General features: G+C 43.6%; 2 protein-coding genes across 2 annotated transcripts; both read right to left on the bottom strand.

Moving 5' to 3' along the window:
• Window positions 1–308: 308 nt before the first annotated feature.
• On the bottom strand, window positions 309–33,294 carry odad1 (outer dynein arm docking complex subunit 1). Its single transcript, XM_078239741.1, has 14 exons — window positions 33,231–33,294; window positions 32,981–33,080; window positions 29,044–29,233; window positions 27,044–27,166; window positions 24,586–24,699; window positions 23,661–23,728; window positions 21,563–21,750; window positions 20,136–20,270; window positions 15,169–15,251; window positions 13,003–13,171; window positions 10,634–10,797; window positions 8,503–8,606; window positions 7,680–7,773; window positions 309–377 (listed from the first exon to the last, which is right to left on the bottom strand). The coding sequence occupies exons 1-14, from the start codon at window positions 33,292–33,294 to the stop codon at window positions 309–311; spliced, it is 1,665 nt and encodes a 554-aa protein (XP_078095867.1).
• A 10,639-nt stretch (window positions 33,295–43,933) lies between these two features.
• On the bottom strand, window positions 43,934–53,166 carry LOC144510246 (uncharacterized). Its single transcript, XM_078239740.1, has 6 exons — window positions 53,123–53,166; window positions 49,160–49,359; window positions 48,518–48,680; window positions 45,715–45,879; window positions 44,061–44,131; window positions 43,934–43,941 (listed from the first exon to the last, which is right to left on the bottom strand). Exons 2-6 carry the CDS (start codon window positions 49,344–49,346, stop codon window positions 43,934–43,936), a joined length of 594 nt encoding a protein of 197 aa, XP_078095866.1. The 5' UTR covers window positions 49,347–49,359; window positions 53,123–53,166.
• Between the last annotated feature and the right edge of the window lie 7,782 nt (window positions 53,167–60,948).

The raw sequence follows: 60,948 nt of genomic DNA, 5'->3' as shown, positions 1-60,948 counted from the left end.
CCCCCAGAGTTTCCTATTCTCAGCTTCAACAACCTGCATGCAGAAGCAAATTCATAGCTAATATCTCTCAGAGTGTACTGGTGTGTTCCTCTTTGAAGAATTATACAAGTGATTTCATTCCTTCAGTGCTAATTCTAGATTTACAACAATTCGAAATGAAAAATGCAGCATGAGTAAAAATCTACACCCAACAAGAATCAACATATTGAGGGAAGAAGGCTGGAGTGAAAGAAAATGATGCCAACATGGTAATCTCTATAAACCTAAAGCAGCAAATCTTGTGAATATGATCTTTAGCATTTCTTGGTTTAGCACTTTTGTTGAGAGCGATCATAATGAATGCTTTTCTTCAAAGCCTTTGCTTCTTTCTTTATCACCTGAAAAACATCAAGATGTGGAATAACTGAACTCATCGTCACAATGGTATAACAACTAGAGACATTGAGAGCAACTATTAAATAAATAGAGATAGCTTACTGTCTGAAGGTGCAGATAATACAGGTACCAAGTTAACCAGTGCTTGGTCATCAAATCTGAGTTATACTGCTGGCTATATATCAATCTCTGGCCAAGGAAAATGAATTCCTGTAAATCCTCCCCTTGCCAGTATCTGAATGTATTGCAACACTGAGTTAGGAAGTGGTCGGATAATCTATTTTGGTGATGTTGGTTGAGGGATAAATATTCTTGAGATAATTAAAGTTAAGCTCCTCCTTGGGGAGGGGGGGGGGGGTCGTTATTTCTGTGTTGATGACAGGACTAGGACACCCAGCAGAAATTTGATGATTTACAAATGCCACTTGTAATTGTAGGGGCGGCACGGTAGCACAGTGGTTAGCACTGCTGCTTCACAGCTCCAGGGACCTGGGTTCGATTCCCGGCTTGGGTCACTGTCTGTGTGGAGTTTGCACATTCTCCTCGTGTCTGCGTGGGTTTCCTCCGGGTGCTCCGGTTTCCTCCCACAGTCCAAAGATGTGCGGGTTAGGTTGATTGGCCATGCTAAAATTGCCCCTTAGTGTCCTGGGATGCGTAGATTAGAGGGATTAGTGGGTAAAATATGTAGGGATATGGGGATAGGGCCTGGGTGGGATTGTGGTCGGTGCAGACTCGATGGGCCGAATGGCCTCTTTCTGTACTGTAGGGTTTCTATGATTTCTATTTCTATGAAACTCCCCCTTCAGATATATGGGAGTTTTTTTGCGTACACCTGAGAGGGTGCTTTGGATCATGGTTTAATATCTCAACTGAAAGATGGCGTCGCTGACAGTTCAACATTCCCTCAAGTACTGCACAGGTATATGGACCCTGCATAGTGGGCTCAAGTTTCTGGAGTGAGATTTGAACTGATAACATTCTGACTTGGAGACAAGAGTTTTACCCATTGAGCCACAATTAACATCTGCATCTTAACCAGCCTTGGCTTGGTGGTATTTCTGGCCTAAATGTTTGTTGGTATTTTGATTCTGAAGTCCAGAGGAAATGTTGTTGGGTAACTTTGGAATTTCAATACCTACTTTGTATATCTTTACTTCTTCCATCATGTTGGCCAGATGATTTAACTCAGTTTAAACACCACGATCACAGGTCACAAAAAGAAAAACTGGCTTCGGTGACCATAACAATCAGGATTGTGGGAAGTAGAGAAATAATTGGAGGACTTTGAGAGGTTGTTGATGAGATGAGGGACAGTGCATAGTTTTCTAAGTTTTGTTCTGCGAACAGGGAAGATTTTAAGTTAACAATCAGAAGACACATTTTAAAGTGAACTTTTGTGTTGAGGGATATGATGTAATTTATTCCATAGTCAGGTGACTTCTGCTGTTCACAGAGGGAGATAATCGCTTGGACAAGGTACCAGAGGAGCAACAGGTCCCATACAGTGGGACTGCAGCAAAGAGGAGTCAACATTTTGAGGAGTGGTGGGAGGATAGAGGAGGAGGTGGTGGTGGCAGAGGACCAGGCTATTGCTTTGGGGATGTGGGTTCAAATCCCACCATGGCAGCTGTTGGAATTTAAATTCAATTAGTTAATATGAAGCTGCTCCAATTGTGACAGGGAAATAAATGTTTCTGCTGTCCTTGCTCAATTCTGACATGGAAGTGAAAAGTATAGATACGAATTGTCCAAATGAATACAATTAATAGAGCAGACTGATATGAAACCCAAGGCAGCATTTAAATGATTAACTCCACAGACTTGTGTTTCGTCTCTAAATAGACTCACGACAAAAACAATCCAATATTTCATATTATGCATATTTTCAGGCAATGTTTTCATTAGTTGGAAAGCCTGAGATGTATGGGCAACCAGAACAGATAAATTGCTTTTTTGGGGGGATTTGAAGAAAAAACCCTCTTTCACATTAAGTAGGATTTGCAGGTGTTGGTGTATCATGAACTTTACCTGATTAGCAAGTGTAAATAACACAAGAAAATAAATTAACCATGGCTAACAATTGCTTTGTCTTTAGAGAATTGTTGTTTTATTGTATTGATCAGTAGTATTAATATAAGGGCAATTATTTACATGTGGGCCTCATGCATAGCAGAATAGTTGTTAGGACCTGCAATACTTTATAAATTACTATTGAGTCAAGGACTGTAAACTGTGTGAAAGGGAATTGGATGGCATTTGAAGAGGAGATGTATTGAATTTGATTTGATTTTTTATTGACATATGTATTAGTATACTGTGAAAAGTATTGTTTCTTGCGCGCTATACAGACAAAGCATACCATACATAGAGAAGGAAAGGAGAGAGTGCAGAATGTAGTGTTAAAGTCATAGCTAGGGGCGTAGAGAAAGGTCAGCTTAGTGCGAGTAGGTCCACTCAAAAGTCTGATGGCAGCAGGGAAGAAGCTGTTTTTGAGTTGGTTGGTATGTGTCCTCAGACTTTTGTATCTTTTTCCTGACGGAAGAAGGTGGAAATGAGTATGTCCGGAGTGCGTGGGGTCCTTAATTATGCTGGCTGCTTTTCCGAGGAACTGTAGACAGTGTCAATGGGTGGGAGGCTGGTTTGAGTGATAGACTGGGCTTCGTTCACCACCTTTTGTAATTTCTTGCGATCTTGGAGAGAGCAGGAGCTATACCAAGCTGTGATACAACCAGAAAGAATGTTTTCTATGGTGCATCTGTAAAAGTTGATGAGAGTCGTAGCAGACATGCCAAATTTCCTTCGCCTTCTGAGAAAGTAGAGGCATTGGTGGGTTTTCTTAACTGTAATGTCAGCATGGGATGTTGGTGATCTGGACACCTAAAAACTTGAAGCTCTCGACCATTTCTACTTTATCTCTATTGATGTAGACAGAGGCATGTCCTCCACTAAGCTTCCTGAAGTTGATGACTATCTCCTTTGTTTTGTTGACATTGAGGGAGAGATTACTGTCGTTGCATCAGTTCACCAGATTCTCTATCTCTTTCCTGTACGCCGTCTCCTCATTGTTTGAGATCCAACCCACAATGATGGTGTCATCAGCAAACTTGAAAATCGAGCTGGAGGGCAATTTGGCTACACAGTCACAGGTGTATATGGAGTATAGTAAGGGGCTGAGGACACAGCTTTGTGGGGCACTGGTGTTGAGGATGATCATGGAGGAGTTGTTGTTGCCTATCCTTACTGATTGTGGTCTGTGGGTTAGGAAGTTCAGGATCCAGTTGCTGAGGGAGGGAGGAGCTGAGCCCCAGGCCACCGAGTTTGGAGATGAGTTTCATAGGAATAATGGTGTTGAAGGCTGAGCTGTAGTTGATAAATAGGAGTCTGAGATAGGTGTCTTTGTTGTCTAGATGTTGCAGGGTTGAGTGCAGGGCCAGGGAGGTGGCATCTGCTGTGGACCTGTTGTGCTGGTAGGCGAACTGTAGTGGATCCAGGCAATCTGGGAGGCCAGAATTGATTCATGCCATGACTAACCTTTCGAAGCAGTTCATAATAATGGACGTCAGAGCCATGAAGGAGGTTGATATGTTACCTGGCATTGCATTGAGTTGTTTCACTGTCCAAATACCAGACTGCAAGGTAAGTATGCATAAACCAATTGGTATTCAACAATAAGGACAAGAAAGGGAATCTGCAACAGACAGGACACACTCCAGAACCTCTATTGAGGGCGATGTCAAAAAGTGATCCCCCTTATGGAAACAGTTTGCAAAAAGATTGTCAAGGAAAGGTGTTCTCATTGGTAAGTAATACTCAGGACCAATAGCCAAATGAAGATGGAAGATTGTCCTCGTCTTTCCATGACAATATGATGGGTAAACTATAACAGACCAAAATCAGAACCTTTTGAGATCCACAGGATGGTGAAATAAGATTGTGTTCTGGCAGCGATACCCTTTGACATTCTTTGCCGTTGTCATATGCCTTTGGTTCATCTATACAAGATGTCTATTTATATACCAGAGCTGATGGAAAGCTGTTCAGCCTTGCCCACCTTGGATCCAAGACCAAGACAATTGCAGCAAGTCCTCATCAGAGAGTTACTTTTAAAAAAAAATTCATTCTTGGGATATGGGCATTACAGACAAGGCCAGCATTTGTTGCCTGTTGTGATGCTCGTGTTTGTAAAATTATTTTAAAAATTGTAAAATCCTCAGAGTTGAAAAGTTGTCTGTTTAAAAGGTGGTTTTGTTTTTTTCTGTACTGAAGAGCTGCAGATGCATCCAGTACAGACTGAAACAATGTATCAGAGGCAAAAACAACAGGGTTGCTTTGCTAACTGGCTTTAGGCATTTGAATCAGAACATGTTTTGGAATTTTAACGAATCAATTTGAAATCGGCATTTGAATAGTAGCAGCCTATCGGATTTGAATTTGATGTTTTGATAACCTGTAAAACAATCATATTGTGCAAATTTTGGTATGTCATCAGGGGTATAAAACCAGCTCCTAGCTCCAGAAAACTGACAGAAGACTGCCTGCCAGCAACTGCCACAGTTTACAACTCTCAGAGATCGAGAGAGACACAGACAGCAACTCTCTGTCAGTGTAACAGCCACATTTATGTCTTAAAAGAAAGCCTCATCTCAATCATAAAGGTACCAACAGAATATAGTGAAAACAGAAGAAATCAGCAAAGAAGAAAGAACGTTCTGGGAGATGACAAACATGATTGTATTTTGAGTGGGGCTAAAAATTCTATTTTTTGGTTAATAAGTGGGAATGGTAATTATCTAAATACCATTCCATTAGAATAGTGTTTTATTTGGTTTGTTAATTGTTAGTTAACCTGTTTATTGTTAGAAGAATAAAGTGTTACTTGTTGATTTTACAGAGGGAATCTCAGGTAGTTATTTTGATTTGACCATTAAAAGTTGTTGAAGGTCAGATAATCCCCTTCTCACAAACTCTAACAGATTATGAAGGGAGGTACTTCTCTTTGAGTGGTTGAGTAGCTTGCACAACCATTGCACAGGGCAGTTAATAATCAACCACATTGCTGTGTGTCTGGAGTCACATGTAGATCAGACCAGGTAAAACCAGGTCCCTCCCTCAATGTCAGTAAAATGAAGGAGATAGTCATCGACTTCAGGAAGTGAAATGGAGGACGTGACCCTGTCTACATCAATGGGGTGAAGTGGAAATGGTCGAGAACTTAAAGTTTTTAGGTGTCCAGATCACCAACAACCTGTCCAGATCACCAACAACCTGTCCTGGTCCCTCCACGCTGACACTATAGTTCAGAAAGCCCACCAACACCTCTACATTCTCAGAAGACTAAGAAACTTCAGCATGTCCGCTATGACTCTCACCAATCTTTACAGATGCAGCATAGACAGCATCCTTTCCAGATATATCACAGCTTGGTATCGCTCCTGCTCTGTCCAAGACCGCAAGGATTGGGCTACGCTCACAAAGGGTTGTGAGCGTAGCCCAATCCATCACGCAAACCACCCTCCCATCCATTGACTCTGTCTACACTTCCTGCTACCTTGGGAAAGCAACCAGCATATTCAAAGACCTCACGCACCCCGGACATACTCTCTTCCATCTTCTTCCGTTGGGGAAAAGATACAAAAATCTGAGATCACGTACCAACTGACTCGAGAACAGCTTCTTCCCTGCTGCCATTAGACCTTTGAATGGACCTACCTTATATTGAGTTGATCTTTTTCTAGACCCTAGCTATGACTGTAACACTACATTCTGCACCCTCTCCTTTCCTTCTCCCTTATGTACTCTAAGAACGCTATTCTTTGTCTGTATAGCACACAAGAAACTTTTCACTGTTACACATGTGACAATAATAAATCAAATCAAATCAAATGGCAGATTTCCTTCCCTAAAGGGCATTAATAAACCAGATGGGTTTTTACAATAATTGATAATAGTTGTCATGGTCACTATTGCTGTCTTTTATATTCCAGATTTATTGGATGAATTTAAATAGCATTAGTCTCTGGATTACTAGTCCAATAAGATCACTAGCCGACCATGTCCCCAACATCAATGATGCTACACTCGCATTCCATACTGAGGAATACCTTAATGGATAGACTCGCTCATGCCTGTAAAGAGTTTGGTTTAACTACAGCATCAGGAAGACAAATGTCATGGCCGATGATATTGTCAATGCTGATTGATGGTGGTATGGCAATGTGACACTGGAGATTGTTGTTAGCTTTATAGATCAATGCTCTACATCACCAGCAATCTGCATATCTGAAGGGGCAGACTTAGTCATTGTGAGATAGATGGGCATGTGAGGAAGTGTAAAGAGAAGAATGAATGAGTATAGAAGATAACTGGGTGTGAGGAGTAAAATGCTGGAATAGGCTCAATAAGACAAAGTGAAGGGTTGGGGTGACATTTAAGATGGAGATGAGAAGAATTTTTTTCTCTCAGAGTGTAGTTAGCCTGTGAAATTCTCTTCCCCCAGAGAGTGGTGGAGGTAAGGTCATGGAATATTTTTAAGGTAGAGTCAGGTAGATTATTGCCTGGCAAGGGAGTCAAAGGTTATAGGGGGTGGACAGTAGTTTTGAGGCCACAATCAGATCAGCCATGATGTTATCAGATGACAGAACAGGCAAGAGGGGCCTGATGGCCTAATCCTAATTTATATGTTCATATGTAAAAACAAACCAATTAATGAATAATTCTCAAGTCTCAGTAATGATGACCATGAAACTATCATTGATTGTTGGAAAACCCCCTCTAGTTTATGAATATCCTTCAGGGAAGGAAATCTGCCATTTATCTGTCTGGCCTACATGTGATTCCAGACTCCAAGAAATGTGATTGATTTTTAATTGCCCTCGGAAATAGTCTGGCAAGCCACTCAGCTCAGGGCAACTAGGAAATGGGCACCAAATGCTGGCCCAGCAGCGATGCCCACATCCCATGAAAGAATGAAGAAAAAAGTAAAGGTGTTGAGAATCACACCCTAAGTGTGCTTGGGTCCAAATCATAGAATTCCTACATTGCTGAAGGAGGCCATTCGGCCCATCAAGCCTGCACCAACAACAATCCCACCCAAGCCCTCTCCCACATATTTACTCTGCAAGTTCCCCTGACACTAAGGGGCAATTTAGCATGGCCAATCAACCTCACCCACACATCTTTGAAGAATCAAGCTTAACTATAGGAGATGTGCTGATGCAATGATTCCAGTGACACTCAACATTAGTAAGTTAATGGAGGGGAGAGTGGCTATAAGGTCTTTAATAGGTCACACACTCTGGTCTTACCCCTTTCAGTATTCTTTGCCGGAGTTCATTCTGAGTCAGGGGCCTTTCCTCTTCATCAGTCACTGGAGATTCCACATCACTGTCATTATCATTTCTGGAAAAGAGTTACCAACAAGAATGAACTCTCTTACATTTTGATCCAAACATTACCATCACTCAATGAACATTCCAATCCACGTAATTGTAGTCTCTTTGAACTCCCCTCTGCCCAGCCCCCTCCTCCCTTTCTTCCTTTCCCCTGAACATGATAACTCGCTTCTATCCAACACTCATACATGCATCAAACACAGAAAAAACTGGAAAATCTCAGCAGGTCTGACAGCATCTGTGGAGTGAGAACAGTGCTAAGGTTTCAAGTCTGAATGATTCTTTATCGCAGTTCTCCACAGAGGCTGTCAGACCTGCTGAGATTTCCCAGTGTTTTCCTGCTTTTATTTCAGATTCCAGCATCCGCAGTGATTTGATTTTATATTCATACAAGCATGTTTTACATCCTGGCTGATTGTATTTTTCATTCAGCAACAGTGTGAAATGGGGTGCTGATCTGCTATTGCTACATTTGTACTATCCCAATATCACTCCTGGTGTACTTTATACAGAGTACCCATGAGATCCATCCCTAAAAGAGGGTCAGTCAGAGGCCAGATGACATCTGCACAGTTTCTCTTTTGGGAATGGTGTGAAAAAATTATTTATAAAGCATGAAGAAAAATATTAATCAACTAAGAACAGTTTACAATCCCATGATATTGTGAACTTGTGGTTTTGTTGGTTTTTATCCCTTCCGCAAAAGATTGATGGAACTGAGATAGGAGGTACACACCCGGTGGTGGGAGGTTCAATGTATATTGGCTGGGTGGGATTTTTCGGATTCTGGCCCAACAGCAAAATGGCAGCTTCCTGTGGGTCATATGGTCTGTCGTAATCCTGGCATGAACAAGGTGTAGAAGAGTAAATATTTAAGTGCCACACACACAAAGAGATTCAACAAACCAGGACACAACTTTAATATAATCAGCTTATAAACTTTTACATGAGTCAATTCAGGACTAGTATAAGGCAACACTAAAGGAGACCACTCAGCCCATCATACTTATATGCTGGCTCTTCGAAAGAGTCGTCCAATTAGTCCCTTTCTTCTGCTCTTTCCCATAGACTTGCAAGTTTTATTCTTTTCTAGTAGATATCCTATAAATATAACACCTACTCGTGATACTGACTACTCTTTTTATACTCTTCAGCATTAATGCTGCCAGATGTTTCCAATTGTATCTCATCTGAAGGCACCAGCTATCATTATGGTTCTAGGGCTACCATCACCCTTCAGTACCTTATCCAAGTGCCCATTCTTTATGTGTAAGCCCAGATAGTGAGCATTGCCAAGCCAAGCTTTCAAACTTGGAGAGTGTAACAGGTGAGCCTGGCCCTGTCCTCACACAGACATTTTCCAGAAAGTGTTACAGACAGCGATCAGCAGGAATAATTCCCTTTAGAGTTACCACTTGGCTGATACCAGATAACTTATCACAGACTGGGGATGAAACCTGAGGCCTCCGGCTAGTCTGCTTCATTGCCACATCAAATGGTGCATTGATCTACAGAACCAATCAGCATGGAAATGATCATCCAAGTGCCAGGGCTTTTGGCAGGGAGAGTGAAGCATGACGAGCATTGCTGCACGTCGAGAATGGGTTAGAGAACAGATCCTTCGCCTCTGAAATGAATAAATAAACACAACAGTTATGTGTGAGCAGCAAACTCCCATGAACAGTGATGAGATAAATGATCAAATAATCTGCTCCTATTGATGTTGGCCGAGGGACCAATATTGGACAGGATGCCAGGCAGAACACCTGGGATAGCACAGTGGCATAGTGGTTAGCACTGCTGCCTCACAGTGCCAGGGACTTGGGTTCGATTCCTGGCTTGGGCCACTGTCTGTGCAGAGTTTGCACATTCTCCCCGTGTCTGCGTGGGTTTCCTCCGGTTTCGTCCCACAGTCCGAAAGATGTGCTGGTTCGGTGCATTGGCCATACTAAATTCTCCCTCAGTGTACCAGAGTGTGGTGACTAGGGGATTTTCACAGTAACTTCATTGCAGTGTTAATGTAAGCCAACTTGTGACACTAATAAACAAACTTTAAACTTACTCTCCTTCAAAATAGAGTCATAGGATCTTTCTAAGAGGACAATAGGGACCTCAGCGGATCATATCAACAACATTTCCAACAATTCAGTATTCAACTTAGTACACAGCAGAAGTGTCAACTTGGATTATGTGCTCTGCCGTGGGACTTGAACCCACAATCTCCTCCCTCAGAACTGAGAATTCTACATGCAGACCCACGTCTGACATCATAACATGGACAGAGTCCTGCAGTGACAAATGGGCAAGTCCCTTTGTGCTCTGATGATACTAAAGCAAAAGCATTTTTCAGTCCACTGTCTTCCAGTAGATGGCACAAACCAGCTGAGTGATCATTACAATGAAGAAGACATCCAGAGGAATGAACATCGCTTTGTAGCTCCCTGAACAACTCAAAATTGCATCTACAAAATGTACTGCAGAAACACACCAAGGATCCTTTGACAGGAGCTTCCAAACCTGTGACCTCTACCACCCAGAAAGACAAGGGCAGCAGATGCATGGGAACACCACCACTTGCACTTTCCCCTCCAAGCCATACACCATCTTGCCGAGAAACTATAATGTCGTTCCTTCGCTGTCACTGGATCGAATTCCTGGAACTCTTTCTAATAGCATTCTGGATGGAACTACACCACAAGAACTGTGGTGGTTCAAAAGGTGGCTCACTACCATATTCTCAAGGGCAATTAGGAATGGGCAATAAATGCTGGGCCTAGTCAAAAATACTCATTTCCTGTGAACAACTAAATAAAAAAACCCTTCAAATGAGTGGATGTCTCTGCATGGAGGAAATGAACCATAGATACCTTGGATGCGAGGTAGGATTGGATAGATAGCAGCTCATTGCTGCGCTGTTCAATGAGGCCAAGGTACTGCATCACATTGTTATCTCGGATTCCAGAGGAAGATCCCAACATTTCATCCAAAATAGATCGATTGCAGTTCATTTTATTAAACAGCGATTCAATTTCTGTAGACAGATAAATTTAAAAGTAATTGGTTTTTGTGGGATTTAAAGAATAAATATTTTTCTTTATTGCCCCTCCACTGGTGCTAACTCTTGTTCCTCCCAAGCGTGCTATATTTAACAGAGAGTCATTTCTCAAATTATTCACACACAAAGAAATCTATCGAATTTGCATCTGAATGGATCAATATTTACTGCTTCCACCATCCTCATAGAGCTGGTTCGATTGATTGACTACTCGTTCACGAAATTTTGGCCCAGATTTTGTGTTTGTAATGACAGCACTTGCTGTCATTACCCTGTGAAACCAACAGCAATTTCAGGCATTCACTCATGTACAATGAAAAGTGGAAACCCAGAAGATGCTGCCAATTGATTCCCTGCTCCTCAACAGGGGGCGCAACTGATGTCCCTTAAGACAGCAATCTTTAGAAATCACTGAACTAATGAGAACTTGCCCGTTTATTCTATAATAAATGTTAAAATCTCCTGAGAAAGTTATGCTTTGTTAATGAAGTGTAACTGTGTTTTTAATAGCGTACTAAGTTATAACTACTGCTAAACAATCCCTCTGACCCTGAAAAACTAATTTTGTATCTGTGGAATTCCAAGTTTTTCCATTATGATAAAATTTCTGTTGTTTTAATATACTATATTTTAATATAAATACATTTTAAAAAATTAATGATATTTCAGCATCTTACGTGTATGCTGCAATCTTTATTTTGCTCTCCATAAAATTGATTTAAAAATATTAAGTATAATCAATGCACTTTAGTTCCTAGTTTGCTGCCTGTGGGAATTCTTAAATGTGATTGGCTATGACCATTGCTGTTACTGGGTCAGTCACAATTGAGGTCACTTTGCTACCACCCACAAAATTCTGGCCATTGTTTCCACAAATTAGTTTTGAAGTTACACTCTTTCCCTTCTTCAAGAACAGGCATATCTTATGGCTATAGTGACCGGACAAAGTGAAACTGCCTGTCATGGTTAGCATTATCAGTGTCTTTAGATCCCGTAATAAAAACAAGAAATGCTGGAAAATCTCAGCAGGTCTGACTGCATCTGTGGAGAGAGAGAAAGAGATAACATTTCAAGTCCAATATAACTCTTCTTCAGAACCCTGTACCTCAGCTAGAGTCAACATCTGGGGCAGAGGTAAAAGAATTGGGACAAAAAGAAATCCGAACAGCATAACTTTGTTTTCTATTAGCAACATATAATTAACATAGAATTAATAATCTGCCCTCTGGTGGAATTTTGTTGTGCTATCAATTCTTGTCATCATCATCCCATATCTTCACCACCTGCAGAACAGTGTGAAGTCATGGAAGAATTTGTGGGTTCATTAACTAGTCGTGATATGAACACTCCTTCCATTTGCTGGGACTTTCTGGAGTGGGGTTCAAAAACTCTGGCCAGGATTCTCACGGCTTCTGGAGGAGTGCAGCAGGCTGGGAGACACCAGTGGGGGGCCTGTAGCAAGGTTCGTCTCCCAGACCCCTCTTTTTAGCGTAATCAGCTCCATGCCAGAAATCAGCGCAGAGATGATTATGATATTGAAATGAGGATTTCAATATGATTGGAGGGCTCGGGACGGCATTCTCTGGGCCCACTAGCATTAAACCCCTCCTCCCCCCCAGCCGGGAGTCATTCCCTTCAGCGGCATTTACAATTGCTCCCCACTAAAGGGGACCAGGGGCCCTGACCCCACTGGAGGGAATTGAGGCCAGAGGGACTGCAGGCAGGGGAGGTGGTGGTTGGGACTGGCCATCGGGTGGGGGCTGGTCACTAGGGTGGGGGGTTGTCACTGTCAGGGTGATGATCGGGCCTGGCTCTGACAGATAGGCGCATGCGCAGAGGCCTGCTCAGCGTTATGCTGCCGGCCTCTCAGGTGTGAATATGTCCCACCCACCACTTACCAGAGTGAATCATGCTGGGGCACTCTGTGGTGCTCAAAGTGCCGGAGATTCACTCTAGTAAGTACACCCAAAAAACAGACGGGAAATTCTCCCCTTTTTCCCACAAGTTAGGTGCTTAGATTTTACTGGGGAAATCCCGGCCCTATCCCCTGACTCAGGTGGAAATACTGCTACTGAGCCTGTCAGTTGTTATTGTAATAAATAAATATGCAATAAATAAGTTATCTAAATATGTATTAATTCAGAATTAAATCATAACTTTTAACCAAAGCTCCTTGCTTACTTGCTTTGAGTTGATCCAGTATTTTTTTGACCCCTTTGATCCTGTTGTCATACCCCAGGGCCTGTTTGCTGGCTTCCTCCTGTTGAGTTTCGATCTTCTTCAGAACAGCTTTATGTTCTTGTTCCCGTTGCACCGCCTGTGATTTGAAGGTTTCAGTCTGTGCCTGGATCTGGGACAACCATGAAACAAATGTACAGGAGAACAAAGACTGAATGAATGTCACGGGGACGAACTACCGCTTTTTAACTTGGAAGGAAATACATTCAGAAGGAATCTTTACAGAAATGAATGAAAGAACTTTCAGTCATTTGGCTTCTTTCAAAAAACTCAAGACATGCTAAAGCGTTTCACAGGACACCATTAGAACAAATAATTTCGTAAATATACTTCCCTGCACTGTCTCTCTGCAGGCTTCACCAGCCAGTGGAAAGTTCAGGACTTCTCACCAATAATTCTGTAACACCTCGAGACTAAGAATTTCATTGAGCTGTCATAACGGTGCCTGGTCCCTTAGATTTTTCCTCCCTCGTCCACTTTCCTTATGACCCCTCAGACACCTCTCGGTCAATGAATTGTGAAAGGGCTTGAATCTGCCTAACTGGGTAATTGGTGCCAATCTGTGTTCTTTACTGCCCTCAGCATTGTGATTTGTTTATTAATTTGAGGGATCTGGGTTTCGCTGGCTAGGCCAGCATTTATTGCCCATCCCTAATTGCCTCGAGAAGTTGGTGATGAGCTGCCTTCTTGAACTGCTGCAGTCCATGTGGTATATGTACACTCACAGTGCTGTTAGGGAGGGAGTTCCAGGATTTTGATCCAGTGACAGTGAAGGAATGGCGATGTATTTCCAAGTCAGGGTGGTGAGTGACTTGGAGGGAAACCTCCAGGTGATGGTGTTCCCAGATATCTGCTGCTCTTGTCCTTCTAGATGGTATTGATTGTCGATTTGGAAGGTGCTGCCTACAGAACTTTGGTGAGTTCCTGCAGTGCATCTTATAGATGGTACACACTACTTCCTCTGTTCATGGGTGGTGGAGAGAGTGAATGTTTATGGAAGGGGTGCCAATTAAGCGGGTTGCTTTGCCCTGGATGGTGTCAAGCTTATAGAATCATAGAATCCCTACAGTGCAGAAGATACCATTTGGCCCATTAAAGTCTGCACTGACTCTCCAACACAGCTTCTTACCCAGGACCACCCCCCTTCCTATCCCTGCAACGCTGTGCTTTTACCATGGCTAATCCACCTAACCTACACATCTTTGGACTGTTCTTAAGCTTCTTAATTGTTATTTCAGCTACACTCAACCAGGCAAGTGAACAGTGCATTACACTTCTCACTTGTGCCTTGTAGATGATGCCGACAGGTTTTGGGGAGACAGGAAGTGAGTAACTTGCCACAGGGTTCCTAGTCTCTGACCTGCTCTTTTAGCCACTGTGTTTATATGCCTTGTACAGTTCAGTTTCAGGTGAATGGTAACCCCAGGACATTGATAGTGGGGGATTCAGCAATGGTAATGCCATTGAATGTCAAGGGTGATGGTTACATTCTCTTTTGTTGGAGATGGTCATTGCCTGGCACTTGTGTGGCACAAATGTTACTTGTCACTTGTCAGCCCAAGCCTGGATATTGTCCAGGTCTTGCTGCATTCCAACATGGACTGTTTCAGTTTCTGAGGAGTTGCGAATGGTGCTGAACATCGTGCAATCATATGTGAATAACCCCATTTCTGACCTTGTGATGGAGAGTTAAAGTTTATTTATTAGTCACAAGTAGTCTTACATTAACACTGCAATGAAGTTACTGTGAAAATCCCCTAGTCACCACACTCCGGTCGGTGCCTGTTCGGGTACACGGAGGGAGAATTTGGCATGACCAATTCACCTAACCTGCACATCTTTTGGAGTGTGGGAGGAAACCGGAGCACCCGGAGGAAACCCACACAGACATGGGGGGAATGTGAAAACTCCACACTGACAGTGACCCAAGCCGGGAATAGAACCCAGGTCCCTGGCACTGTGAAGCAGCAATGCTAACCACTGTGCCACCGTGCCGCCCTTGATGATGCTGTCATTGATGAAGCAGCTGAAGATGGTTGGGCCTGGAACATTATTTTGAGGAACTCCTGCAGTGATATGCTGGATGATTAAGTTATTAAAAAGACTTACATCAGCAATCTCTTCCTGCAGCCTCTCAATCTCACTGTTCTGCTCGTTGATGTAATTAAACAATGCAAAGTTCCGATCTTCCACTGGTACAGAAAAACAGAGAGTTACAATCAAGGAAGAGCGGGCCATGGCTTCTGAGCTCCCCAGCATCGGATGGGGGGGGTACCCCAAAAATACACTGGGGAATCCCTCTGAGAATGTCACGGGTGATGGTTTACATGACAATTGCCCAGAATCGCAAACTTCCTCTGGACAATTGCCCTGGGTTGGCAACCATCTGAAAATGTGACTTAAATTGCAAGCTTTGGATGGTTTTGACAGAGTTACACCAATAGTTACTCAGAAAAAGTTAGAAGAATTAAAACTTTTATCTTCCTGGTAACTATTATAAAAACCCAGATCAATGCCCCCCACCCCTCCCCCTGCCCCCCCCCCCCCACAGGAGTCCCTCCAAACCCCTGGCTCCCCAGGGACATTCCCATCCCCTGACTAACCACTCTGTGGTGTGGAGATGCCGGCGTTGGACTGGGGTAAACACAGTCAGAGTTTTAACAACACCAGGTTAAAGTCCAACAGGTTTATTTGGTAGCAAATGCCATTAACAGCATGTTACGGAACCGACGAGGGAACGAGCTATTTTGGATCTGGTATTGTGTAACGAGGTAGGTAGAATTAAGGATCTTATGGTGAAGGACCCTCTTGGGTCTAGTGACCACAATATGGTCGAATTTCTGATTCAGATGGAAGAGGAGAAAGTTTGGTCTCAAACCAGTGTCCTCTGTTTGAACAGAGGGAAATATGATAGGATGAGGGATGAATTGGCTAAGGTAGACTGGGAGAGCAGGCTGGCAGGTAGGATAGCTGAGGAACAGTGGAGGATTTTTAAGGAGATCCTTTTCAGTTCTCAGCAAAAATATATTCCAGCAAAAAACAAGGATTGTAAGAAAAGGGAGAACCAGCCGTGGATAACGAAGGAAATAAAGGAGAGTATTAAAATAAAAACAGCTGCGTACAGAGTGGCCAAAAATAGTGGAGAAACAAGTGATTGGGAAAAATTTAAGAAACAACAAAGAGAGACTAAGAAAGCGATAAAGAAAGGAAGGATAGACTATGAAGCTAGGCTAGCAATTAATATAAAAAATGATAGTAAAAGTTTTTATAAATATATAAAAAGGAATAGAGTGGCTAGAGTGAATGTTGGACCCTTGGAGGACGAGAGGGGGGAGTTAATAGTGGGAAATGAGGATATGGCTGAGTCTTTAAATAAGTTTTTTGTGTCGGTCTTCACGGTGGAGGACACAAATAGTATGCCAAATATTAACGATAGAGGGTTGGCAGCAGGAGAAATACTTAATACGATTAATGTTACCAGAGAGGCAGTGCTGGGTAGACTAATGGGACTGAAGGTGGACAAGTCCCCGGGTCCGGATGGAATGCATCCCAGGGTATTGAAAGAAATGTCAGAGGTAATAGTGGATGCGTTAGTGATTATTTATCAAAACTCGTTGCATTCTGGGGTAGTGCCAGTTGATTGGAAAACGGCTAATGTTACGCCGCTGTTTAAAAAAGGAAGGAGACAAAAGGCGGGTAACTATAGGCCGGTCAGCTTAACGTCTGTAGTAGGGAAAATGCTGGAATCCATTATTAAAGAGGAGATAGCAGGGCATCTGGATAGAAATGGTTCGATCAATCAGACGCAGCATGGATTCATGAGGGGAAAGTCGTGCTTGACGAACATGTTGGATTTTTATGAAGATGTGACTAAGGCGGTTGATGGAGGAGAACCGGTGGATGCGGTGTTTTTGGATTTCCAAAAGGCGTTTGATAAGGTGCCCCATAAAAGGCTGCTGAAGAAGATTAGGGCACACGGAGTTGGGGGTAGTGTGTTAAAGTGGATTGGGGACTGGCTATCCGACAGGAAGCAAAGAGTCGGAATAAATGGGTGTTTTTCCGGTTGGAGGAAGGTAACTAGTGGCGTGCCGCAGGGATCGGTACTCGGGCCGCAACTGTTTACCGTTTATATAGATGATCTGGAGGAGGGGACGGAGTGTAGGGTAACGAAGTTTGCAGACGACACAAAGATAAGTGGAAAAGTGAATCGTGTGGAGGACGGAGAAGATCTGCAGAGAGATTTGGACAGGCTGAGTGAGTGGGCGAGGATATGGCAAATGGAGTATAACATTGAGAAATGCGAGGTTATACACTTTGGAGGAAATAATAACAAATGGGATTACTATCTCAATGGAAACAAATTAAAACATGCTACCGTGCAAAGGGACCTGGGGGTCCTTGTGCATGAGACGCAAAAGCCCAGTCTGCAGGTACAACAGGTGATCAAGAAGGCAAATGGGATGTTGGCCTATATTGCGAGGGGGATAGAATATAAAAGCAGGGATGTCTTGATGCACCTGTACAGGGCATTGGTGAGGCCGCAGCTGGAATACTGTGTGCAGTATTGGTCCCCTTATATGAGGAAGGATATACTGGCATTGGAGGGAGTGCAGAGAAGGTTCACCAGGTTGATACCGGAGATGAGGGGTTTGGATTATGAGGAGAGGCTGAGGAGATTGGGTTTGTACTCGTTGGAGTTTAGAAGGATGAGGGGGGATCTTATGGAGACTTATAAGATAATGCGGGGGCTGGATAGGGTGGAGGCGGAGAGATTCTTTCCACTTAGTAAGGAAGTTAAAACTAGAGGACACAGCCTCAAAATAAAGGGGGGTCGGTTTAAGACAGAGTTGAGGAGGAACTTCTTCTCCCAGAGGGTGGTGAATCTCTGGAATTCTCTGCCCACTGAGGTGGTGGAGGCTACCTCGCTGAATATGTTTAAAGCGCGGATGGATGGATTCCTGATCGGTAAGGGAATTAAGGGTTATGGGGATCAGGCGGGTAAGTGATACTGATCCACGTCAGATCAGCCATGATCTTATTGAATGGCGGGGCAGGCTTGAGGGGCTAGATGGCCTACTCCTGCTCCTATTTCTTATGTTCTTATGTTCTTATGTTCTTATATTAGCTTTCGGAGTGCTGCTCCTTCGTCAGATGGAGTGGAAATCTGCTCTCAAACAGGGCACAGAGACACAAAATCAAGTGACAGAATACTGATTAGAATGCGAATCTCTACAACCAACCAGGTCTTAAAGATACAGACAATGTGAGTGGAGGAAGCATTAAGCACAGGTTAAAGAGATGTGTATTGTCTCCAGACAGGACAGCCAGTGAGATTCTGCAAGTCCAGGAGGCAAGCTGTGGGGGTTACTGATAGATCTACCAGGTACACGGTATCTACTCTTGCAACTCGGCCAACGTTGTCTACCTGATACGCTGCAGGAAAGGATGTCCCGAGGCATGGTACATTGGGGAAACCATGCAGACGCTACGACAACGGATGAATGAACACCGCTCGACAATCACCAGGCAAGACTGTTCTCTTCCTGTGGGGGAGCACTTCAGCAGTCACGGGCATTCAGCCTCTGATCTTCGGGTAAGCGTTCTCCAAGGCGGCCTTCACGACACACGACAGCGCAGAGTCGCTGAGCAGAAACTGATAGCCAAGTTCCGCACACATGAGGACGGCCTAAACCGGGATCTTGGGTTCATGTCACACTATCAGTAACCCCCACAGCTTGCCTCCTGGACTTGCAGAATCTCACTGGCTGTCCTGTCTGGAGTCAGTACACATCTCTTTAACCTGTGCTTAATGCTCCCTCCACTCACATTGTCTGTATCTTTAAGACCTGGTTGGCTGTAGAGATTCGCATTCTAATCAGTATTCTGTAACTTGGTCTCTGTATGCCCTGTTTGAGAGCAGATATCCACTCCATCTGACGAAGGAGCAGTGCTCCGAAAGCTAATGGCATTTGCTACCAAACAAACCTGTTGGACTTTAACCTGGTGTTGTTAAAACTCTTACTGTGTTAACCATTCTGCCACAGTATTCCCCAAACTCCTGACCCCGCACTGAAATTCTCCACCCACACATGACTCTTCTGCACCCCCTCCCTCGATCTACCTGCCTGCAATCCCAACCCCAAGCCAACTACCGCCATCCCAATGCCCCATAGCCTGACCCGTCCTGACCCAACCCTCACAGGCCTGGTCCAACTGCTCCTCCAACCCAATCCCCACCCTCCCTCAGGCCCAGCTCAACCCCCACCCCCTGTTGAGGTTGAATGCATACATCATCACCTTGCCCAATGTCCAAAACCCCTCAAAATCCAACACCACCCTATTGAAGTCTGACCACCCCCCCCAAACTCCGTCATCACCTATCATCCCCCATCCCTCATGCCTCCCCATCATTACCTCCTTGCCCCTCCCACCGCACCATTGGGATTTAATATAGGAACACCCAGTATTGTGAGGGCTGCTATCCCGACTGACCAGCATTACCAGACAGATCCTGCTACCCTCTCCACGCTTGACTCTTCCCCTTTCCTCAAAGATTGCCCTCCTCCCAACTACCCCTTCACTGCTGCCCCTACCCCTAATCCTTGCTTCCCCATCAAGGGTTGCCTACCCTACAAGATTGACCTGGAGTCTCAAAGAATTGAAGGTCAATCTCCAGGATACTGTTATGTGCAATTCTGGAGAAATACCATTAGGACATTAAAAAGTATCTTTTTGGTCATTTTCATTGAACATTTCTCTTTATCAGATATAAAAACATTGAAAATGAGAAATAAAAAGCCTGGCTGTCGAACCAATTGAGTAATGAGTATTTTATTTTCCAATTGGCTTAGGAAGGCAGTACATCAGAAGGATGTGTTGGCCAATTAATGGCTGGATTGGGGGGGGCAAGTCATGCGATGAAACCTTCAAGAATACACTTAGACGCAGTTGGCAAACCTACCCCCAACCCCTCCCCCAACTCCTTCTCTGTTGAAGCAGACAGATGGTTCCTTTGTTCTGACTCTGCCACTCGGCTAAAGTCTCTCTTCTCATGATCACAGGAAGTGTTGCCTCACCTTCAATGAACCTTTCCACCAGCACATTCAGGTTGTCCTCCCCGGTGAGACCTCGGATCTGCTGAAAGGCGGCTTCATACATCTCGAGAGTCTCTTCCTTCGCATCCTTCCTTTTCCTTGCTGAGTCTCCGTGCTCTGTGGGCAAAGTTCAAAGTTCAAGGACACCGGTGAATATTAAAAACAGACTTGCATTGATAGAGCATCTTTTAATAACGCAGGATGTCACAAAGTGCTTTACAGCCAGTGGAGTACTTTTGAAGCATAATCACAATTATTATAAGACAATACTTGCCTAACTCTTGGTGATACCACTATCTTCGCTTTTTACTTGTACATCACCTGCAGTCACTGGTATAACTCCCATTAGGAAACGAGGTCAGAGCTCAAAGTTTGATATTGATGCTAGGCTGCTCCATTCATTTAGATTTGCCTGCACAGGCACCATTGGCGAGGTGAAAATTTCAGCCCACCTCTCAGCTTCTAATTTTCCACCTAAGATCTTTATACATTCCTTTGCAATGCAGTCCCAGCAGGAACAGGAGCTGGGCTCGCACTGCCAGGTGGCTCAATGTGGCTGTTGTTCCACACAGGACACAGTCGTGTATGAGTTATGTTACTGGGCTAATAATACAGTGAATGTGATTTCAACTCCCACTCCAGGCAGTTTGAGCATTTGAATTCAGTTTTTAAAAATCTGTTGGAGTCATACTGCACAGAAAAAGGCCCTTCAGGCTATCACGTGTACGTCGGCCATCAAGCACCAATCTATTCTAATCTAATCCCATTTTCCAGTACTTGGTCCATAGCTTTGTTATCAGTAAATGTGGCTGTAAAGCTGTCAAACTGTTGTAAAAACCAAAATGGTTCATCGATGTCCTTCAAGGGAAGGAAACCTGCCATCTTTACCCGTTCTGTGTCTATGGGCAGGATCTTCCAGTGCCGCTGATGTCTAAGGCATTTTGTGTGGCTTATCCATCCCACCATCAGGTGATTCGCCACAGGGGGTGGGGAGCAATCACCTTCGGCAGGACCAGAAGATCCATTTGGCAGAAAGGGCTGGAAAATCCTGTCCTATTTGTGACTCCTGTCCCACATCAATGTTTGACTCTCTGGAGTGACCGAAGAACATAGGAAATAGGAGCAAAAGTAGATCATGTGATCTCTCGCGCCTTCTCAGCTATTCAGTATAATTGTGACTGATCTTCTGCCCAACTCCACATTCTGCCTGCTGCCCACATCCCTTGGCCTGGTGAGACACTCAGTTTTATCAAACCATTATTATATAACCATGCACAGGCAATAAATACCAACCTTGCCAATGACACCCACAGTATGAGAATGAATAATAAAAATGTGTGTCCCTCAGGCCGGCTCTGGCTATTATTAAACTGACATCTCTGTTGATGAGGGGATTTTATTATCTTTACCTCGTTTGTAGGTGCCGTGTAATGTCTCATCTTCATTCAACCGCTCCTGAGTTTTAATTCCCATGAACTCCTTCAGCTTTCTGTCATGGTCAATGACTCGCTGAAGTTCCTTCATCTCGGCCGCATGCAATGCCAGGTCCTTCTCTGCCTTCTCCTTCAGTTGCTGCATCTTCGTCTGTGCCTCATCCCTACACCAGGTCATTGCAAACAGGTCAACCAGAGGTCAGCCATCACCACTTTACTACACAGAAATATTCTCTAACATTCTCTACAAGATGCTGACTCCTTGCTGGAGTTTGTTTCGCAGTTCGCAGATGACACTAAGATGAGTGGTAGAGCAAAGTGTGCAGAGGACACAAAGTCTGCAGAAGGATATAGATAGTTTAAGTGAGTGGGCAAGGTTCTGGCAGATGGTGTACAATGTTGGTAAATGTGAGGTCATCCATTTTGGCAAGAATAGGAGCAAAATGGACTCTTACTTAAATGGTAAAAAATTGCAGCATGCTGCTGTGCAGAGGGACCTGGGTGTCCTTGTGCATGGATTGCAAGTTTGTAGGGCCAGCAGGTAATTAAGAAGACAAATGGAATTTTGTCCTTCATTGCTAGAGGGATGGAGTTTAAAAACAGGGAGGTTATGTTGCAGCTGTATAAAGTGCTGGCGAGGCCACACCTGGAGTACTGTGTACAGTTTTGGTCTCCTTACTTGAGAAAGGATGTACTGGCATTAGAGGGGGTACAGAGGAGATTCACTAAGTTGATTCCGGAGTTGAGAGGGTTGGCTTGGGGAGAGACTGACTAGACTAGGACTATACTCATTGGAATTTAGAAGAATGAGGGGGGAATCTTATAGAAACATATAAAATTATGAAGGAAATGGATAAGATAGAAGCAGGGAGGTTGTTTCTACTGGCGGGTGAAACTAGAACTATGGGGCATAGCCTCAAAATAAAGGGGAGCAGATTTAGGATTGAGTTGAGGAGGAACTTCTTTACCCAAAGGATTGTGAATCCAGGGAATTTCCTGCCCAGTGAAGCAGTTGAGGCTGCCTTGTTGAATGTTTTTAAGGCAAAGATAGATAGATTTTTGAACAGTAAAGGAATTAAGGGTTATGGTGAGCGGACAGGTAAGTGGAGCTGAGTCCACGTAAAGATCAGCCATGATCGTATTGAATGGCGGAACAGGCACGACGGACCAGTTGGCTTACTCCTGTTCCTAGTTCTTATGTTATTATTGTTTCCCATGGATACAGGTCATTATTCTCAGGATGTCAATGTCATAGGCAAGACCAGCCCATGATCCAGTTGTCCTTGAGAAGGTTGATTTGGATCTTTTCCTTGAACTATAGTTCAAGACTTTGTCGTGGTTTTTGACACAATTGAGACCATTTCAGAGTCAACCACATGTGTTAGCCTAGACATTGAGTGTCTGATCACTATTAAGCCATGGGAAACAACGCCGTGAGGCCAACCTGTCCATATCCAATGTCCATCTGGAATCACTAGATAGCAATAAAGGCCAAGGTCTCTGGCTGTACTTTCCTGACCCTAGCTTCTGAACACTGAGCCCGATTATATTTCTTTAATTGCCTGAAATCAGTTAACTCGGCACAGACTATGACCCATAACCTTGCTGGTCTACATGCCACAACTACTCACTGCTTTAACTCGTTGAACCTGCAGAGAATTAATCGGAGACAGTTTCCTCTTTGTGTTTTAGTTTCCCTGATATCAGGTCACTGAAGCACAAATAAATTCTTACGTCACATAATTCTATTTGTCCCATATTGTCCAACCTGGACTAACTGTATGTAGTACAGAACAGGACAGCATTGGTAGGAGGGGTTAATGGCTGTTTCTATGGGATAATCTTTAAATCATTTTTCTAGACTGCATTAAATTCAGTCTCACAACACACACTATTTCACTCATATCTGGGGCAATGTCAGGAATTCATAGAAATGTACTTGTTCCCGGCATTCCCCACTTCAAAATCACCCCACAGTTTGGTGGGATATTTCATAAGAATGTACTAATCCATTCATCATCAGTCGAGGTGAACTGGGTTGAGAAGGAATGTCTCCTCGGTGCTGTATGCTCACCTGGCTTCATATGCGGCAGTCGAAGTGTCAATCACAAAACCAATTTCCTTCCGAATCTCCAGAAGTTCCTAATCAAAGTAATCAAGCACACAATATCTGGGGTTAGACCACATGTTAGGGAGGAATGAATGCCAGCCGATTTCTACACAATTACAACAGCTGCTCTGTAATTCTAGTCAATGATTAACCAACAACCAAAGGAAAGAACATAGGAACCGCCATTCAGCCCCTTCATCCCTTGCTGCCTTTCAATTAAATTATGGCTAAGGGAGTGTGATTGGTCTTGTATGTAAATTTGCCAATCAGTGCAGAGCAGAGTTTATTTGGTTTGGAATCTGAAGAATATTTACATTGGACTCGAAATGTTAACTCTGTTTCTCTCCCAACAAAATGCTGCCAGACCTGTTGAGTCTTTCAGAATTTTCTGTTTTCATTTCAGATTTCCAGCATCTGTAGTATTTTGCTTTTGGTATACAAAGTTGGGATCACCCTCTGTGGCTCTAGACCAGGTTATGGGTTCAAATCCCACCAGGGCAGGTTGTGAAACTGAATTCAGTAATTTGTGGGCTAGCACAGGGAAGCAATTGGCCAGGATGTCTACACACACTTCCTCTTCCATCATTATGTGGTTAACTGCAACTGGGGATGGATGATAAATATTAACCTCAACAGATTGACCCAAGGATAAACTGAGAAACTAAGCATCTCCAATGCCTCAAGCTGAGAGAGGCTGAGTGACGGTTTAATTAGACACTTTGTTGTGATGTGGCTTCAGAGCTTCCCTCCTGAGGTGTGGTCTGAAGGTCAAAGAACTCTGAGCAGCAGTCCCTGACCAACTCACCTTCTCAGCAAAATGAGGAACTGCCCTGATTGGGAGAAAGAATATCCAAAAAGAGATAATTGAGAATAATTTTTTAATCCTTACTTTTCCCAGTTTCTTCTGGAGCTGCTGAAACCTTGAGCGTTCAACGCGTAGTGTATCGATCTGCTCCCTCAACTCTCCATTCCTCGTAAGATGGGTATTGAACTTCCTCAGTGTCTAAAGACAAGGGACAAATTATTTCATGTGATAGGACAGTAGAATTATCAACCGTGTTTGGATGTATTCCTGGAGATCTGATCATATGACTGCCCACCTTAATCCACCCCATTTTTAACCCCAAAAACTGGTAGAATGGGAACAGGTGAGATGTAAAACTTTTCAAACTCTCAACCCTGACCCTAAGTCCATATTTAACAGAAGGCAGACTAGGGGTGGGCAGTCATCCCACTCCCAGGAGGTTGGTTGACCATAAATATTATAATAAGTATTAAATAATATAATTAAATATTATAGTAAGCCTGGGAGCCTCACATTTACTTTCCCTTAAAGATTTGACCCTGGCTGTCTGGATTTCCTAAGCCTTGAGAAAACTGGCAGCTCAAGGGAGGAGGTGGACAATTTTGAGGAAAGACAAGTGCCTTTGCAGCACTGCTTGTGGGCCAGGAAGATTAGAAGTGCTTCCTCACTCAATCCTCCTCCTCCCAACCCACCCAGCTTACTTCCTTCTCAGGTATCCTGTCGCCATTAGATCTTCACAATCCAAAGATCACCCCAGAGTTAAGAATTGGACCATTCCCCCAACGGCCCCCAGGCCTCCCCAAAGTTGGGGATCCTCTTACACTCCCAGTAGCAGCTGTAGGCTCCTCGCCTGGGGTTGTGCCCTACTCTGGAGACCCCTTTGCCTAACTGGAAACCAAGCTTGTCAATTGGGTTGAATTCAGTGCAGGGCTCCTGTCAAATAAAGTCCTCTTGTTGTGGGGTTAAGATTCTACAGCATACAGCAAAACCTGGACTTGCGGATTTGCTGTCTGAACCTCTGATCCCTGCTCGGAAAACCCGCCCATCAATATCGGGCCCTTTGGGGATGGGTTTTGACTGGCCATCAACAAAAAGCTAACTTTGCCAGTATTTGACAAAAAAAATAAAGACAACACACCAATCTTTTTAATGCCCCTCTGATTTCTGTCCTGGGTTTTGTTTACAGCAGTTTCCTGGAGATTAATCTTTACTTCCCAGAAACTCCAGGCCAATCCTTGAAGTTTGACAACTTTAAAGAATAGTGTGTGGCATGGTGGCACAGTGGTTAGCACTGCTGTCTCACAGCACCAGGGACTCGGGTTCAATTCTGGCCTTAGGCGACTGTCTGTGCGGAGTTTGCACATTCTCCCTGTGTCTGCGTGGATTTCCACCGGATGCTCCGGTTTCCTCCTACAGTCCAAAGATATGCGGGTTAGGTTTATTGGTCATGCTAAATTGCCCCTTAGTGTCAGGGGGACTAGCAAGATAAATACATGTGTTACGGGGATAGGGCCTGGGTGCAATAGTTGTTGGTGCAGGCTTGATGGGCCGAATGGCCTCTTTCTGCACTGTAGGGATTCTATGATTAGAAAGCCTTCCATTTCAATTCTGGAATCCAGTACAGAACTTTTAAATCCATCTTTATATACTCAGTTACACTACAGACGAATGTTGGGATGCTGTAAGCTACCTTTATCTCCGCCCAGGAAGTGGGAGGAATTACAATAACTCAGCTTGTGGAAGGTGGAGAAATGTTACACATTTTAGTAAAAAGTCCCCTTACCGTCAATGCAAAACATGACTTAGCCCAGCATTGCCTTGAGATTTAAAAGCAAGGGATCTTATATTCAAAACGTGCTCTCCATTGATTTGGCTGGGCAGCAACTAAAACAGGTTGCAACTGGCATTAATATCCCAGGGACCAAAAACATGTCGCACTCCTCAGGAACCATTCGGTTTGTTAACCGCGCATGGCTGGACATTTGCCAATGGGTTTCACTGCAAGCAGACTTACGTTTGCTTGCTATTGTAAAGTGAGACAGCACTGACTTTATGGTAGTGTAAAGGTGATTGAGAGAGGTCAGGCATGCGTTGTTGTGACAATTTGAATGCAGGCTGGTCTCGAAAGTCTCCAGGTCTGTACAGTACAAAACTAACAAAGATAAGATAAATCTGATTCATCATTCAATATTCACTTTGGGAGTTCTCTACGATGTTTTCTCTTGGTTTGCACACAACCACATCAAGGAAATTAATCTTCAATTTCTGTTCAGTTCTCAGCTCTGATATGTTCAAAAGTCCTGTTGATGTTTGTCTTGATACATGGAGTGGAACTGAACCCAATATGAGGTGTGCAATAGAGAGATTATCAATTTGGGACTTTACAAAGAGACCCACTCTAACTATATCAGAGCTTGTAGTTATCTGATATTTTTGATCTTACTATCTGTTCTAATTATTGTAAATTCATCATGTCAGCAGCATTTTGCCTCAGTGTTGCTGATGTTTTCCTATTCTCTGGTCATATTCTGAGAATCCTTACCCTGTCCAACCTGTCCTCCATGATCCCAATGTTCTTCACCACCTGTTCATTCATTGCTTGAACATTAACACCTTTACTCAATCCCTTCTTCTGCTCAAAGATGTTTTGCTCCAACTTTTTTATCTGTATTAAAAAGGGTTTGAAAAGAAAGATAACTTCATTCGCTTATTGAATAAGAAATAACCATAAACATCATGAACACACACCTGCATATATAGACACATATGCAGACAGACACCTGCATATACAGACACAGAAACACACCCCCACATATAGATACAGAAACACATAGCAGATATACAGACACAGAAACACACACACACATATACAGACACACAGCCGCATATACACACAGAGACACACATCCACATATAGACACAGAAACACACGCCCACATATACAGACACAGAAACACACGCCCACATATACAGACACAGAAACACACACCCACATATACAGACACAGAAACACACACCCACATATACAGACACAGAAACACACACCCACATATACAGACACATAGTCGCTTATACAGACACAGAAACACACACCCACATATACAGCACGCAAACACATACTCACATATACAGACACACACCCACATATACAGGCCACAAATACACACTGACATGTACAGACACACGCTGATACCCATCTGCATATACAGACAAACACTCATAGTCACACATCTGCATCTGACACAGTGACACATACACACTGATACATGACCACAATGGCACATTCTTGCATGTACAGTCACAAACACACTGACAGACACATGCACATAGATACAAACACGTTTCTTTTGCATAAAACATACACACACCTAGATACAGACACACAAACAGACAGACTCTTACTTACAGACAGGGACACATAAACACGGGCACATATGTACACACAAACAAACTGCAAGAAGATACTAGAATGTGTGTCTGTGCTCATAGTTACTATGGAGACAGGATATTGCTCTCCATTATGTCACAGGGGATGGGACAATCTCCCCAGGTTGCTCTGGTACATTCCCTAGGGACCAGGTCCTGCAGCTTTGAGTAGTTCATTTATAACCCCCTGGGAAATGATACAGCAAATGGTTAACAAAGGATAAGGTAGCCAAATAATAAAACACTGTGGTCTCAGAGGGTTGGTGCACTGGCTTGGTTAATGCTGAGGAATTCAATGTACAAGGTTTCAGATTTGATCCCCAGTATGAGTAACTATTTTCAGCAGTGTAGCTGTTGTCCTGATGGCTCTTGGATTAGAGGAAAAACAAGTAAGGATTCCTTCTTCCAATCATTTCTGGTGGCCCTGGGTGGAAAGTCTGGATTGGCTTTGGTTGACTAAAATGACCTCCTGCTACTCATTGTGTGCATACTCACCTGAAGAAAAGTCACTGGAGCACCAGACACCCTATCTGAGGATAACTGAGGGAAATTTTAACTGTATGAAAAGTGGGCAGACAGACTTGTAAAATGGAGATAGCACAAGAAGCACTCTATTCCTGCTTCTTCTCGAGTCAACAAGCCCTAACTATCCAGGCACCTTGAAGCACCTCCATGAGCCAGACACCAAACAAAGGTCCTATTCTGTCAATGAACCCATCTTAATCCTGGGAGTGGAAGTCCAGCAAAGGAAACCCCGACATATAAAACCCAGTCCCAACACCAAATTCTCCTTTGTGGGGCCAGGAGGAACTGGAGCACAGGCCTCACCTGGCCTGGACCTCACCAACCTCAGACTTCACCACAACCCAGCTTGCTTCAACCCTTGGTTCCTCAACATGGACACTCTTACCTGCCCCTTCCCCCGCCCTGGACTATCCCCCAACTTCCCTCATGCTTTGGGCTAGAAATTTTCTGGTGGTATGTCAGTGAGGCCCAGTCACGAGAATCACCAGATCCTCACACTGCTACCCCCAGATGTACTGGCCACTCATTAGTCACATTCCCCTCCAGGAATTCCCAATGTCCCCGGTGAGACCCAAAGACTCTTATCTGCACCTCCTGCTCCAGGTCCAGGATCATTTGCTTCTCTCGGGCAATCTGATCCTCCAGTTCATCCTGGTAGCTCAGCATGTTCTGAACACTCTCCATGTTCTCTTGGTCCTGCTGCAGGTTGCGTTTACTGTCTAAAAGCTGGAGGTTCAACATCAATTCCCCACGGTCCTTTTCCAGATTCTCAATTTCTGCCCTGGCAAAACCAGAAGGGTTAGGAATTGACACTCTTTTCCAAACAGTGGTGCAAAAATTGGACAGATTAGTGACTTCTTAAACCATCGACAGTGCTCACAACTTATGTCAAGATAAACTATCAGTATCAAACATCCAGGATAGTAACAGCAAAGGTTATATACAGAGTAAAGTTTCATCTGCACAGTCTTATCGAACACATCCAAGGGAAATACAACACAAGGTCAGAAGCAAAGTAAATAAAGTTCCCACTACATTGTCTCACTAAATAATCTGAGAATGGGCTAATATCGAGTTAATCTATTCCCATTTATCCCAGCTTCAAGTTAGACTTTCAGTTCTGGTATTTTTAATGGCGATTGAATAATTGGTGGATTTTCACTGTAAATGGCACCTTCTAGGAAGAGGGCATTGTCTGCCCAAAAATCCTGTTCCCTTAAATCCATTGTAAAGATCTCTTCATCAGACCACACGGACAAAGAGATGAAAGGCTAATGCAGCCACTTACACTTCCCCGCTGGCTGACTGCACTTTTATTCTGCAGAGTTCCACAGATATCACACGGGGACCAATATCCTGGCCGGTAGGTTGGCTAAGGTTACTGGGGAGAATTTAAACTAGATAGGTTGGGGGGAGGGGAGCTAGAAGAGTTGACTAGGATCAAGGAACTAATTGATGGGGTGGAGGATGCAGGGGTAAGGGGAATTACAAAATTAATGGTAGAGGAGAGGGTGCAAGTGAATGAAGGCGGTAATTTAGATAAGGGAGTAGAGGGAGAGGGTGTTCGCGACTCATCAAAGCGGGTCCAGATAAAAGCTGGAATAAGGACACTTTGCCTGAATGCACGAAGCATTCGGAACAAGGTAAATGAGTTGATGGTGCAAATCAGCACGAGTGGGTACGATCTAGTGGCCATTACAGAAACGTGGCTGAAAGGTGACCAGGACTGGGAGATGAATATCCAGGGGTATCAGGCGTTTAGGAAGAATAGACAGGAAGGAAAAGGTGGTGGGGTCGCGCTATTAATAAGAGATAATATCAGGGTAGTACTGAGGGATGACATAGGCTCTGAGGAACAAAACGTGGAATCATTATGGGTAGAGATGAGGAATAGTAGAGGAAGAAAGACACTAGTAGGTGTGGTATATAGGCCCCCAAATAATAATGTTGAGGTAGGGAGGGCTATAAACAAGCAGATAAGGGATGCGTGTAAAAACGGAACGGCAATAATCATGGGGGACTTCAACATGCACATTGACTGGCAGACTCAAGTCGGTAAGGGTGGAATGGAGGAAGAGTTCTTAGAATGCTGTCGGGATAGTTTCCTTGAACAGCATGTTACGGAACCGACGAGGGAACGAGCTATTTTGGATCTGGTATTGTGTAACGAGGTAGGTAGAATTAAGGATCTTATTGTGAAGGACCCTCTTGGGTCTAGTGACCACAATATGGTCGAATTTCTGATTCAGATGGAAGAGGAGAAAGTTTGGTCCCAAACCAGTGTCCTCTGTTTGAACAGAGGGAAATATGATAGGATGAGGGATGAATTGGCTAAGGTAGACTGGGAGAGCAGGCTGGCAGGTAGGAGAGCTGAGGAACAGTGGAGGATTTTTAAGGAGATCCTTTTCAGTTCTCAGCAAAAATATATTCCAGCAAAAAACAAGGATTGTAAGAAAAGGGAGAACCAGCCGTGGATAACGAAGGAAATAAAGGAGAGTATTAAAATAAAAACAGCTGCGTACAGAGTGGCCAAAAATAGTGGAGAAACAAGTGATTGGGAAAAATTTAAGAAACAACAAAGAGAGACTAAGAAAGCGATAAAGAAAGGAAGGATAGACTATGAAGCTAGGCTAGCAATTAATATAAAAAATGATAGTAAAAGTTTTTATAAATATATAAAAAGGAATAGAGTGGCTAGAGTGAATGTTGGACCCTTGGAGGACGAGAGGGGGGAGTTAATAGTGGGAAATGAGGATATGGCTGAGTCTTTAAATAAGTTTTTTGTGTCGGTCTTCACGGTGGAGGACACAAATAGTTTGCCAAATATTAACGATAGAGGGTTGGCAGCAGGAGAAATACTTAATACAATTAATGTTACCAGAGAGGCAGTGCTGGGTAGACTAATGGGACTGAAGGTGGATAAGTCCCCGGGTCCGGATGGAATGCATCCCAGGGTATTGAAAGAAATGTCAGAGGTAATAATGGATGCGTTAGTGATTATTTATCAAAACTCGTTGCATTCTGGGGTAGTGCCGGTTGATTGGAAAACGGCTAATGTTACGCCGCTGTTTAAAAAAGGAAGGAGACAAAAGGCGGGTAACTATAGGCCGGTCAGCTTAACGTCTGTAGTAGGGAAAATGCTGGAATCCATTATTAAAGAGGAGATAGCAGGGCATCTGGATAGAAATGGTTCGATCAATCAGACGCAGCATGGATTCATGAGGGGAAAGTCGTGCTTGACGAACATGTTGGATTTTTATGAAGATGTGACTAGGGCGGTTGATGGAGGAGAACCGGTGGATGCGGTGTTTTTGGATTTCCAAAAGGCGTTTGATAAGGTGCCCCATAAAAGGCTACTGAAGAAGATTAGGGCACACGGAGTTGGGGGTAGTGTGTTAAAGTGGATTGGGGACTGGCTATCCGACAGGAAGCAAAGAGTCGGAATAAATGGGTGTTTTTCCGGTTGGAGGAAGGTAACTAGTGGCGTGCCGCAGGGATCGGTACTCGGGCCGCAACTATTTACCATTTATATAGATGATCTGGAGGAGGGGACGGAGTGTAGGGTAACGAAGTTTGCAGACGACACAAAGATAAGTGGAAAAGTGAATCGTGTGCAGGACGGAGAAGATCTGCAGAGAGATTTGGACAGGCTGAGTGAGTGGGCGAGGATATGGCAAATGGAGTATAACGTTGAGAAATGCGAGGTTATACACTTTGGAGGAAATAATAACAAATGGGATTACTATCTCAATGGAAACAAATTAAAACATGCTACCGTGCAAAGGGACCTGGGGGTCCTTGTGCATGAGACGCAAAAGCCCAGTCTGCAGGTACAACAGGTGATCAAGAAGGCAAATGGGATGTTGGCCTATATTGCGAAGGGGATAGAATATAAAAGCAGGGATGTCTTGATGCACCTGTACAGGGCATTGGTGAGGCCGCAGCTGGAATACTGTGTGCAGTATTGGTCCCCTTATATGAGGAAGGATATATTGGCATTGGAGGGAGTGCAGAGAAGGTTCACCAGGTTGATACCGGAGATGAGGGGTTTGGATTATGAGGAGAGGCTGAGGAGATTGGGTTTGTACTCGTTGGAGTTTAGAAGGATGAGGGGGGATCTTATGGAGACTTATAAGATAATGCGGGGGCTGGATAGGGTGGAGGCGGAGAGATTCTTTCCACTTAGTAAGGAAGTTAAAACTAGAGGACACAGCCTCAAAATAAAGGGGGGTCGGTTTAAGACAGAGTTGAGGAGGAACTTCTTCTCCCAGAGGGTGGTGAATCTCTGGAATTCTCTGCCCACTGAGGTGGTGGAGGCTACCTCGCTGAATATGTTTAAAGCGCGGATGGATGGATTCCTGATCGGTAAGGGAATTAAGGGTTATGGGGATCAGGCGGGTAAGTGGTACTGATCCACGTCAGATCAGCCATGATCTTATTGAATGGCGGGGCAGGCTCGAGGGGCTAGATGGCCTACTCCTGCTCCTATTTCTTATGTTCTTATGTTCTATAGAAAGGTGATACTTACAGCTGCTTCCTGATCAGCTGCTGTGACTCGAGAGTGTAGGCCTGCCGATCTCCCTCCATGATCCGAAACTGATGCTGCAGCTTTGCCAGCTCTGTTTCAGCTGTAAGAAAACAACTGAGACCTCAGTGTGTGTGTGTGTGTATACAGGGGCAACAAATGTATGTGTAAAATCACAGTGCCTCCTGTATCATTGTCAAATACTCCAAAACTGCATCCTGATCAGAATTAAGATGCTAAATACATTTCCTACCAAGTCCCTCCATGTCTCCATCACTGCCATTGGAACGGTTGCTTGAGGCACTCCCACGAGGCATTGTTATCTTCTAGATTATCTGTGAAACACAAAAATGATTTTGATTGATATTTAGTTTCTTGCCACCTGGATTCCATCCTGTGACCATGTTAGTTGATGCAGGGACGGACAATGCCATAGGAACAGGAGTGGGCCACTTAGCCCAATGAGCCTGTTACGCCATTTAATGAAATCATGGCTGATCTGTGGCCCAAATCCATATACCTGCTTTGACCCATATCCCTTAATACCTTTGTTTAACAAAAATTATCTATCTCAGATTTAAAGATAGCAACTGATCTAGCATCAACTGCCAATTGTGGAAGAGAATTCCAAACCTCTACCGCCCCTTTTTGTGTAGAAGTGCTTCCTAGCATCTCCCTTGAATGGTCTAATTTTTAGACGATGTCCCCTCGTTCTAGAATCTCCAACCAGTAAAAATAGTTTATCTTTATCTACCCCATCTTTTCTTGTTAATATCTTGAAGAATTTGATCAGATCACCCCTTAACCTCCTAAATTCTAGAGAAAACAGGTCTAATTTGAATAATCTCTCCTCATAATTAAACCCCCGAAGTCCAGGTATCGTTCTTGTAAACCTACACTGTACTCCCTCCAAGGCCAATATTTCCTTCCTAAGGTATGGTGCCCAGATCTGCTCACAGTAATAAAAATGGGGTCTAACCAGGGTTTTCTATGGCTGCAGCATAACTTCTATGTCCTTATATTCCAGTCCTCTAGATATAAAGGGCAACATTCCATTAGTCTTCTTGATTATTTCCTGCACCTGTTTGTGCATTTTAAAATCATAGAAATCATAGAAACCCTACAGTGCAGAAGGAGGCCATTCGACCCATCGAGTCTGCACCAACCACAATCCCACCCAGGCCCTACCCCCACATATTTACCCGCTAATCCCTCTAACCTACACATCCCAGGACTCTAAGGGGCAATTTTTAACCTGGCCAATCAACCTAACCCGCACATCTTTGGACTGTGGGAGGAAACCGGAGCACCCGGAGGAAACCCACACAGACACGAGGAGAATGTGCAAACTCCACACAGACAGTGACCCGAGCCGGGAATCGAACCCAGGACCCCGGAGCTGTGAAGCAGCAGTGCTAACCACTGTGCTACCGTGCCGCCCATAAAGATCTATGCACCTGAACACCCCCCCTCCCCCCCAAGTCTCTTTGGACATCTACTGTATTTAACTTCATACCATCTTCATACCGATCTATCCTTTCTCAGTTCAAAATGAATAACCTCACATTTGCTTAGATTGAAATCCATCTGCCGCTGTTTTGCCACATTCACCAAGTCTATCATTATCCCTTTGCAATTTTATGCTATCATCTACACTGTCCACAATATGCATTGTCTTTGATTAGTCTGCACTCCACAATTACACAGGGAACTGCATAGAAAGCATTACCAATGCCAAATTCCACTTTTGTTTTTAACCCAGGAACTTGCAAGGTTCTGGATCAAGTCAGAATATCCTCAGGGAAATAATCAAAACCACTTCAGCCAATGGACGTTTCACAGATGGTTCTTTACTGGAACTATGAAAACTTCACTCAGTTCTTTATTTCTTGCTGGATGAATAGCCTGTTCAGTCTACTCCCAAGGCCTTCATCATCAGGCTTTGCTAAGATGGTTGAGAAGTGAGAAGTTTCCTTTGGCCTGTTTGGATTTTGTAAACAGCTTGCCAAATGAGAATCATCCTCAATTAAAATCCAAAATAATTCACTGGAGTTTGAATCACAGAATTTCTACAGTGCAGAAGGCCATTCCACCCATCGAGCCTGCACTGACAACAGTCCCACCCAGGCCCATCTCTGTAACCCCACATATTTACCCTGCTAATCACCCTGACACTAAGGGTTAATTTAGCATGGTCAATCAACCTAACCCGCACATCCTTGGACTGTGGGAGGAAACCGAAGCACCCGGAGGAAACCCACACAGACACAAGGAGAAGGTGCAAACGCCACACATCCACTCAAGGCTGGAATTGAACCCAAGTCCCTGGCTCTGTGAGGCAGCAGTGGTAAACACTGTGTCCAATTTGGGCAGCACGTTGGTAATGTAGTACAAGTGCAAGGAACTCCAATTAGCTTCAACATTCTAACTCTTCAATATCTCAGTCTAGTGGTTATTCCTCAGGATTGAGTTTTAGTTATGGAGGATAGTCAACTGCGGGGGGGGGGGGGGGGGGCTTCACGCCGAGATCAGTATTGCTATCACTTGATGCTCAGAGGAATCATTGGATTGCGATCAGGAACAGAATTTCTTTGTGATTCCACGGCCCTCCCCCCCCAACTCCCCGCCCCAACCCCAACCCCCCGCACCCTAGCCGCGCTGTCTGATACCAGTTAACAAAGCACAGGCCCGGAATATGAAACTTGAAACCAGCTTGGTCTTTTGACCACTCCGAACCACTGACTTTAGGAAAAATTGCGACTGCACTGACCCAAATTAGATTGCAGCACATTAACTGTGACTCTAGCGAAAGTTTTGTGGAATTGTTTCTGATTACTTGGGGAAGCTTTTCGATTAACAGAAGTCTCAGCCAACAGGGGCTGCAGGATAGTGGCAATTTCTCTTTGATTTGTGATCGTTCGGACTGAAATTTGACTGAATTGTATTAAACTGTAAAACAATTAAATTAAAGCTACTGAACCCAGGAATGGGATCCCCTGCGGACACACCGCCGGGTAACTATTTGTAATAAATCTCTCCCGGGTTTACATTAAACAGCATTGTAATAAGTTTGCAAAAGTGCAGCCAAACAATTGGGTGTAAAATTGCAGTTAAGTTAGGCGGACCAACCTGGCCTGGCTGGCGATCCTGATCCCTGTCCCCGTGAAACTGTTGTTCATTTCAGCTGGAAACGTTGTTAGCAACAGTCTCCAAGACCGGGGGTGCTGGCCAATCCGGAGCGGCTGCAATGGCCACACTGGAATTGGATACAAGATATTGCGATGGTTACAGTCCCAGCATTGAGACTGGTGTGTGGCAGTGCTGGGCTCTGGGCTCGGCGGGGTTGAGCTTCACACTTTATAGGGGTCTCAGCAGCTTTTAATAAACTTAATTCACATAAAAAAAGGCCCCTGTGCCTGTTTTAGTCCAACAGGTTTATTTGGTAGCAAATACCATAAGCTTTCGGAGCGCTGCCCCTTCGTCAGATGGAGTGAAAATCTGTTCTCCAACAGTGCACAGAGACACAACATCAAGTTGATGTTGTGTCTCTGTGCACTGTTGGAGAACAGATTTTCACTCCATCTGACGAAGGGGCAGCGCTCCGAAAGCTTATGGTATTTGCTACCAAATAAAACCTGTTGGACTTTAACCTGGTGTTGTGAGACTTCTTACTGTGCTTACCCCAGTCCAACGCCGGCATCTCCACATCCTGTTTTAGTCGGCACTTTGATTTTTGAAAAAAGTGGTGGTTTCTAGAATTTTAAAGGGGACTGGAATCCCACATGCACTGTCTGCACATATATCTAATTGGAAATGTGCTTTTTCTTTCCACTTGTGTTAATATCTCACACTGAAGAGGCGTAGGTTAATGATGAAACAATAAATTACTGCTGATGCTGGAATGTGAATCGAAATCAGAGGGCGGGATTCTCTGTCCACGCGCATCTGAGGACCAGAAATTCCTGCCTGAGCTCAACAGACCTCTAAATAGTGCACCAAATTTTCTGTCTCGCCCGCTACGATCCCACCGCCCCCCCCCCCCCCCCCCCCCCGGCGGGCAAGATAGAACATAGAACAGTACAGCACAGAACAGGCCCTTCGGCCCACGATGTTGTGCCGAGCTTTGTCTGAAACCCAGATCAAGCTATTTCCTCCCGAAGTACTCCATGTGCCTATCCAATAGCTTCTTAAATGTTCCTAAAGTTTCTGACTCCACTATCCCTGCAGGCAGTCCATTCCACACCCCAACCACTCTCTGAGTAAAAACCACACCTCGGACATCCTTCCTATATCTCCCACCATGAACCCTATAGTTATGCCCCCTAGTTACCGCTCCATTCACCCGAGGAAATAGTCTTTGAACATTCACTCTATCTATCCCCCTCATCATCTTATAAACCTCTATCAAGTCTCCTCTCAACCTCCTCCGCTCCAAAGAGAAAAGCCCAAGTTCCCTCAACCTTTCCTCATAAGACCTACCCTCCAAACCAGGCAGCATCCTGGTAAATCTCCTTTGCACTCTTTCCAGTGTCTCCACATCCTTCTTGTAGTGAGGTGACCAGAACTGCACACAATATTCCAAATGTGGTCTCACCAAGGTCCTGTACAGCTGCAGCATAACCCCACGGCTCTTAAACTCAAACTCCCTGTTAATGTACGCCAACACACTATAGGCCTTCTTCACGGCTCTATCCACTTGAGTGGCAACCTTCAGAGATCTATGGATATGAACCCCAAGATCTCTCTGTTCCTCCACATTCTTCAGAACCCTACCTTTGACCCTGTAATCCACATTTAAATTTGTCCTACCAAAATGAATCACCTCACATTTGTCAGGGTTAAACTCCATTTGCCATTTTTCAGCCCAGCTCTGCATCCTATCTATATCTCTTTGCAGCCTACAACAAGATGGGAGATTTTTGGCCAGAGAAAGCTGGGAAAATTCAGTGGGTCTGCAGCAGCATCAGAAGGGAGTGAAAACAGAGTTAATGATTGGAGTCAGCATGGCCCTTCTTCAGAACTGAGAGGGAAAAATGTGATTATATATCTGAGGGGGTGGAACAGTGATTAGTTGGAGCTGGGAGGGATTATAACAAAGATGTAGCAAAACTTAGGAACAAATGACAGATGGCCTGGTTTTTGGGGGGGGGGGGGCGGGGGGGGGGGTGGGTGGGTAGGAGAAGGGAGGGTTTTTGCATTGGGAGAAAAAATGTTTGGGATATTAAAAAAGGGTTAAGATGGAAGAGAAAGTTTACAGTCTAAAGTTGTTGAACTCAATGTTGATTCCTGAGGGCTGTAACGTGTCTAATCAGAAGATGTAAAGTTGTTCCTCCAGTTTGAGTTGAGTTTCACTGGAGCATTGCAGCAGGCCAAGGACGACATGTGGGCATGGGAGCAAGGTGCTGAGTTGAAATGGGAATGGGCAGATTCAGTATCTCTGTCATAAGGTCGTTCCTCTGTCATTAATCAGCATCATTGGATGGTGAATAAATTGGAAATAAGATAGAGGTATCAATAAGAGTGACTATGAAACTGTTGCATTACTGTATAAACCCAATCGGTTCACTAGTGTACTTTGGAGAATGAAACATGCTTTCCTTACCTGGTCTGGCCTATATGTGACTCCAGTCCCATACCAACCTAGCTGGTTCTCAAACATCCTGCCAAGCTACTCAGATCATGAGTGATTCAAGAAAAGGACCTACCAGTACCTTCTCAGTTCAGTCAATGACAGATAATAAATACCAGTCTTTCTAGTGATGCCCACACCTATAGAAAGAATTTTTAAAATTGGGGAAAATATGTGTGGGTGCAGTTTGTACCTGATCTATTGTAAGAGGGATTAGAATTGGTGTATTTATTTCTCCCCTCCTCATGTTGGACGATGAGCCATGATCATAATGAATGGTCAAGCAGGCTCAAAGGGCTGAATGGCCTCCTCCTGCTCCTATTTTCTATGTTTCTATGTTCTCCTTTCCTGTTCTGTTGGCATTGACACTTTCTGGGTATGTTTTCACAGCTGCTGAATATTCTCTGGTATCTTCACGGAGTGACCATTACTGAGACACAGCCAATGACAAACCTGTCAAACCCCAATCTGCTCTTCATTCCACTAGTATGGTGAGGAGAGAGCCATTGGAGCCATCTCTGACATGTTGGTAGCCATGGCTCCACTTTTTACTCCCAAGTTCCCAAGACAAATGGTCTTTGCGGTTTGCTGGTTACCTCTCGTGTTTTGTCATTGCTGGAGGGCACTGGGTACTTGTTTCTGTCAATTCCGTCCAGTCCATTCCATATTTTAGAAACATAGAAACATAGAAAAACTACAGCACAAAACAGGCCCTTCGGCCCCACAAGTTGTGCCAAACATATCCCTACCTTTTAGGCCTACCTATAACCCTCCATCCTATTAAGTCCTATGTACTCATCCAGGAGTCTCTTAAAAGACCCTATTGAGTCCACCCGATCTATGCCTCTCAACATCTTATATACCTCTATTAGGTCTCCTCTCATCCTACATCTCTCCAAGGTGAAAAGACCGAGCTCCCTCAGCCTATCCTCATAAGGCATGCCACTCAATCCAGGCAACATCCTTGTAAATCTCCTCTGCACCCTTTCAATCTTTTCCACATCCTTCCTGTAATGAGGCGACCAGAACTGAGCACAGTACTCCAAGTGGGGTCTGACGAGGGTCTTATATAGCTGCATCATTGTCCCCGGACTCCTAAACTCAATCCCTTGATTGATAAAGGCCAGCACACCATACACCTTCTTAACCACCTCCTCCACCTGCGGGGCCGATTTTAGAGTCCTATGGACCCGGACCCCAAGGTCCTTCTGATCTTCTACAGTACTAAGAGTCTTTTCCTTTATATTGTACTCCTTCATCCCATTTGACCTGCCAAAATGGACCACTATGCATTTATCTGGGTTGAAGTCCATCTGCCACTTCTCCGCCCAGTCTTGCATCCTATCTATGTCCCTCTGTAACTTCTGACATCCCTCCAGACTATCCACAACCCCACCAACCTTCATTCATTCATTTTACAGAATGTGATCAGTCTATTTTCTCTCTCCCTTGCTGTAGTGATTCCCATTCAAATCTTTGATCAAGATTGTGTGTAATTCCCTTCCTGATTTGTGCAGAATCATGCACCACGACTTTGGATCGCTTCCATTTATATATCTCACCATTAAGGATCCCACACAACTTGCATACTCAAGAGCCAGAATTTTATGTTGCTTGGGTGGGCGCGTGCCTGACCCAAAAGCGAGTGAAATTGTATGAGAAGGCATGGGGCAAATGTCCCGATGTCGCCACGCACTTGTGCAATATTTTGGTCAGCAGGCATGCGCGGGAGTCAGAAGTGTGCCCGCTGACAATCAGACAATTCAGCCCATTGAGGGGCCAATTAAACTCAATTTTACATGTCTCATCTGCTATTAGGGTTGGCAGGTGGACCGATTGGCCAAGTGGACTCTACCTTTCAGCTGCAACCTGGATCCAGGGCTGAAATCAAATTAACAAGTGTGTCTGGGAACTGAGGTCTGTGAAGGTATTTGCTACCAAATAAACCTGTTGGACTTTAACCTGGTGTTGTGACACTTCTTACTGTGTTCACCCCAGTCCAACGCCGGCATCTCCACATCATGATAGTGCTGCCCAGACACTCGTGGCATAACATGGACATCGATATTTATTTTCCATGGCTCAGCAGCTCCCTGAGACACATCCACAGAGGCTGTTTCCCAGATGGAAGAACATTAAACCGCTAGTCCACACGTTCCCTTTTCTTGGTGCCAGCCCTCCTCCTGCTCTGCTCTCGTCCCTCCTCTTGCTTTCCTCTTGTCCTCCTCCCACCCCTCTCCCGCTTTCCTCCCATCCTCCTCCTGCATTCCTCCCACTCTCCTCTCGCCGCCCCCCCCCCCTTCTGGCTTTCCTCCCACTCCCCTTTTGCCCACCTTATGCTCTCCTCCTGCCCTCCCCATCCCTTCTTCCACTCTCTTCCCGACTCCCTTCTGTCTTCCTTCTGCCCGCCTCCTGCCCCCCCCCACCCCCTCCACCCCCCCCCACCCCCCCCGCCGCCCCTCTTCCGCCCTCCCCGGGTAGCACTCACCCTTTCACCCTTTCATCATGCTGGATGGGCTGTTAATTGGCCAGTTGCTGTGAAATTGCTCTCTTGACCGCAGGTGGGGAACGTGTTCTTGTCTGCTTTCAGTCCCACCGAGTACACGCACCCAACAGGAGAAACATGCAGGCCCAGGATTGGATGAACAAATGCTTGGAAGCTATAACTCTGATATTTTTGTTGTAATGCTGAAGATTCCTCCTCAGAAGTTGTGATCGTACCTCATTTAACCCGTCCATTCCAAAATCTCACAATGTCAGCACAAGGTATTCCTATATTACCATTCACCAATAATAGTATCTTAGCATTATTGCAAAAAGTGAGGAAACCTGAGGCAGTCACTATGTACTTGTGAAAGAAGAAACAAATGCAATTTTATAAACAAATATTTTATTTATATGTAAACAGTGCAAATGAGAACTTTATAATATTTATAACAAACATAATGTAATTCAGAAAATAAAAGGGTTCAATATTAAATAGATTCTACTTCACCTAAATTTATATAATTTAAATACATATATTCTGCTCCAACAGCTGAAAAGCTGAAATGTTTCTTATCCTAAAAAGACAATTGATGTACTTTCACTCAAGCATTCTACAAAACTGATTGTAAAAAGATTATTGAAATTAAATAGACTTGAAAGATATTACTGTAAAATCAAGGGTTCAAATATCACCCGCTATTTATATAGTTTGTTTCCTCCCCTCTTCTATTGACGGTTCTGCCTGTTATTAGAATATAGTTCCCCAATTAACCGCTGGTATCTCACTGAAGGGATAATATTTTGTACATAATTTGAAGCCAAATTCCTTCCTTTTCTCTTTCCATCCTATATTCTAAAGCAAACTGGGCGAGGCCACTGCATTCCCATATGATCAGTGTCCACGTGCCATTTAATTATTGGAAGCATCAGAGTGGAATTTGATTGTGTCCTTACTCGCAGAGGTACAATCCGAGTGTGAAAAACCCGGCTGATTTTTATTTTACCAGAGACATGGTAGCAGGCTGTTGTGTGGCAATTGCTGCTCAGTTGAAATCAGGTAAAAAAGCACAGACTGTGTATAGAATCAGGGTGTCCTGATATAACTCAGTACTGCACTGGGCTGTGTCCTTATCCATTGAGCCATCAACGAGCTACATTCCTGTTTTCTGATATTTTTTAATAAACTGTTTTGTCTTATGTTGGATGCCAAAGTATTATTCCTCCAAATATTCCCTAACAGTCTGTTTAAATGTAATTCGACTGGCCCTGGTCATGTCATTGATGGTGTACAATGCACTAGAGTTTACAGTAACTAGGCAGTTTTTCTTGGAGTGGTCAATCACCATTACCACTCTAATTTTTATTACGTATAGGGATTTCAGGGATTTCAAGTAGTCTCTGTTCCTCTCCTATCTGCTCCCAAAAGGTTGACCATACATTGAACCTCTGCTCAAACACTGCCATCTACCTAAACATCTATAAATGTGTTATGAAAAGCTAGCAGGCTATTTTGGAGAATTCAGAATGCAGAGACCCTTGTAACTTTCAAAAACTGGGGTCTTGAATGAATCATATCAAATAATCACAGATCTTTCTGTAACAATACAACCCTGAAATATTATATTTAAAAAAACTAAATGACAGTAAGTTGCTGAGCAGTGGAATCTTCCTTATTTCATAAGTAGTGCTCTTTGAACAAACAGAAGCATTTTGAACAATTTGATGTGTCCATGTTTTCTAGATATTTAAATTCCCTGTAACTGAAACATGTCCTAAAACCAGCTGTCATTGTTCATTGGATATAGGCACAACCATATCTGGACGTTTGGCTCGTATCTGGCAGGGAGGAAACACAGCATCAAATGATTGATTTCTCACAAGTTGTCTGGACCAATATTGAATCCTCAACTATCATCAGGACCATAGGTAATCTGGCCTTGCATGCTTCAATTTACCTGAGCCCCTGTGTCCACCATGTCTAAGTTTGGTCTCCAAACACCAGACCCCAAGTCATCTTCAAATGTAAGGTGTTCATCTAGGCTGTATTTTCCTCGTCTCCTTCCCAGGGGCTTTGGTGTCAGAGTCGCTGCATTCAGATCTAGAGAATGGGGGGGGGGAATGCATTAGACACATTAATGGCTTCACTACAACTTACATAAAAGACAAGGTAAGACCAATGAGGGGAAGTGTTGCTTCCAACAAAGCTGCATATTGATAAGAATAATTGATTAGTGAAATATGTATCGGCTTGTGCTACAATTAGCCAAGACCCAAAACTCCATTTATTATAACTGAGGTAGTGAACCATTGCAGACGACTATCTCCTTGCTTCAAACAGCACTGGTGGCATAAAGGTCTGAAGGGGGTCTCCTGCATTTCATTGAGGCTTCATCCATTGCATAGGGTTCATAACTTCTGACCAAGCTTGGAGACAATGCAAAGTTGCTCAACCTTAGAAAATGCCTGCTTACTGGTGAGATATAGAGTGTATCCAAATACCTCCAGGTTGGATCTCCTCATTCATATACTACAGCCATGACTAGTTACATCAACAGACAGATGCATGCGCAAGATATATTTGCTCAAAGTGCACTGATGCACCTAGTGTCTGTATCACCCACTGAGACACAAAGCCACAGAGAAAGCAAAGATCTCTGGCTCAGTCCCTACTTGGTACTGATTTAATCAATCAGTACCAAGTACCAAGTAACTCACTACATCCCTCACCTACATCCCTTGGCTGTGACACCCCACAGATTGAAAAGCATCCTTATATACACTGTCCAGACATCCAATGCTAAAACAGCTACTTGGATAAAACAGCAGAGGACAAACAGTCATTACAAAACTAGATGACAGGTGAAAATAAATTGGCAGATAACACATACATACAGAGTTATGCACCATCAAACCACCCAGGGAAATTATTAAACTATTTTCTCCATTGAAACACATGTTGGCACAAACCTGTATGTGGAAATCTGAAATATTCTTCATCTATCGAATACCACTTGTGTGAGCTTTGATGATCAGTGGACCTGAGGAGAAGGAGGACAGTTTTTAAAATCAGTTTTTCATTCATTTTCAAGATGTAGGTGTTGTTGGCAAGGCTGGTATTTATTGCCCATCCCTAATTACCCTTGAAAGGTGACAGTGAGCCACCTTCTCCTCGAACTGTGATGATCAATGTAGTGAAGGGTTACCACAGTGTTGTCAGATTGGGAATTCTAGGATTTTGACCCAACTATAATGAAAGAATGCTTTCCTTTAAATAGGGGAGTTCACTTTAATGTATCCCTTGAACTGAATCTCAAAACTATCCTGGTTGTTAGTGGCTTGACATATTATTGAAATAAGGTTTAAATGTGAACAAATCTCCAACTTACATATATTGATATATTTCCAAATCAAGATGGTGTGTGACTTGGAGGGAGGCTTGGAGGTGGTGGTGTTCCCATGTGCCTGTGGTCCTTATGCTTCTAGGTGGAGGAGATCATGAGTGCTGTCAAAGAATCCATACCATAGTACATTCTGTGGATAGTACACACTGTGCACTGGTGGCGGAGAGAGTGAATTTTGGGATGCCAGTCCAGTGAGCTGCTTTGTCCTGGATGACATCGACCTTCTTGAGTGTTTTTGGAGCTGCACTCATCCAGGCAAGTGGAGAGTATTCTTTCACACCCTGGGAAATCTAACCTAAAGTGGTCTCCCTGTGTGTGCTGGTTTATCAACAACTCGCTAGCTAATGCCATCAACAACCAAACACCTGAAAATGGCATCCTTGGATTGAAGGCATCAAATAACCAATGATCTCTTTTAAGATTAACCACCAAGATTATTGGTCCAGACTCTGCATTTATCAACTCTTCAGAGATTGAAGATCTCCACAGAGTAAAGTGTGAAACCTTGTTAAGGGAACTTAGAATGTGATTGGCATTCTTGCCCTTCCAAAAAACAATCAACTTAAACCCCCCCGCCACCCATGCTAAATGCAGATCTATGGAATCCACAAAATATTGTGCCAATAATAATGCAAATATGGTTTAGTTGCAAACATCCAGGCAAACCTAATTATTAAAAAAAATATGAAGATATCCTGGCGGCTGACACCTCATGCTTCTCCATAACAATTAGAGTGGGTGTGCTGACTATTGTGAATGTTCACAAGCCACCATGGTCAACTATCACCCTACTAACCATCAACAACTCAGCTATTTACATTGGTGATTTCAACAGCTACCATTGTATGTGGGGCTATCAGGAAGCAGACTGAGTGGCAGAGAATGCTTGAGTGCAACTTTTTCACTCCCCGACATTGATATTTGTAATGACTTTAACGAAGCCCACGATGTGGACCTCTTAGAACTCCCAGATTAAGGCAGGATTTCCTTGTTCAATCAGGGAGCCCTACATGTGTATATAATGTGGAGTGTCAGGGTTACTGGCAGTCTAGGTTTATACTCTGTACGAGGAAGTAGCTGTCTGAGTGTTGCTTACTATGTAAATAAATCTAAATCTAAATTTGGTGAAGGGGCACTGGCCTCACCGGGGTTATTTCAATATTCCTCATCAAAATGAACATAAAATACAACACACAAAACCCCCCAAAATGGATACATACCAGGATCTCTTTCTCCGACAGCAGAATATAATTGCAATGATGATGACAATGATGAGGAGCAGGCCAGCTGCCAATACACCAAACAGCACACCATAGAATCTCGAATTCCTTATGAATATTCCACAGTTTTTCCCTGTATATTGGTAAAAGGTTTGTTGATAACACCTGCCAGAGGAATTCAGAATGAAGGTGGATGAAGGGTTATCCAATAAGAGCGAAGACCATCCCAATAACCAGCCTGTGACATCCATGACCACCAGTTGAGTAAATTAACAAATAAAAGTCAGGGGTTGTGCTCCACCAATGGTTTAATGGCTAAAGGTCTCACCTGGTATGTTATACAAACCAGGAAGGTCTTCTTTCTGATTTTCTGTTCAGTGTCTATTTAGTTAAACCCAGACTCTGTGATAGTTAGAATGTTCGATTTAGCCTCACTGCTCAAGTTTGACATGGGAGCATTCTTATCTCTGAATCTGAAGGTCATGGTTTCATCTCCCACTCCTGAGACATTATCCAGGCTGAGACATCAATACAGGACTGGAGGTGTGCTGCAATGTTGAAGGAGCAGTACAGAGGGAGTGCTGCATTATTGGAGGAGCAGTACCGAGGGACTGTTCCATTGTCAGAGCAGTAACACTGAAGGAGTGCTGCCTAGATGAAGGGGTAGTACTGAGGATTGCTGCATTGTCGAAGGAGCAGTGCAGCATTCAGGAAAGAATGCTGCACTGTAGGATGAGCAGTACTGAGGGAATGCTGCACTGGTAGAGGGTCAGGATTGATGGTGTCAAGCTTGCCATTAGAGATGCCATCTACTGAATGTAACACTAATCTAAAGGACCATCTGACCTTTCAGATCAATGTTAAAAGTTGTATGACATTATTTATAGAAGAGCAGGGAAACTGTTCCTGCAGATTGGCCAACATTTATCCCTCAACCAGATAGATTCATTGGTTATTTATCTAACATGCTGGAATTTGCTGTGCACAAATTGGTTGCCAACACTTCCCAATATTACGGGGGGATTCTCTGGTCCCGCTAGCTCCTGGCAAGTATTGCGATAGCCCAGAGAATCCGGTATCGGCGTAAAAGCGGGTTTTGCATCAGGTGCCAAACCTGTTGCGACCCTCCCAGGCTGCACTGCTAGCCCCATAGCGGGCAGGAACATGATGCATATTAAAATCCACAAATTTAAATATAATTAGCAAGCTTGCAGTCCGAGTCAAATAGTTCTTGCTATTTACCTGTGCCCCAGCGGGATCTGTACCAGGCGGGTTTACATACAGGTCCTCATGCAGGCATGAGGTTTATCTGACCCGACTCCTGACTCAAGCTCCCCCCTCCCACAGATACTCCACATAAAGCCCCCTCCCCCTTCAGACCCCTCCACTCAGGTTATTTTAGGTCACACATCTTGGCTGTGCCAACGGTGGCACCCTGGCACACTGGCATTGACACCTGGCCTTGCACCTTGAGCACCGCGGGGGCTCGAGGAGGTAGGTCAACTGGCCATTTGCCCCTCTGTTGCCACCAGGCTGCAGAGGGAGAGCCCCTCAAAGGTCCTGGGAGTTGGGTGGGCTTGGGCTAGGGGCAAGGGTTGACTTTGCAACTCTCTGCGGGGAAGGGGGTATTGTGGCTGGACTGCCCCTTGTAGCCCTGGCAGACCTGAAGCTCACCCCTGGCATGGTGATTTCAGATAGCCCTTTGATTACATCTGTTTTCCTACCGGTCTGCTGTGAAAATTCTGAAGTGGCCAGGTCATTTTAGTCCCCATGCCCCCCAGTTAAAAATGGCAGCCCAGTCTTGGAACAGTGGGGCTGGTCAGTGGGTCGTCCTCTATGAAGAAATTAGAGGCTGCTAATGTCAGGTTTCCCGAATGTGTTGTCATTTAATTGTATTTCAGGAGAATTGCGGCCCACAAAATGGTCTACAGTTCACTGCTGGAATTCTCTGATTGTTCACACCCTGCAGCCACTGCCAGCAAGAACAGAGAATTTGGTGCTCAGTCAAATCTCCGTCCACTTCAGTGGTAAGAGTTTTAACAACACCAGGTTAAAGTCCAACAGCTTTATTTGGTAGCAGATGCCATGGCATTTGCTACAAAATAAACCTGTTGGACTTTAACCTGGTGTTGTTAAAACTCTTACTGTGTTTACCCCAGTCCAACGCCGGCATCTCCACATCATGACACTTCAGTGGTACCAGGGAATTGCAGCGCTGCGGGCAAGGTCTGAGAATCCAACCCCACATGTACTCCACTGATTATGAAGCACTTTGGGCTAAGGATATGAAAGACAGTCGCTGAAATGTTGCTGCCATTAACACCAGGAGGATCTTACAGTCCCGCTAACAGCCCCCCCCTGGTTTTCCCAGCGGCAAAGTGTGCGTTCAATGACACCATGGGACCATAGGATCCCACCATGAGCAAGCGGTGTACTGTCTCCTGCCACTGCGAAACACACTGTGGTGGGGTGGAGGTAGGGGGAGAAACATCTCGCAATGCAAGCTCTTTCTTATCATCCAGGATTCCCATTTCTGGTCAATTCCTGCTAGTGCGTTTGGATGTAAAGTCTCAGGAAGGGCACTTGTGATCTCCTGATATGCATGGCCCATGTCTGAGGCCACTGTCAGCTGTATAGACTCATAAAATTAGCCATTCACTGCCTATGTGCATACATGAAGAATGGACAAATATACCATGTGCTGGAGGGTAGTTAGTGCCAGTGGAATCCTGTCACAGGAAGAGGTAACAACTTCAGGAGAGGAGGGAAGCTCATTGCAAAACAATCTAGAATAGTTACTTACTCGCAAACAGAGCCATGAGCTTGATTGAGACATTGCCCATTATGGTTACAAAAGTCTGGATTCACTTTACAGGGTCCTTGACACATGCAATAAATTCCATTGCGGCAGTTCACCTTGTAATGTTCAAAGTTGAGAGAACATGTAATATTCAATTCTGTGATATCTAAAAGAATGAAAAATAGAAGAGTGTCAGGATTTTGGATGTCTCACAGAGAACACAGACAACATGTTGTCTTCTGTTTAGAAACAATAGTCATACCCTAACTCTTTACTGAGACACCCAAGTGAGAGCAGAAGCCTAGAGAGCTTGGCACCATCTAGGTTAGAAAGAATAGAAAGAAAGACAAGACAGATCATGAGACAGTGGTTAAGTTAAGCCAAGTCACGTTTCTTCCTTATTCATTCTCCTGAAGATAATATCTCCTTGCTAGGATTTGGTTCCAAAGACAGTACCTTCCTATTCTCCCTATGTAATCCTAGACAGTGACCATCATCTGGCCACTCAAGTGTGGAGGGCAGTAAGATTCTGCAGAGAGATGTACCCAAGCACGAACCAACACTTTCAGGAGAGAAGCATAGAAGAAAAGGGTAAAAGAAATTCAGGAAGTTTTTATACTCCATACCTGTGAGTGTAATACCTACTTTTGATGGGTGGAACTGGAACATAAACTTGGGTGAGAGTCACTGTGTGACCCACAGAGCCTGTGAGGTTTCCCAGTGCATCTGTGTTGTTAACAATACTGAGCAGCTTTGTTTCTAGGTCATTGTTTAAATAGTTGATTTCTGTCTGATTGTTGCTGTAGTTATACAGTCCACTGCTGTTTGCCATAATGCTTCCTGCTCTATGGAGGAAAACAGTCCAGTGTTAGATTACAGGATCTGGATCAAAGAGCAGCATAACACCCTAAGACAGAGCAAGGAGCGGAGAGTCTGGAGGAAAGTGAATTCAGACTTGAGAGAGTATAGGGATGGGGCAGCATAGCAATGGGAGAATTAGAAGTAGAGATGGTAAGAGGACTGTTAACATTGCACAGTTGTTTAAAAAGTGAGACCAAGTTATTTGAGGCCAGTCTGCCTGACCTCTGCAGTGAGTAAATTTCTGAGGACTTCAATTGGAAAGGCATGGATTAATCAAGCACAATCAGCACGGATTTGTTGAGGGAAAGTCATCGAAACATAGGAACAGGAGTAGGTCATTCAGTCCATTAAGCTTGCTGCGCCATTCAATACAATTATGGCTGATCATCCACTTTAATGCCTTTTTCCCCACACTATCTCCATATCCCTTTATGACATTGGTATTTAAAAATCTGTCAATCTCTGCTTTAAACATACCCAAATAACTGAGCTTCCACAGCCCCCTGGGATTGAGAATTCCAAATATTCACAAACATTTCATCTCAGTCCAAAGTAACTTCAGCCTTATCTTGAAATTGTGTCCCCTGGTTCTAGACTCCCCAACCAGGGGAAACATCTGACCTACACCTACGCTGTCTATCCCTTTAAGTATTTTGTAGTTTTCAATGAGATCACCTCTCATTCTTCAAAACTCTCGAGAATATAGGCCCTGTTTCCCCAATTTCTCTTTATAGGGCAGTCCTGCCATTCCCATCCACCACCTTAAACATTCACTCCTTCCACCACCAATGCACAGTGGCTGCAGCGTATAATACAGTCAAGATGCACTGCACTTTAAAGGTACTCAAAATCATGTGGGTCTCGATGGAGTAGATAGGGAGAAACTGTTCCCACTCGTGAAAGGATAAAGAACAACAGGGTGCAGATTTAAAATAATTGGCAAAAGAGACAATAGTGATATAAGGAGACCTTTTTTACAAGGCAATGGTTTAGGCCTGGAACACACTCACTGAGAAGGTGATGGAGGCAGGTTCAATCGAAACATTCAAAGGGGAATTAGACTGTTATCTGAAAACTAAGAACATACAGGGTTACCGGGAGAAGGCAAGAGAATGGCACCCAGTGAATTTCTCAGTCAGAGAGCCAGTACAGACACAATGGGCTGAATGGCCTCCTCCTGCATTGTAACAATTCTGGTGAACAAGTCTGGTGAACGTTTGCTGCACTCCATCTATGGCAATAATATCTTTCCTAAGGTAAGGGGACCAAAAGTACCCACACTACTCCAGGTCTCCAGGCGTAGTCTAACCAAGGTTCTACACAATTGAAGCAAGACTTAGCTATCCATGTACTCAAATCCTCTTGCGATAAAGAGCAACATACCATTAACCTTCCTAATTGCTTGCTGCCCCTGCATGTCTGACTAATTTAATTTTTTTTGAAGAGGTAGTGTGTTTGATTTGACCTACTTGGATCTTAGAAAGGCTTTTGACAAAACCCTACATCACTGGTAAAAAAAAGTAAAAACCCATAGGATCCACAGGAAAGTGGCAATTTGGATCCATAATTGGCACAGTGGCACGGAATAAATGGTTATGGTGAATGGATGTTTCCAGTGGAGCTCATAGGGCTCAAAATGTCATCCCTCTCTTATATATATCAATGATTTAAATGATTAAAAAGTTTACAGATGATCAAAAAATGGCCTTGTGATTGATAGTGAGGAAGAAAGCTATGGTCTGCAGGAAGATATCAATGGACTGATGGTGGAAAAGTAGCAAAATGAAATTCAATCCAGAGAGATATATGGTCATGTATTTTCAGACAGCAAGAAAGCAAAGGGAAAAAACAATAAATGGAGAAGTCCTAGAGTGTAGAAGTACAGAGGGACCTTGGAGAGCATGTCCACAAATTCCTGAAAGTAACAGGACAGGTAAAGGAAGAAGACACATGAGATATTTGCCTTTATTAGCCGAGACATGGAATATAAGAGCAGGGAAGGAATGCTGGAAGTGGATAAAACATTAGTTAGGCCAGTTCTGGTCACCACATTATAGCAAGGATGAGGTTACACTGGAGAGGGTACAGAGAAGATTTACGTTGTAAGGACTGGAAAACATTAGTTATGAGGAAAGCTTGGATTGGCTGGCATTTCCTTTGGGAGCTGAGGAGAGATTTAAAGGGGGCTGAGGAGAGATTTAATTGAGGTGTATAAAATTATGAGAGTCCTAGATAGGTCTATGTCATACTGAGTCTTGGCTGAGAATGCAGAAATCCATTATTCTTGTTGAAACACCTGAGCCCCAGAGAAAACATTGAATGATCGACAGCTTTGGCTCTCTGATGTTAATTTCACAATTTTACAAATGCTTAGTGGTTTCAAGGGCTATCTGTTTCTGTAATCGATACTTTAAAGGGTCTGGATGATTGACATTTTTATTGCTTTGTAGTAGAATGACTTTTATAACACGGTGGAAAGTAATGAAGGAATGACTTTAAGCTTTTCTTTACACAATTATCATTCTCGGGTTCATTAGTTCCATAAAATGTATAGACAATGGTCATGGAAGTGCCATAGCTTGAGAAGCCATGGGAGTGGAGGGAGTGTTATAGCTTGGCATAAGGGTTATGAGGGAATATGGGGGACGTGGATAGCCATCGAACCATCATTTGGAATTGGAGGTGTGTGCGTGTGTGTGTGTGTGTAGGGGGGGGGGGTCCTTCCCTTGGCATATGGGGCATGAGAAATCAATGGAGATTGGGTGGGTGCCATGAGGCATGGAGAGAAGTTGGGGGTGTGTGAGGGGGAGGGCTGGATGGCCTTTCTATTTTTCTTTTAACCAGGACAAAGTCTCACAGAACCAAGGCAGGCCTTTTAAAACCATTCACCTCGGCACTCATCAGGCCCTGTGACTGCCTCCAACCTTTTCCCCGGGTTAGCTGGCCCAACTCCAGCCTGCACCCACCCTCTGACAAGAAGCATCCATCTTTATGGGCACTTCCTCCTGAGGTGGGCTGGCAGAGACTCCATCCACCCACCTCAGTGATGAAAATCCAACCATATATTTCAAACCAATTGGTTGTAAACACATTGGGATGTTTGGAGGTTGTGAAAGGCTATGTAAAATTAATCCTTTCTTTCCTTTTTATACCTCTTCCTCCTATCATCTGTCTCCCTTATTTCTACCACCTGTCGTCTTATACCATCCTGACCTGTGCTCATTATGTGGACAATATGACTCTATGACTAAAATTCCAAGTGTAGCAGGAGTACTGTTGTTGTTGAATCCAATCCAACCTTACCCAATGTGGGTACAAGGCAGTAGGAGGTGGAGGGTTGGGGGGGGGGGGGGAAGGGGGGGAAGAGGAGGCGGGGTGGGGGGGTTGTTGGGTAAGCAAGCACTGGTCAAGAAGCTTGGCTGATTTCCTCCCTACACTGAGACTAATTGTCTCACGTAACTGCAGCAAGACCAAGATCAACAAATCTGGGACATACGTAATCAAATTTGCACCCTCTGGTATGTGAAGTGAGCCACTCATTTCCTTTACTAACTGAAGCAGGGGCCTAAATAAACACATCTACATTAGGTCTTTGACTACATAAAACAAAGTATTGGACTGTGATGGGAAACTTATAAAAGTTGGTGGCTATATTAGTTTATTCGTTTGGAGTTTTTTTTAGCCCCCGGGAGCACTTTATTGAGGAAATCATTGGCTGAAAAGCTGAAGAGATTTTCTACAACATACCGGAGTTCATTAATTACCACTTTGTGAAAGTGTCTTGGTGAAGCCTTTTTGTACAGTGGAGTCAGCTGTAAGAAACAAAGGAGGTTAATTCAAACTAAAGCTATGAATAGTTTACAAATTTACTGACACTAAGGAATGTAACTGAATGTTGACTTTCAAAACAAATGCAAAAAGAAAGTGGATAGCTGTGTGAGTTACAGACTGTATTCTAATTGAGGAATTGAGGTGCTGATGCGTGATATAACACACGAGAGGCTGGATGTACTCGGGAAATAAAGGCTTTTATTGCCAACAATAACAGAGTTACCATACACAGTATACGATCCCAGACTAAAGGGTCACCAGGCAGAGCAGTGACCTTTATACCTCTCCCAGGAGGCGGAGCCGACTGGGGTGTACCATAAGGACTATATTAACAGGTAGAACAGCCCAACCCTAACTCCAACAGTAACATATATACAGACTCATAGTACTGGCCAGACCATGGCTCAGCACTACCTGGTGGGAACCAACAATGGTTCACCACAGGTGCTTTATATACAGAATAGCAGATACCCAAGAGAGCGTTACATGCTGCATTTTAATTGAGGGCTTTTGGAGGCTTATATATAGAATAGCAGATAACTTTCAGACAAAGCTCGGCACATCGTGGGCCGAAGGGCCTGTTCTGTGCTGTACTGTTCTATGTTCTATGTTCTATACTGGGAGTGAGTTACATGCTGCATTCTAATTGAGGGTTTTTGGGAGTTTATATATAAAATAGCAGATAACTGGGAGTGAATTACATGCTGTAATTTAATTGAGGGGTTTAGGTGGTTTATACAGTATACAGAATAGCAGATATCCAGGAGTGAGTTACAGGCTGGAATCTAATTGAGGGGTTTGGTGGCACAGTGGTTAGCACTGTTGTATCACAGTGCCAGGGACTCGGGTTTGATTCCAGCTTGTGTGGAGTTTGCACGTTCTCTCTGTGTCTGTGTGGGTTTCCTCTGGGTGCTCTGGTTTCCTCCCGCAGTCCAAGGATGTGCAGGTTAGGTGAACTGGCCATACTAAATTGCCTCTTAGTGTCCAAAGGTGTGTAGGTTAGATGTGCTAGGGGGATTAGCAGGGTATATGTATTGGGTTACGAGGATAGGGTGGCGGGTGAGTAAGATGCTCTGTTGGAGAATCAGTGCAGACTTGATGGTCTGAATGGCCTCCTTCTGCACTGTAGAGATTCCATGAATAGCAGACAACTGGGAATGAGTTACAGACTGGAATCAAATTGAGGGGTTTTGGGAGGTTTATATACAAAATAGCAGATATCCAGGTGTGAGTTACAGGCCAGAATCTAATTGAACAAATAGTATGGTTTATATATAGAATAAAGGATACTTGGGAATGAGTCACTACATTAATGCTGTAATGACTGATGTGGTTAATGGAATGATAAACTACTAACTAAGTCTAGAAACAACTGATAGATTTATGAACTGGTTAATATTGAAAAGTCTTTGAGCATCATGACCTCAGCTGTTTACATTTTAATGTAAAGTTTAGTGATTAGTTATTATTTAAGTTGTTTATTCTCACTCAGCCCTGAGAGTTCAGAAAGACAGGTTTTTGAAGAGAAGCAGCTCGGTTTTCTAAACAATGTAAGATGACAATAACATTCAAGTTGAACTGAGTCACTGGACTACAAAAAATATCATCTCTTTTCAAAATATTATTTATATGCATGAAATATTGGTGAATCTCTTTGCAGCACATTGAAGGCATTTATACTCACCAATGAAGTTAGCTTGTCAATTAAATCTCTATAGACCACAGATGTGGTATTGTCCAGCTCTTTATTCCAGGTCTGGTTTATCCTGAGTGTCAAACTGACTTCCCTCAGTGGTGTGTTTGGACCTGAAGCAGGAGAGGGACAAGCAAGGCACAAGAGGCACTGTATTAATGTTGCTGACCAACATACAATTTGAAACATTCATTAATGAACAGTTCAACTGATTTCAAGCTTTTACTTCTGGGTGGAATTTTCCATTCTGGAAATTAAGTACAGTGGGAAAGTCGACAGGATTCCTGCTGGGCGGCGGGGCGAATTTTCAGGCCTGGTTTTCTGCTTTTCGGCTCATTAACTATACATCAGCGAGGAGCTTGTCCAATTTGGTGAGGTGTGCAGTGATTCGTTCACCCGCCAGTACCTCATGGGGCGACGGTCCCAGTGCTGTATTTAAATGGCAGCTGCATTGACAGTCAACCACTGCAGGCCAGGTGTGTGCTAAAGGTGTAAATTAGCATTCCAGCCTAACATTCCAAAGCATCTGCTCACGGATCAGCCAGACTTCACTGGGGATCCTCAAGCTGCTTAGGAAAGGCAGGAGATCATCCTTCCTTGTGATGGGAGCAGGAGGTCATAGAGTCACAGAGCAATACAACACGGAAAAAGGCCCTTTGGCCCAACTAGTCCATGCCGACCATGTTGCCCTCCCAGCTAGTCCCAATTGCCCCTGTTTGAACCATATCCCTTTAATCCTGGGGATGGGCATGTTGCTTATTGAAAGACCTGTTCTTCATTTGTAAACCCAAATAAGGATACTTAACAATGAGCAATATCACAAATTCAATCTTCAGTATTCCTGACATTCACATATTTAGATTTAAGCATAGATCATTAGACAGCAATTAAAAGCAAGACAGTTGGCTGGCTTTGACCCTCCCCACCTGTAGAAGCTTTGGGACAGTTATACTGCCCCAAAGTTACAAGTACAGTTAGCAACTCAGCTATTAGCTTAACTGCCTGTTACGTGTTATATTTTTATAAAAGATTACACTGTCAGAATATTAAAAACCAACAGAACCAAAACAGTCAAATCTCACAATTGTCAACAGAAGTAACATACTTAGCAAAGCTTGGGTGTTATTTTTTCCATTTTGACAATATTCTCCATAAGTAAATGACGGACAGTTGCACACACAGTGATCTTTCGTTGTAGCATTTGAATTACATATTCCTCCATTTAGGCATCTGCATTTGCTACAGTAGTCCATTGTTGTCGCCAAGGTAGAGTTTGTGGCCATTGGATGAGATGTAATTGGCAATGTAGAGTTGGCAGAACTGACAGGATGAATTTTAGTTGAAGTAGTTTTAAGAGTTGGAGACAAAGTTGTTGGCCTTTCCTTCTTGAGCGTGGAAGATGAAATAAGGGGTTTGGTAGAAGTTATATCAGGTTGCGGTTGAGTGCTTTCTTCCCTTGGCATGGAACTGGTGGATCTTTGAGAAACAGAGACACTATGTGTTCTTGTTTTATATGATGGTGACTGAGTTAAAGAAGTGCCTTTCTTTGGGCTAGTCTTCAAATGTGTTTGAGATGAGCTTGTTCTCTGAGTTGGGAAAACTGGAATCGGCACAGAAGAAGACCCAGTTACTGAAGGCACGTGCATTGTTGTTGCAGGAGTTTCAAATGAGGATGCAGTAATTGATTGGATTGTTGTTGGGTGGGTCACTGATGAAGACAGTGTTACTGCTGAAACATGACTTGGTGTAGGATACATTTCTGATGAAGGCACAGTTATTGAGGATACTTGTGTCGCTGTTTTAGTTTCTGATGCGGTCTCAGTGATTGATGACAAGTGTGTCATTGTTGGACTTGTTTCTGATGAAGGTTGAGTTGTTAATGATGTGTACGTTGTTGATGGATGGGATTCTGACGATTTCTCAGTTATAGACGTCACTTGTGCTGATGATGCAGTGCTTTCTTCTGAGGACCCAGCTACTGAGGATACCTGTGACATTTCTGTATGTGTTGACGATGAAGGTTCAGTTGCCAATGATACTTCTGTGACGGTTGTGTGGTTTTTCGATGATGATTCAGTTACAGATGACAGTTGTGATGTTGCAGGACTGGTTTCTGTGGCAAAGTCGGTTTTTGATGATGTTTGTGTTATTGTTGGATGGGATTGTGAAGACGACTCAGTTATGGATGACACTGGTATTGATGTATGACTGAATTCCAATGTAGAAGCAGAGATTGATGATCCATGTGTATTTGAATGGGTTTCTGTTGAGGATTCTGCTACTGATGATGCTTGTATTGTTGTTGGGTGAGACTCTGATGAAGACAATGTCACTGCTGACACTTCTGTTGGTGTGGGATACATTTTCGATGAGGTCTTGGTTTTTGCTGATATTTGTGTTGTTGTTGAAAGGGTCTCTGTTGAATTCAGAGTGATAGATGACAGTAATGGTGTTGTTGAAGTAGTTTGTACTGAAGATCCAGTTGTGGATGTTAACTGTGTCATTGTTGGACTGGTTTCTGATGAAGGTTGAGTTTCTAATGATGTGTATGTTGTTGATGGATGGGATTCTGATGATTTCTCAGTTCTCGACGTCACTTGTGCTGCTGTTGCAGTGCTTTCTTCTGAGGACCCAGTTAGTGATGATACCTGTGTCATTTCTGTTTGTGTTGATGATGAAGGTTCAGTGACCAATGATACTTCTGTGACGCTTGTGTGGATTTCCGATGAGGATTCAGCTACAGATGACAGTTGTGAAGTTGCAGGACTGGTTTCTGTCGCAAACTCGGTTTTTGATGATGTTTGTGTCATTGTTGGATGGGATTGTGAAGACGACTCAGTTATGGATGACACTGGGGTTGATGTATGACTGAATTCCAATGTAGAAGCAGACATTGATGATCCATGTGATCTTGAATAGGTTTCTGATGAGGATTCTGCTACTGATGATGCTTCTCTTGTTGTTACCTGAGACTCTGATGAAGACAATGTTACTGCTGACACTTGTGTTGCTGTGGGATACATTTGCGATGAGGCCTCGGTTTGCGCAGATATTTGTGTTGTTGTTGAACGGGTTTCTGTTGAATTCTGAGTGATAGATGACAGTAGTGGTGTTGTTGAAGTAGTTTGTACTGAAGATCCAGTTGTGGATGATAACTGTGTCATTGTTGGATGTGTCGCTGATGAATATTCAGTTATCCGTGATACTGGGCTGTTTGCTGTCTCAGTTTCCGCCGAAGACTCAGTCATTGATACTGCTTGTGTTATTGTTGATTGGGATTGTGATGAAGGTTCAGTTACAGATGCCACTTTTGATGTTATTGGAATGGTTTCTGAAGTAGAAATAGTTATTGATGAGCCTCGTGGTGTTAAATGGGTTTCTGCTGACGACGCTGCTATTGAAGAAAGTGGCAATGTTGTTGGCTGGGACTCTGATGAAGGCAATGTTCCTGCTGAAACATGACTTGGTGTAGGATACATTTCTGATGAAGGCACAGTTATTGAGGATGCTTGAGTTGCTGTTTTAGTTTCTGATGCGGTCTCAGTGATTGATGACATGTGTGTCATTGTTGGACTGTTTTCTGATGAAGGTTGAGTTTTTAATGATGTGTATGTTGTTGATGGATGGGATTCTGATGATTTCTCAGTTCTCGATGTCACTTGTGCTGCTGTTGCAGTGCTTTCTTCTGAGGACCCAGTTAGTGATGATACCTGTGTCATTTCTGTCTGTGTTGATGATGAAGGTTCAGTCACCAATGATACTTCTGTGACGGTTGTGTGGATTTCGGATGATGATTCAGCTACAGATGACAGTTGTGATGTTGCAGGACTGGTTTCTGTAGCAAACTCGGTTTTTGATGATGTTTGTGTCACTGTTGGATGGGATTGTGAAGATGACTCAGTTATGGATGACACTGGTGTTGACGTATGACTGATTTCCAACGTAGAAGCAGATATTGATGATCCATGTGATCTTGAATAGGTTTCTGATGAGGATTCTGCTACTGATGATGTTTCTATTGTTGTTGCGTGAGATTCTGATGAAGACAATGTTACTGCTGACACTTGTGTTGGTGTGGGATACATTTGCGATGAGGTTTCGGTTTGCGCAGATATTTGTGTTGTTGTTGAATGGGTTTCTGTTGAATTCTGAGTGATAGATGACAGTAGTGGTGTTGTTGAAGTAGTTTGTACTGAAGATCCAGTTATGGATGTTAACTGTGTCATTGTTGGATGTGTCGCTGATGAATATTCAGTTATCTGTGATACTGAACTGTTTTCTGTCTCAGTTTCCGCAGAAGACTCAGTCATTGATACTGCTTGTGTTATTGTTGGGTGGGGTTGTGATGAAGGTTCAGTTACAGATGACACTTTTGATGTTATTGGTGTGGTTTCAGAAGTAGAAATAGATATTGATGATCCTTGTGGTGTTAAATGGGTTTCTGCTGACGACGCTGCTATTGAAGAAAGTGGCAATGTTGTTGGCTGGGTCTCTGATGAAGACAATGTTACTGCTGAAACGTGACTTGGTGTAGGATACATTTCTGATGAAGACACAGTTATTGAGGATGCTTGAGTTGCTGTTTTAGTTTCTGATGCGGTCTCAGTGATTGATGACATGTGTGTCATTGTTGGACTGTTTTCTGATGAAGGTTGAGTTTTTAATGATGTGTATGTTGTTGATGGATGGGATTCTGATGATTTCTCAGATACGGATGTCATTTGTGCTGCTGATGCAGAGCTTTCTTCTGAGGACCCAGTTAGTGATGATACCTGTGTCATTTCTGTATGTGTTGATGATGAAGGTTCAGTCACCAATGATACTTCTGTGACGGTTGTGTGGATTTCAGATGAGGATTCAGCTACAGATGACAGTTGTGATGTTGCAGGACTGGTTTCTGTAGCAAACTCGGTTTTTGATGATGTTTGTGTCATTGTTGGATGGGATTGTGAAGATGACTCAGTTATGGATGACACTGGGGTTGATGTATGACTGAATTCCAATGTAGAAGCAGACATTGATGATCCATGTGATCTTGAATAGGATTCTGATGAGGATTCTGCTACTGATGATGCTTCTCTTGTTGTTACCTGCGACTCTGATGAAGACAATGTTATTGCTGACACTTGTGTTGCTGTGGGATACATTTGCGATGAGGCCTCGGTTTGCGCAGATATTTGTGTTGTTGTTGAATGGGTTTCTGTTGAATTCTGAGTGATAGATGACAGTAGTGGTGTTGTTGAAGTAGTTTGTACTGAAGATCCAGTTGTGGATGATAACTGTGTCATTGTTGGATGTGTCGCTGATGAATATTCAGTTATCCGTGATACTGGGCTGTTTGCTGTCTCAGTTTCCGCCGAAGACTCAGTCATTGATACTGCTTGTGTTATTGTTGATTGGGATTGTGATGAAGGTTCAGTTACAGATGCCACTTTTGATGTTATTGGAATGATTTCTGAAGTAGAAATAGTTATTGATGAGCCTCGTGGTGTTAAATGGGTTTCAGCTGACGACGCTGCTATTGAAGAAAGTGGCAATGTTGTTGGCTGGGTCTCTGATGAAGACAGGGTTACTGCTGAAACATGACTTGGTGTAGGATACATTTCTGATGAAGACACAGTTATTGAGGATGCTTGAGTTGCTGTTTTAGTTTCTGATGCGGTCTCAGTGATTGATGACATGTGTGTCATTGTTGGACTGTTTTCTGATGAAGGTTGAGTCTTTAATGATGTGTATGTTGTTGATGGATGGGATTCTGATGATTTCTCAGTTCTAGACGTCACTTGTGCTGCTATTGCAGTGCTTTCTTCTGAGGACCCAGTTAGTGATGATACCTGTGTCATTTCTGTCTGTGTTGATGATGAAGGTTCAGTCACCAATGATACTTCTGTGACGGTTGTGTGGATTTCGGATGATGATTCAGCTACAGATGACAGTTGTGATGTTGCAGGACTGGTTTCTGTAGCAAACTCGGTTTTTGATGATGTTTGTGTCACTGTTGGATGGGATTGTGAAGATGACTCAGTTATGGATGACACTGGTGTTGACG

Source organism: Mustelus asterias, chromosome 22, assembly GCF_964213995.1.
Source record: "Mustelus asterias chromosome 22, sMusAst1.hap1.1, whole genome shotgun sequence".
Classification (NCBI taxonomy): domain Eukaryota; kingdom Metazoa; phylum Chordata; class Chondrichthyes; order Carcharhiniformes; family Triakidae; genus Mustelus; species Mustelus asterias.
The sequence above is the reverse complement of the archived record's forward strand: the minus strand, read 5'-3'. Positions and strand labels throughout refer to the sequence as shown.

Bases quoted from the DNA above. Each gene is read 5' to 3' on its own strand.
- odad1 (XM_078239741.1), bottom strand. From the start codon at position 33,294: ATGCCTCGTGGGAGTGCCTCAAGCAACCGTTCCAATGGCAGTGATGGA. The intron at 33,081-33,230 runs GTAGGAAATGTA...GTTTTCTTACAG, and splicing joins TGGAGACATGGAGGGACTTG to CTGAAACAGAGCTGGCAAAG. The intron at 24,700-27,043 runs GTAAGGATTCTC...CCTTGTCTTTAG, and splicing joins TGGAGGACAGGTTGGACAGG to ACACTGAGGAAGTTCAATAC.
- LOC144510246 (XM_078239740.1), bottom strand. From the start codon at position 49,346: ATGGCAAACAGCAGTGGACTGTATAACTACAGCAACAATCAGACAGAA. The intron at 48,681-49,159 runs GTAGGTATTACA...TCATTCTTTTAG, and splicing joins TCCAGTTCCACCCATCAAAA to ATATCACAGAATTGAATATT. The intron at 45,880-48,517 runs GTAAGTAACTAT...TTCCTCTGGCAG, and splicing joins GCTCATGGCTCTGTTTGCGA to GTGTTATCAACAAACCTTTT.